The 68,394-nt window shown below is 45.5% G+C and overlaps 2 protein-coding genes across 4 annotated transcripts in view; both read right to left on the bottom strand.

Annotated features, from left to right (window-relative positions):
* Positions 1–8,401: 8,401 nt before the first annotated feature.
* VGLL1 (vestigial like family member 1) lies at positions 8,402–25,532 on the bottom strand. The gene is made up of 3 exons (XM_035005822.1): positions 25,331–25,532; positions 15,386–15,805; positions 8,402–8,577 (listed from the first exon to the last, which is right to left on the bottom strand). Exons 1-3 carry the CDS (start codon positions 25,530–25,532, stop codon positions 8,402–8,404), a joined length of 798 nt encoding a protein of 265 aa, XP_034861713.1.
* A 25,758-nt stretch (positions 25,533–51,290) lies between these two features.
* The window catches only part of HTATSF1 (HIV-1 Tat specific factor 1), a 17,771-nt gene continuing 667 nt past the window's right edge, over positions 51,291–68,394 (bottom strand). Inside the window, exons 2-10 of one of the 3 annotated variants that reach the window (XM_035009253.1) lie at positions 68,060–68,317; positions 66,157–66,337; positions 65,459–65,506; positions 64,499–64,653; positions 61,953–62,116; positions 60,918–61,017; positions 55,409–55,498; positions 54,153–54,290; positions 51,291–53,560 (exon numbers count right to left, since the gene is read on the bottom strand). In XM_035009253.1, coding sequence (XP_034865144.1) covers positions 52,319–53,560; positions 54,153–54,290; positions 55,409–55,498; positions 60,918–61,017; positions 61,953–62,116; positions 64,499–64,653; positions 65,459–65,506; positions 66,157–66,337; positions 68,060–68,245 — 2,304 coding nt within the window. In that variant the 5' untranslated portion in view covers positions 68,246–68,317 and the 3' untranslated portion in view covers positions 51,291–52,318. Of the gene's footprint in view, positions 53,561–54,152; positions 54,291–55,408; positions 55,499–60,917; positions 61,018–61,952; positions 62,117–64,498; positions 64,654–65,458; positions 65,507–66,156; positions 66,338–68,059; positions 68,391–68,394 lie in introns of those variants that run through there. The other 2 variants (XM_035009262.1, XM_035009272.1) reach the window with 2 other exon arrangements.

The raw sequence follows: 68,394 nt of genomic DNA, 5'->3' as shown, positions 1-68,394 counted from the left end.
GAGTCCCTGGATCGAGTCCCTGGATCGAGTCCCTGGATCGAGTCCCTCATCGGGCTCCCTGCTCAGCGGGGAGCCTGCTTCTCCCTCTGACCCTCCCCCCTCTCATGCTCTCTCTCTATCTCATTCTCTCTCTCAAATAAATAAATAAAATCTTAAAAAAAAAAATCCCAGCCAAAGGGCTGGAAAAGTTTGAAAATGGATCCCAACTGGCTTCCCCCAAAGTGCTCTTTTGTCATTAGCTAGAGGAAGGCAAGCTAACAGAGAACGGATTTGGAGTACTTCCAATTACATACCCTGCTGTTGCCTTCACAACATGAGCAAATCATTACCAGAAATCTAGGTTTTTTGTACCATCTAGTGGTGCGTCCCAATACAGCTGATACGTAAATTTTATTTTAAGTTCACAGTTCTTGAAGAGAGTCTCTGAGGGTTGTTTCATACAGAGGTTGCAGGTGCAAGGAGATGGTCAGCTTCCTCACCCTGCTATTATTCTGAGCTTTGTGGCTTTGATTCCTCACCTGTCTTGAGTACGATAGATTCAGGTCTGCAGTCTGCAGGTACTAGGTCTGCACTAACCACAAAGTAAGAGCAAGGAACACACTCACACTGTGAGAGCAAAGAACAGAATGTGTTCACCACTTCGCTCTTTTTCTTCCTTGGACGTTGTTTAAAAACTCCCAGACCTTTCTAAGGGGTTTTTAAAACAAAAAAAAAAATTTTTTAATGTGGTCAAAAGCATATAACATAAAATTGACTATCTTAGCCATTTCTAAGTGTACAGTTCAGTGGTATCACGTACATTCACATTGTTGTGCAACAGAGCTCTAGAACTTTTCATCTCGCAAAATGGAAACTCTGTTTCTGGGGAACCACAGCTCCCGATTTCCCCTCCTCCACTAACCGAGTTTACCAATGGATTACTTGCAGGCGGATATTCCTCTAAGGGCCCGTGTTTTTACCATCCTTATTAAATTATAATACAGAAATATGTGAATAATGAATAATTGTCATGAAAAAAGCAGTCATCATCACAAAAACAAAGGGCTCTCTCCTTTTCCTGGCCTACTACCTCGGGAACAAAAGGATGATTCTGTCGTGAGGCCTTATCTTTTGTTAACCAAATCTCTGAGCTGAGTTCCTGTTTGCCAACCGTCCTTGCTCACGAAGTCTGGGAGCAGGAGTTTCGAGACCTTTGAATGCAGGATTCTGTAAAAGAAAAAGTTAAAATTATTATTATTTTTTTAATTGCAGGATTATGTCAAAGGAATTCCAGGCTCACCAGGGAAAAGGTGCGGAGATCCCTGGGGGCTAATAGAGAGAAAGGAAGGAGCTGGTTTGGAATTGAGGCTCGATCAAGTTTCCAGCTGTGTTTTTGTCCGCCTCCCCCCTCCCCCCCCCCAGCCCCCGCCAACTTCTAGGCTTTAACCTAATCCCTGAGTATTTAGTGACGGTATTTGGAGATGGGGCCTCTGGGAGATGATTTGGTCCTAAGGGTGGAGGCTTCATGAATGGGAACCGTGCCCTTATAGAAGGGACCCAAGAGCAACCTTGCCTCTCCCCACCCCCCCACCCCGTGAGGACACAGCGAAAAGATGGCCCCAGGGAGCGGGCTCTCACAAGCCACCAAATCTGCCTGTGCCTTGAACTTGGACTTCCAGCCTCCAGAACTGTGAGAAATTTCTGTGGTTCATAAGCCGCCCAGTCTGGGGTAATTCGTTATGGCAACTCTAATGGAACGAGACAGGGGCCTTGAAAGAAATTATTGAACCTCCGACAGCCTCGATTTCCTCATCTGCAGGATGGCAATAACAATACCTACCTGTCTTAAAGATAAAATGAAGTAAGTTATATGCTGTAACCGGCACACAGGAGGTGCTCATTAAACACTCATTCCCTCCTCTCTCCCGTTTTTGGCAATATGTATACATATCTCCCTAAGCCTCAGTTTCCTTGTTTGTCAATTGCACAGGTCACTGTGAGGTTCAAAATGCAGCAATGCCTATGAAAGTAACTTCATAATGACAATAGAAATTTTTAAAATTTTCATTTTTTAAAAAAAAATTTTAAAAATTTTCATTTTTAGGTCTACGGAGTTGTAACTAATCAAGAAAGAAAATAATCATTGAATACAGGTAATTCGTATTTCCCAAAGAAGGTTATTAATATTGTCCTGATAAACAATGATTTGTCTTGATCACTTAAATAACGTATGCATCTGAAGGCAGGGGCCTGGTCTGGCCTGGGTCATCTCTCTAGGCCTTGTCTGACCTGGGGAGTGTATCACTCTCTTCCAATCTCACAAAAGGAACAGGACTCAAAAAGAGAATGGCTCTGGGTTATCAGGGGAGCTTTGAAAGAACAGAACCAATTTTGGTGCTTCCCAGTGATCACACCCCACAGAGAGAACCATTGTTCGTTTTCTAGGAATTTTCTGTGTAAGACACGTATGAAAATGCTTGTAAAAAGCTCCAACAGCACAAAAGGGTATAACGTGAAAAGTAAAATGGCCCTGACCAACAGCAGATACACAGATACACACTGCACATGCATCAGCTCCCCAAACCCACTCCGCAAAGGAAATCACCGTTGACAGACTGTCTGAGATTCTCCCACTAATAATCTATGCATGTTCCACACATGCGCAAACACACACATACTGGGGATATATACATATACACGCATGCATGCCTGCATATACATACACAGCCCCTGTGTTTCAGAGAGAGCCTTAGTCACATAGAAGATCATGATTAGTGGTGCCGGGGTGGCTCCATCGTTAAGCGTCTGCCTTGGGCTCAGGTCATGATCCCAGAGTCCTGGATCGAGCCAGGCATCGGGCTCCCTGCTCGGCGGGAAGCCTGCGTCTCCCTCTCCCGCTCCCACTGCTTGTGTTCCCTCTCTCGCTGTGTCTCTGTCAAATAAATAAATAAAATCTTTAAAAAAAAGATCATGATAAATGTGAATGGTACCCCTGAAATTGTGTAATACTGTGCAAAGCAACAGCTCCCTCCCACACACACATACACACACACACACACACACTAACATCTCCTTTTCAAAAAAAAACCACAAAGGGATAATACCAAACTGCTATTTTGTACCTTGCTTTTCTCAGTTAATGATATTGCTTTCCATTTTGGCACACAGAAGCCTACCCAACTCTCTGTACCTGCTCCCCAGTGTTCGATTGTAAAGATGTATTATCATTTATTTAGCCAGTTTGTTTTTGGCAGAAACTGGGACCACTTCTAGTTTTCTTGCTACTCCTAATACTGTAATAAACAATTACACCTCTTTGAAATTATAGGCATATATTTTACAATGAGCTTTAGGTACTCGCGTGTGTGCAGTGCATGTGTGGACAGTTTTTGTACTTAATATGCATTTTCATGACTATAGATCTGCAGCATCATTTTTTTAAAGTTTATTTATTTATTTAAGTCATCTCTTCACCCCATGTGGGGCTCGAACTCACAACCCCGAAATGAAGAGTCGCACACTCCACCGACTGAGCCAGCCAGGCGCCCCTATAGCATCGTTTTTATTTATTTTATTTTATTTTTATTTTTTTAAAGATTTTATTTATTTATTTGACAGACGGCGAGAGAGCACAAGCAGGAGGAGCAGTAGAAGGAGAGGGAGAAGCAGGCTCTGCACCGAGCAGGGAGCCCGATGCGGGACTCGATCCCGGGACTCCAGGATCATGACCTGAGCCGAAGGCAGTTGCTTAACCTACTGAGCCACCCAGGCGCCCCTATAGCATCGTTTTTAAAGGCTGTACATTATATCGTATTGGACGGATGAAACGTCATGTTTAACAAATGCCCTGCGGCTGGAAATTTATGCTATTCCTGATTTTTCACGATTATGAACAATGCAGTGTTGAACACCTATAAACTGAAATCTTTGTGCATTTGTCAAATTATTTTCCTCGGATATTCCTAGAGGTGAGGTTGCCAGGCCAAGGGGTATGCCTATTTGGAGGAGTGGCCACTTCATTGAAAAGAAAAACTGTCAATTCTGTCATGAGGATTTGCTACACAGAGGTCCTCCGATATGATAGCCGGGGCGGGGGGGGGGGGGGAGCATTTATATTAGATAAGTAGGCGATTACCAGCCCTGATGCAGCAGGGCAGGATAATAGCCCCAGGGAGGTCCCCGTCCTAATCCCCGGACCCTGTGACTATCTCCAGCGACACAGCAAAGGGGAACTAAGGGTGCAGAGGGAATTAAGGTTGCCAATCAGCTTCACTTAAAACGGGGATTATCCTGATTATCTGGTGCCCAAGGTAATCATAAGGATCCTTGACAATGGAAGAGGAAGCTGGCACTAAAGTTGGGGGGGGCGAGCTTCTGGGGGGCTTCAACCTGTGAAAGGTATAAGGGGGGAGGGAGCAGAGGTGAACAGAGAGAGACTCGAACCAGGCACTCAGTGAACTGCACTTCCTGCAGACGAATGGCAAATCTGGGGCTCCCACATTTCTCCCTTCTGCTCCTCCGTCGCCCCGATCCTGTCCTCTTCTTTGAGCCCCAGTATGGCAACTGTTGCTAGGCCTTGTAAATACATTTGTTTCAAAATGTAGCCCGTCAGAGCTGGAAATGACTTTAGGGATCATCTCATTTTCCACATAGAGAAACGGAGCCCTGGCAGGGTGGGGGCCTCAATCAAGAGGACAACTAGCGAGATGCGCAGTCAGGACGGGAACACGGGGGGGGGGGGGGGGGCCTCACTCCGGGTTTGCAGGAGCATTAGGAAAAGGTTGCTCAGGGGCGTCTGAGTGGCTCAGCCCCTTAAGGGTCCGACTCTTGGTTTCCACTCAGGTCATGATCTCAGGGTTATGAGATGGAGACCCTTGTGGGGCTCCCTGCTCCCCTCTCCCTCTCCCTCAGCCCCTCCCCCCACTCGCACACACACTGTCTCTCTAAAATAAATTTTAAAATACTGAAAAAAAAAAGGAGGGGCGCCTGGGTGGCTCAGTCGGTTAAGCGACTGCCTTCGGCTCAGGTCGTGATCCTGGAGTCCCGGGATCGAGTCCCGCGTCAGGCTCCCTGCTCGGCGGGGAGTCTGCTTCTCCCCCTCCCACTCCCCGTTTGTGTTCCCTCTCTCACTGTGTCTTTCTCTGTCAAATAAATAAATAAATAAATAAAATCTTTAAAAAAATAAAAATAAAAATAAAATAAAATAAAATACTGAAAAAAAAAAGGAGGGGCGCCTGGGTGGCTCAGTCGGTTTAAGTGTCTGACTTCAGCTCAGGTCATGTTCTCAGGGTCCTGGGCTCGAGCCCCACATCGGGCTCCCTGCTCCGCGGGAGGCCTGCTTCTCCCTCTCCCTCTCTCAAATAAATAAAATCTTTTTAAAAAAAAAAAGGCTGCTCATTTGGAAAGATTAGTGGAGGGTCACCATTTTCACCAAAAAAGTAACCATCACTGCTATAAATAGACTCAACTTGCGTCAAAGCATAATCATTAAAAGAAAAAGAAAAAAAAACAGACTGCTCTTTGAGAAGATCTTTGAGACTTAATCTTTTTTTTTTTTTTAAGATTTTATTTATTTGTTGACAGAGAAAGAGACAGCGAGAGAGGGAACACAAGCAGGGGGAGTGGGAGAGGGAGAAGCAGGCTTCCCGCGGAGCAGGGAGCCCGATGCGGGGCTCGATCCCAGGACCCTGGGATCATTACCTGAGCCGAAGGCAAACCCTTCACCGACTGAGCCACCCAGGCGCCCCTGAGACTTAATCTTAATTAAATTTATTAAAAAATAGCGACAAACCTGTAAGCCTTATAAAAATGCAAGAGCCTACTTCATCCCCACTAATCTGTAAAAATTCACAGCGACATAAGGTTTTAAAATCTTACACAAGTAAAGGCATGGAGATGGGCTATTGCATTATTAACTGCACATGTGGAAGATACAAATGGTTTACTAAATTATTTTCAATTCATTATATCAAGCTAGGGAAACCATTATGGAAAGGGCAGGAATCGTGTTTATGGGAGAGAACGGTTATATTCTAGTTAGCATTGATTTGTGGAGGGATGACTTTATTTCCAGTAATACCTGTGATGCTGACTTGTAGAATGGAAAAGTGCTCCAATACCAGTCTCAATTGGATCTGCAAACAACATTCTTACTTAGAATGCTTTTTTTTTTAAGATTTTATTGTTTTTTGGGGGGCGCTTGGGTGGCTCAGTCGTTGAGTGTCTGCCTTCGGCTCAGGTCATGATCCCAGGGTCCTGGGATCGAGCCCCACATCGGGCTCCCTGCTCCGTGGGGAGCTTGCTTCTCCCTCTGACCCTCCCCCTGCTTGTTCTCTCTCTGTCAAATAAATAAATAAAATCTTAAAAAAAAAAAAGATTTTATTGTTTTTTTAAGTAATCTCTACACCCAACATGGGGCTCCAGCTCATGACCCTAGATCAAGAATCACAGGCTCTTCCAGCTGGGCCAGCCAGGCACCCCTCTTACTTGGAATTCTTAAGATGGTTTTTGCTACTAGAAAAAGGAAGTTGTCACCTTTTTCTTGCTTTTTCGGTACAGGCATCATTCAAGTGCGGGAGTTTCCCATTTGAAGCAATTTCCATTTTTCCCAACTGTCAAGTTCAGGAATGGGCATGTATTTGGGGTGGGGGAGGGGCGGCAGCTGGTGAGTCCGTCAAGCAGGTCACTTGCCCATTTCCCAAAATTGTAGATAGAGATGTGAATGAGGTTTGTGGGCTCTAGCCCTATTGGGCTCCGACTTCCCAGGTTCAAACCTTGATCCATCTGCTAATTCTATACCCCTCACCTCCGAACTAGCATCTCACAAGATTATCAACTAGGAGTGTAGATGAAACCACAGACAACACACAGGGCCAGCTACCCCACCTTTGTGTGTGAATTTGTAATTCTGAGAGTAAAATGCCAAAAGTGAGTCAAAGAAATGCTTTTCGAGTTAGCTTTTTTGGAAGTGAGGTGGGAAAGGAAAGGATGTGTACAGAAAGGCACAAGTCTAAGTCTAGGATTGAGTAGAAGTTGATCTGGGTGGGGATTTACTGGTGTATGTCAGAGGGGCAGGGGTCTCTCAGAGGCAGGAGGCCTTGTCTTCCCTCTTTGTTACAGTGGGAAAACAGATTACGGCTTTCAGCTTTATTCAAGGGCGACCTTCAGAATCTGCAAATAAATGTTACCAGATTTTACCAGGCTGCAGAAGATGCCAGCCTTCTTGGAATCATTTCTTTTTCCCTAAATAGCATATTAAGAGTTCAATCCTGATGGTACATATCATCTTTGAGCACAGATGAATCTTTCTAGCGTGAGCCAAGAGAAACACACACTTGTATAATTAAGCATCACAAGTGCTAGAATCAGCCCCCACCCTGAATTTCCCCAACCATCATCTAAAAAAGAACATGGCTTTAGAAGGTAAATAACTCCGAGGGACACGGTTATTAGCCAAGTATCTTTTCTCTCATTTAATCTAGGAAATCTACGTAACACACTGGAAAAACTGTAGTCTTGAGGCCATTAAACTACAGACTATATTAAACTGCCAAGGTCGGGATGCCTGGGTGGCTCAGTCGGTTAAGCGTCTGCCTTCAGCTCAGGTCATGATCCCAGGGCCCCGCATCATCCAGCACATCATCCAGCACCAGATTCCTTCCTCAGCAGGGATCCTGCTTCTCCCTCTGCCTGCCACTCCCCGCTTGTGCTCTCTGACAAATAAAACCTTTAAAATAAATAGGGGCGCCTGGGTGGCTCAGTTGTTGAGTGTCTGCCTTCGGCTTGGGTCATGATCCCAGCGTCCTGGGATCGAGCCCAGCATTGGGCTCCCTGCTCTGTGGGATGCATGCTTCTCCCTCTCCCACTCCCCCTGCTGTGTTCCCTCTCTCGCTCTCTCTCTCTCTCATAAAATCTTTAAAAAATAATAATAAATAAATAAACTGCCACGGTCATGGATTCACTCATGCAAGAGCTGTGGTCTTTATTTACACAGCAGATGGGAGGACAAAGATCGAAGAGCCAGGCCAATGTTAACCCTTGGTAAGTAGTATGGTGGGGAGGCCTTGGGCAGGTCATTTACCAAGCCTCAGTACCCACATGTATTACATGGAGGTAATGCCAGGCCCAGGGTTGCTGGGAAGTTGGCATGAGATCATGATGTGGAAGAATTTGGAACAGAGAAGAGCATAACCCAAAAAAGTCATTTTATTGTCCACCCTCCAAGCTATTACACAGGAGCAAGTGGGGGGAGGAGCGCTGCGTGTATGGTGAACATCGACAGCAGGGGTTTCTGGGGTTGTCACGGGCTAAGCACCAAGCTCACACTGGCCACAAGGCTGTCTACTAGATTAGAGACCTGAAGGAGTTTGAAGAAATTATCATTTTATCTGGAACAATCTGTAGGGAGGTCCTGCTGCCATGTCTAAGATTCAGTGGCCATCCACATGGGTCGCCCCAAGGGCTCTGTGCTGAAAAGAGCTAATGGTTCCCAGATGTCACTAACAGTGAAAGAGCTAAAGGGAAAAGCTTCATTGTTTGTGGAAGCCAGGTGGGCCCCTGTGGAAGGCTGGAAGATGTCACCAAGGTCCAGCTGAACACCTACGGGGGGGAGGAGTGGGGGGGGGGGCAGATGCCAGAGTCCTCATCCTCAAAGTGAGGGCAGGAAGAAACTCATGGAGCCGCAACTGAGAAATGCTCTTGGCACAGAACTTAGTCTAGGCCCAGCCTGGGATGCGGCTGTCTGCTCACTAATTTCCAGTAAGTTAGTTCTCACATTCCTCAGCAACTCCATTTGGAATCACTTTTTTTTTTTAGAACTGAGGAATCAAAAATTCCAAGCGAAAGGACTTCATTCATGAGAGCCTTCCCGAACCTTCTCAGCTTCCTTCCAGACTCTGAGGATGCAGGGAATGCCCAGCCTCAACTTCCTCCATGGGTCTTGCCCACCCCGTTTTCATTTTGCCTTTGGTAGAGGCAAGAGGGCGGCTGGCCAGAGTCTGGGTTAAGGCTAGACAGCTTCAGGCCATTCCTGGTATCTCCTCCTTTCAGTTGGCAAAAAGGGACAACCCCATAGGACACCATATGGTCAGTCTTGGTTTGAAAGACCCTGCTGGTAGAGGGTAAGGGGACTGATTTCTAAGTAGGAGGGCAGCGGGTGCAGGGAAGGTGGGAGAAGCAGGCGGGGGGGTGGGGCCTCTATGGTTCCCATCCCTGAACTGCTCTTTTAACCATTTCATGTGCCGGTGAGTCACTCAAGTTGGAAAACTCCTGCCACATTGTCGGATTTTACGGGGAACAGCAACGTGCTCCTGGCGCAATGCTCTTTAGTGACGGAAAGAGAAAAAAGGACGGTGCAGGCTCTAGACCCTCTAGATTCACAGTAGAAAATCACGAGCAGGTTTGGAAAAAGGAATTCTCTTCTTCGGACTGAGGTTCAATAAAAGAACACATTTCTTCGCTCTGGAGACTGGCTTTCTGAAAAACAGGATAAGCATGATGAGGAAGAAGCGGTTTGAATCCTGACTCCACCGCTGCCTCGTTGTGTGACCTCAGGTGAGTTACCTACCCTATCTGAGCCCCACATTCTCATCTGTTCAACGAGGCCACTAATGCAACCTACCTCCCAAGATTCTGGAAAGGAGCAAGTGAATTAAACACACGGACAGCGCTTCAAAGAGTGCCTGGCACATACATGCTCAATAGATGTTAGCTACTATTTTGCTAAAGAGGCATGTCTTTGGGGCGTCCGGGTGGCTCAGTCGGTTAAGCATCCGACGCTTGGTTTCGGCTCAGGTCATGATCTCAGGGTTGTGAGAGCGAGCCCAGTGCTCACAGAGAGTCTGCTTGAGATTCTCTCTCTCCCTCTCCCACTCTCCCTTCCCCAACACGTACACACACACACACACACACACACACACACACACACACTTTCTTTCTTTCAAATAAATAAAATCTTTATATATATTTAAAAAAGAGGCACTGTCTTTATACGTAGTAGAGTAGAATTGGCATTGTAGGGAAGATCAAGGACTTGGAAGTCAGAGAAAGCGGACTCTGGCACTCACTCACCTTGACTTTGGGCAAATTACTTAACCTCCCTAAACCTCAATTTTCCCATCCTGTGAATGAGGATAAAAATAGCACCTGCCTTGTAGGTAGCTACTGGTTCTTATTTTGCTTCACTTCCGTGAATCTTATCGTTCTCCTCATCTCTAATGACCTTTTACTTCCTTCTACCTCAGCCAGCCATTCCTATGGCCAGACGGCTAGACTCTGTCATCGCCCACACAAGGTGGCACCCTTGCCATTTCAATTTCAAACATCTACTCTCCACCCACTACCTCCCATGTCATTGGCCGAAGTAGTCTTAGCACTACATGTTTCCATAACCTAATCCTCCAGTCCATCAACCGCCACTACCCCTCTTCCCTTATTGGCCTCCTTTCCCTTCTTTGTGCAGCTCAGAGACCAGGCTCCCTTGTTACAGTGACTCGCTTGCAAATACCCTCAGGGTCATGGGATGGAGCCCCCGTGGGGCTCCGCGCTCAGCGCGGAGTCTGCTTGTCCCTCTCCCTCTGCTCCTTCCCTTGCTCTCTCTTTCTCTCTCTCAAATAAATAAATAAGATCTTTAAAAATGGGGGCGCCTGGGTGGCTCAGTCGTCAAGCGTCTGCCTTCGGCTCAGGTCATGATCCCAGGGTCCTGGGATTGAGCCCCGCATCGGGCTCCCTGCTCCGCGGGAAGCCTGCTTCTCCCTCTCCCACTCCCCCTGCTGGTGTTCCCTCTCTCGCTGTCTCTGTCAAATAAATAAAATCTTTAAAAAATATCTTTAAAAATGGCTCTACTATTTACCTTCTATCTGTATGGTAATGGGAATGATCCAACAAAGATGAGGAGATCAAATGATGATGGGGGAGGATGAGGATAACCTCGTGGGGGAGGTCACTGAGACCAGTGAAGGGCCATGTGGAGGCACTGATATTTGCTAGGAGGAGGGAACATGGTAACATTGAAAGGGTACAAAAGGAGAATGAGGACACAGGTGCAAGTTGATTTGCAGGTTTGTTTGTGAGGAGTCAGAAGAGTACTAATCAGATGACCTCTGTTTTCTCCATCAACTCTGGGGCAAGAGCATCAGCTGAGAGTGCAAATCCGGGGGTTGAAAAGTGGGCGAGTATGGGAGTCATGAGCTTCCTGAGTGCCCAGCTGAAGTTTGAGGTCAGGAGTCGCAAGTAGAAACAGCTGGGTGGGGTGATTTTCCTGAGTGCTCTTTGGCGGGAGAGCGTGATGGATGGGGGGAGAGGAAAAGTTGCTGAGGGAGCTTTAGGGAGGTTAAGTAATTTGCCTCGGCCATCAGGAGGGGACTGGGCCCATATTGGAGGGACAGGAGGAGACTTGACCTTCCTTCCTTTGACCAATCTTTATCTGGGGCCTCACACAGGAAACCTTTCAGAACTACTGAAATTCCTACTGAAACGTTCATCGATTTCACTTTGAAACCAGGTTCATATAAAATATACAAAGAGTCAAACGTTTAGAGGCAATGGAGTTCCGCGCCAAATCTACTGGAAGTGAGGACGCGGAATCTGTGCATTTCCCAAGCTCCCCCATGGTCCTCACCATCAGCCGAGACTGGGAGCCTGGCGGTGTGCTGAGGAGCAGGGGCTTTGCTGGGGTGCCCGGAAGCGGCCCCCTTCCCAGTGCCCGTGCCCTGCTGCCTCCCTCGGTCCAGAGCCACATGGCAGGACAGCTGACTTGGGACGGTTGGCATAGCCGGGAACCCACTCCCCGTCTCCCCCTCAACTAGTCTCCGCTCGGGAAGTCCATCCCCTTGCCCTTTGCCCAAGGTAATATGGTTCCTGTGCCTGCTGTCCCAGCATCCCCTCCCCTTATTCTAGGACGGTGTCCTGGCCACAGGTAGACAGCGAACCCATACGCAGTGAAACGATCCTACCAGTTGCCAACTCTCACTGCGGTACACTTGATTTAACTTGGAATTGTTTCTCAGGATTGATGTGTATTGTCGTTTATGATTGAGGACGGCTTTGAGACTGAGAGCAAAGAGAGGAACACCCCTTGCCACCTGATGCTGGGTGATCTTAAGGCAAGTCTGGTCACCTGTTCGAGACTCCGTCTCCTCACCTACAAAATGAGAATATTTATGCATCCCTTCAATCCCTATTCCCTGAAGACCTGTTGTGTAAGGCACATACACAATTCACAAGGTGGTCACTGTGGGCACCGAGCAGGACGGCATGCGTGGGATCCGGCTCATAGTCCCCACCCGTACGTGTTGCTGTTATTTTTTTCGCCTTTTAAAGGAACCATTTAAAGCATCAGGTTTTCAGTAATTCTAAGGCTTAACATTAAAAAATGTACAAACCGCTAACAAGTACTTAGAGGAGACTTTATAATCCTGACTTTCATTAATTAGTAGGCTAGCAGAACTCATCCTCTTGGGTAGAGATTGATGTGAAGCCTGACTCAGCCACGCTAAAGCTCTTGAACCAGCCCTAAATCCATCTCCTCATTTGGGCATGGCCAATTAATCACCAAGGGTGCTTCTGGCTTGTCCGTTAGTCTGTCTTACACAAGGGCTTCGAACAAAAGAATTTGTACTGTGTCGGCGATGTATTTTTACTACTTCCTTCTTCACCATTCTATTGTTTCCAGCATTCCCTCATCCATCCATTCAACAAATATGTATTCCCCCTCTGTGCCGGGCTCTGTTGCAGATGCTGGGATGTGGGTATACACCCCTCAAAGTCTTGGCCCTCAAGGAGCTAACATTCTAGATCCTAAGCATTTACATATATTATCTCATTTTAATCCTCATAGAAACTCTATTGGGGGGGCCACCCTATCTTAATCCTCATTTCACAAATGAGCCACCTGAGGAGTGGAGAGGTTAAGAAATGTGCCCAAGTTTCTGAAGCTAGTAAGTCATGAGCCCGGATTAGAAGCCAGGCCATAAAGATCCTCATGCCTTTCCCCCCAGACCCATATCATTCCCATTTGGCAGTTCCTACTGACACCACTTTTGAATTGAGCGTGGAGCCCAGAGTCCTGGCCCTTAGCCTCAGGTGGCATTTTCCTGGGCCTCGGAGTCCTGGGGTAGCCCTATGTTCTAGGCTGAAAACTAAACATCTGGGACAAGCCAACTAATCCTCATGAATTTGCTCATTTTGCTGAGTCATCTGGGTTAAATCTAGCTCGGGTAAGAGAACGCAATAGAGCTGCTCGGATAGCAAAATAAGAAAATGGTAAAAAAAAAAAAAAAAAAAAAAAGTCAAGACATTTTACAAGGCACAAAGTATATGGGCTCCTTGAGACCAAGATGAAACAAATTCCAGCTATGAAAATACTAAGTAACAGAAATCGGGGTCTTATCAGTTGAAGAGCCTGGTTTTCACACTATGAGCTTCTCCCCAAGTTTTATTCCCAAGCTGTAGGGACCAAGTACCTAAGGCAGAACCTGATACCTACTTTCACTTGCAAGGTTGGCACTGGCGGGTCCACCATCTGGGGGGAAATATATTTTCTTATCTAGAAAGGAAGAACACATGATTAGAAATCTCCAGGGACTCCAAATGGTCTGCCCCTCAGTTTATTTTTAAAGATTATTTATTTGTCAGAGAGAGCGAGCATGAGCAGGGGGAGGGTCAGAAGCGGAGGGAGAAGCAGACTCCCTGCTGAGTGTAGAGCCCGACTCGGGGGCTGGATCCCTGGACCCTGGGATCATGACCTGAGCTGAAGGCAGACGCTTCACCCACTGAGCCACCACCCAGGCAGCCCCTGCCCCTCAATTTATAAACCCTGAGCATATTTTCTCTTATCAAATGTTACCAAAACAGAGAAGTTTCTGTTTTTAAGGTACCCTGGGGTCTTGTTCCCATCTTACAGGCAATGTTCCTGACTTCCCCAACAGATCCTAGACCACCAGGCCAATGAGTACAACTGACGTCCATGTTAGTAGGAGAGCGTGAAGTTTTCAGTAGTCAAACTTGGTGATAGACATGTGATAATGTGTCTAGAGGCTTCAGAAATAGGATCATGCCTGCATCATAATTTTGCCATGATGTGCCTGGCGTATAGTAGATGTTCACTAAATATTTGCTGAATTGGGGTTGAACTGTATGGTTGTTATATGCGGGAGGTGAGGATTTGAGCCATCTGTGTTCTACCCAGCTGCTGAGTGTATGCACAGGCCTATATGCAAACACAGGTGGCCTAATTTTTCCTCTGAATCCAGCAGGAACAAATTTTTGAAAAATTTTGAAAAAGGGTACAGGGGTGGGAATTTCCCAGGGGTTTCCCAAGCATGACATTTTTATGATTTACTCTTGAAGTACATTCCTAATCAAACTCTGGAAATGACAGAGTGGTATTTTAATGGGAAATTTGTTTTTGACATTAGGCTGGAACACAGTGCCTGACTGAGGTAGGGTATGCTGAACAGGCCCTTTGTGTACTGTATAGTTTGTTCCGAGTAAAGGCAACGTCTAGCAATTTCTCTCAGGCATAGAACTACAGACGTGTATGGACTAGGGGGTTGTAAAAGAAAATTTGTCCAGAGTACAGAATGCCAGAGGATGTGGATTTGGCCCCATGAAACCATAAAATATATATATTATTACCCATGTTTCATATGAAAGGCAAATCTTGTAGCAGATTGGGTTGTTCTGTTGGTGAAAGTATACGTCAGGCCAATTCTCCCCCAGCCTTTTACAAAGAAGGGAGTCTTGTTTTTTGGTAGGCATTTGGCATCTAGCTGGCACTGATTAAATATTTGTTGGGCGAATGAGTGAATGAAGAAGTGAATGAGCCTTAAAGGGGTTTTAGTTCAGGGGGAGGGGTGGTGGCCTGGGCGCAGTCACCCGAGGGAGACCGAGCCATGGCGGTCTCCAGGCAGCCATGGGACTGCTTCTACAGCGACTTTGAATTTTAATGTTTGGAGCAGATGGTTGGTATAGATCGCCCTTGTTTCTGCCCAGGAACCTGGTGTCACTGCAAGTTGCCAACCTGTTCAGAGGATAGAGTTTGAGCTTGTAGGTATGTCGGAGAGTTCTCTGTTTTACAAGTGGATTATTTGGTGGCTGACGGCGAGGTGAATGCAGGACCCCGCGATTTTCAGCAGCAGCCTAAATCCTTTTTCTAGAGTAAGTCCAAGTCAACAGACTGGGGTGACCATTTGGGGCCAAGTCCATCTGGCTGGCTATCTATGTAACCCTGAATGTTGATGAAGCTTAGTGAAGATCTATGGAACATTGAAGCAGAACATTCCATCCCTCAGAAGCCCCATGTCTGAAGAGGGAGCAATTAGCCTTAGCACCCCATCTCATTGCCAACTCCCTCTCAACTACAACCAGTCAGAGGCAGTCCTCCAAGTATCTGGAGGCATTTCCTTACCGTGGGCTGAGCTGGGAGGCAGGTCGCAGAGCAATCCCACGCTTCTGGCTACCTGGGCAGAGCTGCAATCCTCCCACACTGCGGATTCCTGAGGATGGGCTAGGTGTCGGTCTTGCTGGAGGAGACTTAGGAAGGGCTCATATTTCCCGTCAGGCTGGGGCTCTGGAACCATGTGCGCACTGGAGTAGGCCTGAGAGTAGCCAGGCTCTGAGGAGCTGGGGCTGCCTAGGGAGGGGTAATGCCACAGCTCATCAGACTGAATGGAGGGGCTGCCCGCCAGGGACACTGGGTACTGATCCGGAGTCATGAGACTGGGCCCATTCAAGCTGCAGTTGGTGGCACCATATGCAAAAGATGCTTCTGGCTCTGGCTTTGTCCACGGAGAAGAGAAACGCCACTGATTTGGAGGCATGTCACTATCTGGGAAGGAAAGATTTACAAGACATGTTAGGTAGGTATTTATTGTTTTCAAAATGGAAATAGCTGAATTTTCTTCTGGTTACTACAGACTATTTTTTAACATGAAGAAAGTGTAGAAAAAGTAGAACAAAAACAAAAACAAAAACAAAAAACCAAAAAACAAACCCCACTCTGACTACAATATCCAGAGACCACCAATGTCTGCTTTTAGGTATACTTCTTTCTAGGATTTGTTTCTATTCAGGTCCACATCACATAGGATTTTTAAGGCGGCTTTTGCATCATTAAAATATCACAGATATCCTCCCATGGCAACGAATACGAGCACAGTATTCAGTCATATTAACAACACCGTGATGAACATCTTTGCATATACATCTTTGCACCCGTGTCCAACGAGCCCCTCAAGGAAACTTTTCTAGAAGTAAAATTGCTTGATTAAAGGTGATTTGTGTTTGGTCATTGCTGGTTGGCTTGATTTTATAGCTCGTGGTTTAAATACACCAAATGGAAGGACGCCACATAACTTTATAAAGGGTTTAACGCTCGCCTGTGTATAAGTCACTCATACAAGTCTAGGGGTTGAAACTCCATTTTCTAGAGGGATCAGGGGCATGGGGATGCTAAGACTGGACCAAGTTAGCAAAGCAGGTTAGTCAAGTAGGGATCTGAGCTGGAGCAGTGAGTCATTGCTTGGACCTCTCCCTGCAAAAGCAAAATGCTCAAGGTCAAGGGATGACTCAGTTACTTCTCGCAAAGTTCGTGTGGACTAGCAAGGGGAGATGGAGTCTCCTTTGGTCTCATAGATACTCTTCTAATTGTGCCGAGGGTAGCAGCTGAATCGGAGTGTTCAAAAAGTCTAGGGCAGCTCACGACATGGATGGATGTTTTCCCCATTCGAAACACCCACTCAGGCAAGAGAAGAGGAGGGAGAGTGCTCTGGCAGATGGTGCTTAAAACCTAGAGCCTCTCATCTATCCAAGATAATGAAGGGGGGTGTGGGCGTGAAGACAAAGGAAGATTGGAGGGCTGGAGAGACTGTCTGGTCCCCTCCCCCTGCTCCCCTGCCCCACGTGTGTCTCTCCCAGCTCTCCTGAATGTTCCACTTGCCTGCATGTTGTACAAGATAAAAGCATCTTGAGTGGTCTGCACAGGGACATGGGAGCGCCGCCCCCCGCCTGCCCTCCCATCATAGCTTTTCAGGTAATACAGATGAGAAGAGCAAAAGAAGTTGTAACCTCGTGGCACAGACATTCTACCCAACATTTCACATTGCTCACAATGAGTGGGGGGCGGCGGTTGGCCTCTTTTAATGAAACCAAGGGCAAGAAAACGTTAAAATTTGTTCTGGGGGATGAATGCTACTTTTGAAAATTGATATCTGCAGACCGGTAGAGATTCAGGGCACAAAGAGAGTGATTAAGCTGACTTAGTATAATCACTAGGCATGCTTCATGTTCAATAAGGGTACTGCATGTTCTGAGCACAAGTTAGAAAAATTGTGTAGCCCGACAAGGGGGCAGTTTCCATCTGAACTGGCCTTACAGATCTCATGCATATGACCTAGAGGCTGAATGCTTGAAATGGGCAAGGCAGGGCCCCAGTGGCTTTTGAATATTTCTTTTAACTGCTTCTCTTCCAGAATTTTCTTTTCTTTTCTTTTTTTAGGACTTCCAGAATTTTCTGATCGAAATGTTTCGGGGAGTGGGTGGTGTGCCACTGTCCAAGGTCCATCTGGTCACTGAGTGCACCAGAGCACAGTTTGGATGGCAGCGGGGGGTGGGGTGGGGGGCAGTGTCCCAAATCCCAAAATCACAGCAACCCCATAGTAGACCCTGGGTGACCTGGGAAAAGCCATCTTTCCAGAGCAGACTTGGATGTTGGTGACCCATGGGGTGGAGACCCTGAATTTGGTGGGGGGGGGGGCCTCTTTCCAGCAACCACGCTCACCTACCCTGTGAACCCTGAAGGCATTTCTAAGTCACAGTCCTGACTGGCTCAAGTGGCTGTTGCCACTGCTAGAAGTGACCCTGGTGACCCTTTCTTACCCAAGTTCCCCCACTCTTAGTTACCTCTAGAGATGAGAGGGAGGGAGCCCCGGGAAAGACTGCTGCTTTATCAAACTCCAGACTTACATGAATGAGTGAGACCAGTCCAGGAACATTTTGGTCCTAGGACACTTGGGGCCGCCTGGATTTTCCTTTTAGTAGGAATACAAAAGCCTTCCATCCCATATGCTCCCAACTCTGAGCATCTAGACCCTGCCTCGCAGTCCCATCCTAACCTCAGAGAGCTCTGGGGCAGTGGGGGAGGGGGGCGGGGGGCGGTCCTGGGCTGAGCACAAGGGTCCACAGCAGCAACAACACTTGAGGGCTGATGTGGAGGGTGGATGGTGTAGACAGTAGTTGTAGAAGAGAATTTTCAGAAGCCATTGCTCAGTGCGTGTCCATTTCCAGGAAATGATACACCAGAGGCGGGTAGGAGCAGTTGCAAATCCACAGCAGTTTTGTTTCCTGAGCACTTATTATGGGCCAGGCGCTTTGCTTAGCCCTCTGCCCACATGAGCTCACGTGATCCCCACAGCGACCCAGACGACAAAATAAAGACTTGGAGTGGCTATGGAAACTTGCCTAAGGCCATGCAGTTGGCAAACGCTCTGGCTGGCTGATTCCAAAACTCGTGAGCCCTTAGCAGCTCTGTCTCTCGGCGTGACACTCTTGGGGTTGGATGGTGGCAGGTGGGCATAAAATCTCTCGGGGCAATTTGAATGCATCCTTTGATCCAGTCATTCCCCTTATAACAATTTAGGGATATAATCAACGATGTGTGCAAAAATGTAGCTACGAGGATAGTCAAAAGGATATTTACAATATAGTGAAAAATCGGCAACAAGCCGATGTCCAAAAATTGTAATAGATTCGGTACATCTATAAAAAGGATACTCTGGAGCCATTAAAATGATGTTGTGGGGGCGCCTGGGGGGCGCTCAGTTAAGCGGCTGCCTTCGCCTCAAGCCATGATCCTGAGAGATCATTTATGTGCAAAATGATGTTAGTTCGTTGTAAAACTTAGCATGCGTGCATAGAATGCTTATCTTTGCTTTCTAATTTTCCAAAAATAACGGTACTTTTGTGATTAGGAAAAGTTATTTTTTTTAAGATTTTTTTATTTATTGGGGCCCCTGGGTGGCTCAGTCGTTGAGCGTCTCCCTTCAGCTCAGGTCATGGTCTCAGGGTCCTGAGATTGAGCCCCGCATCGGGCTCCCTGCTTCGCGGGGAGCCTGCTTCTCCGTCTCCCACTCCCCCTGCTTGTGTTCACGCTCTCACTGGGTCTCTCTCTGTCAAATAAATAAAATCTTAAAAAAAAAAAAAGATTTTTTATTTATTTGACAGAGAGAGCGAGAGAGCGCAAGCAGGGGGAACAGCAGAGGGAGAGGGAGAAGCAGGCTCCCTGCCAAGTAGGGAGCCCAATGCGGGGCTTGATCCCAGGACCCTGGGATCATGCCCTGAGCGGAGGGCAGACGCTTAACGACTGAGCCACCCAGGGGCCCCGAAAAAGTTATTTTTTTTTTTAAGTAAAAACTGAGGAAACCATTCGACTCACTGAATTGGAGTCACAGTTGTAAAAGACCAATCCATAATGGCCTGCTTTCCTTCCACCCACCCTTCCTTCTCGTCCCCCTCCCCTTTCTCTGTCTCTGCCTTGAATACAAATCCTGCTTTATGCTGAAGTTAAAACCAAGCACCCTCTGAACATCTTGCACCGTGACAGTCCAACCTTCGGCCTGTCCGATCTGTACGCACTGACTTTTCCTTCTCTGCCTTCTTGGCTAGTGGTGCTGGCCTCTTATTCATTCACCCCAGAAACAAAGAGGATATTGTTTGTATTAGCCGAGGTTGAAACAACACCGGGGACAGGACAGCTTACAGGACACGGTCCTGTTCCAGGGCGCTAGGGCGGCCTGCTCGGCCCCACTCCCTCCTTTACCGTCGCCTCCCCGGGGTACCCAGTCTTTTGCTGATTATCCAGAGCCTTTATCCGGATGAAAATGAAGATGAAACACAGAACGTGTGCAGTATTTGCCAGTGGCTGAGAGCTCAAGGATCGGAGTCAAACTGGCCTGGGCTCGAATAGCCACCCCTTACTGGTGGTGGGATCTTGGACAAATCACTTGGCTCTCTGAGCCTCAGTTTCCTTCCCAGGATAATGGGCACAGTGCGAGTTAACCAATAGCTGGTGTGAGGATTCAATGAGCTCATCCCTGTGGGAGCCCCCAGCAAAGGGCCCCGCACACAGGACGTGCTCCATCATTGTTAGCGATCGTCAACAGTATTAGCGATAGTCCTTCTGGGCATTAGCCCTCTCGCCGGGGTTGTTGTCAGGGTCTGCAAAGGCAGGACAGTGGGCTAGTAAAGAGTCCGATGGACCTGGGTTTCAATCTCTAGCCCTCACTCACAGGCTGTGTGACCCATCTCAACACTTCACCCTATCTGGGCTGTGTTGCCTCCTCCGTGAAGTGAGGACATTAATACCCCTTGTAAAGTGGCTTTGGGAAATACAACAGGCATGCAGGAAGATGCGCCCACGTGCCGCTGGGGGAATATTCACAAACTAGGTGACGAGCACCCAGTCAAGGAACAGAACATGGCCGCCACCCCGGGGAGCCCACCTCCCGGGAGGTAACTGCTCTCCTGTCTTCTGACACCATATGCAGGTTGCCTATCTTTGACCTTCAGAAATCACAGTGGCTTTTGAGGACTGAAGTGACTACAGTCACTGGCCCATGGTGTCTAACGTCCAGTGGGGGCTCGCTCTGCGTTGATGCGGATTCCTCTCCCTCACCAGGAGTTGTCGGTGTTCACAAGGGCCAGGAACAACTAGCATGACTCTCTCTCAAATAGATATTCACACTCAAAACAAACAAACCAGTGTTTCCTCCCCACCCCTACTGGATTATGGTTGAGAGGAGAGAGGAGGAGGTATGACCTTTTGAGTCTCGCTACAAAAGACCTCTGGGTGCTCAGTGGAGTGGGATGTGCATCCGGACCCTGTCCCCCCGCCCCCCAAGAAGTGGCAACTACCGAAGCTTCTCTGGTCACCTACTCTGAGATCCTCAGTGTCCTTTTAAAAGGGAGATAATTCAAAAAATGCCTTCAGCCTGTGTTTTCTTTTCTCAAGTCCAGCCAGTATAAAATATACATAAGTAAATAAAAAAATAATTTGGATTTGGGAAAAACAGCCAGGAAATTCGACGGCATTTCCTAGCCACACGGGCCTCTGTGTTTGGGCTTTGCATATTTGGCTTGACAGAGCTCCCTTAGAAAGTGGCCGAGTCGGTAACGGGAGCCCATGAATGGGAGCCTGTTCTGTTGGGCATGGTTCAGCCAGGGCTCAGCGGCCTGGGGCTGGCCGGCAGGGCCTGAGAGGCTGCTAATGGGCAGTAATGAAAGGCCACTTTATGGATTTCCCACCATTTCCGAAGCTGCGGGGCTCTCACATAACACCTCTTGTGAGAACCGCTGGGGGACTGGTCTTTCATGGGGCCTCCCGAGAGGCAGCACAGCTTATGAGAAACTTGACTCTTAACCGTGATAAGAGGCCTGGAGGAAGAAGACAGACCTCCTTTTGCTCAGTCAGCTGGACCAACATTTGCCCCACCTGCCCCGCACTCTGTGCGGAAGACATCTTCACAGTCAAGGGACCCGTGAGATTGATTCTCACAGGGTAAATGCAACCAAGAAGGTAAGCAGAGAAGATGGCTGTCTCTCTGTTTGGCCCCGGAAGGTTGGCTTGGGCAAGAAACAGAGCCACGTCCAAGTTCCCTTCATGCACAGGAGAATCACAGAATAGAATGAAGTCAGAGGCATAGGAAACCATACAGCTGTCACATGGCAGAAGCCCCTAGAAAACGTGCAGGCTTCCAGGAGGGGCCTGCTGCTCTGTGATCTTAGTGCTTTGAAAGCAAGCCCCCATATCCGCTCGTGCCACTCAGAAAACACGTCAAGCTTTCATACCACCACACAAACCTATCGAACACCTACATGGCACTATGTGTCGGTGGCCATGCACGACCTCATGGACCCCTCCTATAGTTGAGTGAGCCTCAGCTTTAGAGAGGAGGGAGCTGAGGCACGGACAGAGGAAGTGATGTGCCCTGAGATCACATTGTCAATAAATGGTGGAGCTGGTTCTAAAACCACACACCGCACTCTCTTCGGTGACTCCATCCATGGCAGACATCAGTACCCTGTGATGCAAATCACAGTTTCATTCATTCAAGCGATATTTACTGGGTACCTTCCATGTGTCAGGCTTTGGGCTAGGTACTTGGGAAGTAGCAATTTACACAGAGGCCCTGCTACCATGGAATTCAGTTTAGAGAATGGGGGGAGACAAGAAAGAAAACACATAAATATATAATATGCCCAGTGCTGACAAATGCTAAATAAAATAAAATAGTGTAAGAGGACAGAGGGTGACAGGGGGGTGTGTTTCTATTTCTTAAAGAGATTGTGCAGAGAGGGCCTGGCTGGAGAGGTGACATTCCGATGGAGACCTGAATGGAGAAAAGGGGGGAAGTTCTGCAGTTATCTGGGGAAAGAGCATTCAGGGAGGGGGTGGGGAGGTGCAAAGGGCCTGAGGCAGGATTGTACTTGGCATGTTCTACAAATAGTAGGAGGCTAGATTGGATGAAATGAGGTGGGGATGGTAGGATATGAAATCAGAATGAAAACAGGGCCCCACGCAAGACTTCTGTATTTGATTCCAAGTGAGACAGGAAGCTACTGGAGGGTTCTGAACAGAAGAGATATAGGACGAGACTTTCCTTTTAGTGATATCATTCTGACAGCTATCTTGAGAACAGACGGAAGGGGAGCAAAGGTGGAAGCAAGGAGACCAGTCAGGAAGCTACTGCAAAAATCCTGGGCTGAGATGACAGCTTCCTGGACCAACACGATAGCAGCAGAGTTAGGGGGACGTGGTCAGAACTTGGATATATTTTGAAGGTAAAACTGACACTGTTTCAAAGGACTGGGCATGGGGTAGGGGATGAAGAGAGGAGTTAAACATGACTCTCAGTTAACTGGAAGGATGCAGCTGCCATATACTGAGATGGGGAGATGGTGGACAGAGCGGGTCGAGGAGGCAATTAAGAGCTCAGTCTGAGGGCGCCTGGGTGGCTCAGATGGTTAAGCGTCTGCCTTCGGCTCAGGTCATGATCCCAGGGTCCTGGGATCGAGTCCCGCATCGGGCTTCCCGCATCGGGCTTCCCGCTCCTTGGGAGCCTACTTCTCCCTCTGTTTCTCTCTGTCTCTCATGAATAAATAAATAAAATCTTTAACAAAAAAAAAAAAAAAAGCTCAGTCTGAGACCTCATTGTTTGTGATTCCTAGTACATTTGTGAAGGGATCAAGTAGGCACCTGGATAGACAGGACTGAGATGCAGTCTGGGCTGGAAGTAATGCATTTGAAAGTGATATAGATGGTACTTAAGACCAAGAGACAGAAGAGATCCCTTAGGGAGTGAGTGTAGATAGAGAAATTGTCTAAGACCTGAACACTGGGGCCTCCAAACATTTAGAAGCTGAAAAGAAGAGGACGTCCAGCAAAGGAGACTGAGGTGTAGTAACCCAGGAGGAAGGAGGAAAACCAGGAGAAGGTGATGTTATGGGATCCAAGTGAAAGAGGCCTTTCTAAGAGGGGGGAGCAACCACCTGCAGCCAATGTTGCTGACAGGTCAAAAAAAGATGGAGACAGGGAAAGACCATTGATTTGGCAAGTGGAGGTCACTGGCTAACCTTGATGAGAGTGGTTAAGGAGTGATAAGGATGAAAGCCTGAGTGGAGTGAGTTCCAAAGAGCAGGAGAGGAAGAGGAAGGGTGCATGGGTGTAATTTTTGAGCCTTCCTATGAAATGGGGCAAGAGGCCAAGAGTTGGTTTTATTTCAGGTTGGGTTTTATCAGGCAAGCGGGACAGAGGTTGTGAGGGACTATAGGTAGATGGCACTTACAAGGGAGTGATGATAATGAATCCAAGCCAGTGTGTTCAGAACTCAGTCAAAGCCAAACAGCCAAAGTCCATGCATGTGAAGTCCACGCATGAAGAGCTTGGGGTTTTGACTCTTCCAAGGAACTGATTAGATCCTCTGAAACCCACTTATCCCATTTATCAGCTCTTACTACACGTTAATTCTCCCAAATGACTCAATCAGTCATTCTTGCTCCTGCTCTGAACTACTCAACACACTTTTGGACACCACAGCCCCACCCTCCAGCCACGCATGCTGTCCTGCTCGGTGCCCACAGTGACCACCTTGTGAATTGTGTATGTGCCTTACACAACAGGTCTTCAGGGAATAGGGATTGAAGGAATGCATAAATATTCACCAACTCCCCAACCAGGCCCAAAGAGCAAAGCCAGAGTGATGGCTCCTGAAAAGAGGGGAGATCTTCCCCCCACAGGCAGATGGCCCCCCACTTGGCATCTTTGCACAAAACGGACAATCATTTGGAGGCATGTACATCCTCCAGGGGGACCCAGGCATTCAACGTGGGTGCCGGGCAACTACAACGGAGAGTTCTTAAAATCAAGCAAACCCTGGTCTATTGCACATTTCAAAATGGTGGCTGGACTCCCATCCATCTGGCAGGGTGACTTCTCCATGAGGCACGGCAAGTACAGTGCCTAGGGCCCGCAGATACTTTTTAGGAGCCCATGAAAATGTTTTAACGTCTCTTAAAATTTGAAGAAAAATGAGTGTAACAAAATAACAAATACATAAAAATGAATCCAGCCTGGATTAAAGTTGTGTTTATAGCAACACAATCACAAAATGTCCTTTTTCGTAGCTGTACTGAGAAAGAGGCCCATAGAGTCAGAAATGTCTAGGGTCTATGAAAGTCCTACTAGAGCCCTGACAGCTTAATTTTTATAGCTTTTCCCAAACCTGGGTATTTTGATGAGCACTCTGACACAGCTATCTTGAAATAATTGCTTAGAGATGTTAGAATGCTTGCTTATTTATTTATTTATTTATTTATTTATTTATTTATCTATCTGCATCTGCCCTTGGCTTAGGTCATGATCCCAGGGTCCTGGGATCGAGTCCCACATCGGGCTCCTTGCTCAGCAGGGAGCCTGCTTCCCCCTCTGCCTGCCTCACCCCTGCTTGTGCTCTCGTGCTCTCTCTCTTTGACAAATAAATAAATAAAATCTTTAAAATAAATAAATAAATAACGAAGGCTGATAATAGCGAACAGTCACGGCGCTCTTAACTGTATACTAAGCAGTGAACCCAGCACTGAACGCAGGTAAGGAAAGAACGAAATAGGTGAACTAGCTTGATTACACATTGCTGATTTTCACACTAAACTTCCAAAGAAATGGGTGCACCTTCTCACTTACGGTGTGACTTGCCTTCTGCAAATACACACACGTGTCAGCGCATCAAGGGCTTGGGAGAACAGGTCTTTCCGTGGTAGCCTTGATCGAAAATTCCAGCCTCCTCCCTCCCAACATGCTCACCATTCCTCAGGATCACGTCTGTGCTCTGGCTCAAGGGGCTCAATCCCTGGGGGCTCTTGACATTGCTCAGAGCTCTGGAGAAGTGTTCGTCCACTACGCTGCCGATGTCCCCTTGGAAATAGGTGAAGAGGACACACCGGGGATTCCACTCCGTCTTTATAGGTCTCTGCAGCTGGATATCAGTCTTCCCCATCTCTTCCATGGTGAGCAACACAGGTAGGGGACAGCTGCGGATCGAACACAAAATGTTACTGGCACTATTTTTTCCATGTGGCTTGGCTATAGTTTGGAGGAGAGGCATTTTGGGGGCTCCTGAACGGTGCCAGGAAGCTCAACCACCATGCGCGCTGGTCTGAGGACCAGGTGAGGAGCCTCCTCTGATCGATGTTCTGGGAACAAGACAGAGCTCAACGAAGTGCTGAAGGGGCCCCCAGGAGCCACACAAGAGAATTATCTGGCAACTCACATAGTAGAAGATCAGCAGGAAGTTAAAAAAAAAAAAGGCCACTGAGGACAAAAGAGCAACTTGCCTTCTGGGGAAGTGCCTTCCTCCTCCAAAAACAAATGAGTGAGAAGATTGACCCAAAACTGCATGTAGATGCTCCTGGACAAAGACCTGGGCCCCCCTGGAGAGCTTGACTAAGCAATCCAGTGGGTACCTCACTTTTCATAATAAACATTGCTCTCCATCTTGACCCCTTGCATGCGAGAGAGAATAAAACACATCAAATTCTCCTACTCCACCGTTGTTGATCTACCTAGGATGCTGTCCCACACCCACCCCCCACCCCCCACTAGAATTGGGCAATTACAAAGGACGCCAGTCCTCAGGCCTCCAGACAGATATATTCTGAACCAAGTACAGATCTCAAAGACCAACATTCTCTACACTACTATATATGGCAATATTGGTGAAAAGTTCCTGAAAGATTGTCAGATTGTCAACCCTGTTCACTGCCATATCCTCCGCACCTAGAACAGTGCCTGAGACAGAGCCTATGCTCAATAGCTGTTTGCTGAGTTGCCTTAAACTTGGCTTCCATCATAGCATCCTAACCGCGAGCTCCTTCAGAGAGGGGGCTGTCCTCTTGCACCAAAGCCAGGACCAGGCATACAGTGGTCACTCAAGACATGCTGTGTGGCCTTCCTTTACTAGAAGTGCCCTGTCCAGATGCTACTTTACCTTTGGCTACCTGACCAGACTTGGCAGTGTGCTCTGGCTAAAGGTACCTTTATTCATTCTTGGGAATCTACTGCAACAGCTTAGAGTTTAATAGTCTCTGTTCCTCTCTAGTCCTTGAGGGTGGGGGCCATTTCTTATTCATTTCTTTATCCCTAGCACCTAGCATAAGTAGGTCAGTAAACAATGGCTGAATGCCTGAGTTCCATTTCATGCAGAGAAAGCACAATGCAAGGAAATCAGACCAATTAGGAGTCAGAGGACCTGGGGTTTTCCTCAGCTGTGTGATTTTGGGGGAAGCACATGGCCTCTCTGGGATTCAGATTCCTCTTGCGTAAAATTAAGAGGTTGGAGAATATGAATTCTGCAGCCTCTTCTTTCATGGTCCTGCTAGAAACGTCAGGAAGGAATCTGGCAGCGAGCAGGGGACCCTTCCTAAAAGGTCTCCTTTCAGACTCGTTCTGGCCGCAGCCATAACTGGGTCCTGCTGTCTACAGAAGCCTTCCACTGAGCACATCACTGTTTCCCCCGGTTGACAGCCATGCTAAGCATAACCAGGCACCACCTGAAAAACGAATCCATTGTATCCTTGTTCCAAAAGACATGCAAACAACCACTCTGTTGGGCAGGTTCTTATCAGGTGAAACACACGCTTACTCTGAGGCCCAGCAATCCCTACTTCTAGGCACATACAACCAAGAGAAACGAAAACGTAACGTCCGCACAAAGACTCGTGCATGTGGTTCACAGCAACTTTATTTAAAATAGCCAAAAAGTGGAAACGAGCCAAATGCCCAGCATCGAGAGGAAGAATATACTAACTGTGACACTGTCATTCAGCAACAAAAAGGAACAAACTACCAATCTACACAGCAGCATGGATGATTCACAAAGACATTATTGTGGGTGGGAAAAAAAAGCCAGACACAAAAGGCCACATATTATAGGATTCCACTTACACGGGACAGGCACAGATAACCTGTGGGGACAGAAATCAGAACAGTGGCTGGCTGTGGGCTGGAGATTGGGAAGGGGCGTGGGGAACCCCGGTGGTGTTGGAAATGTCCTGCACCTTGAGGAGGGTGAAGGTTATACGTGGATGGACACGTCTGCCAAAACTCATCAAATTGTACACTTAAGATCTGTGCATTTCGCTAAAGGTAAGTTATTCCTTTTTAAAAAAAAGCACATGCTATATATTCAGATTCTCGGAGTTGTAGAAATAAATAAAGCAAAGGTATCCTTGAGCACATTATGAGGAGTCAGAGAAAGACAAGTACAGTTGGCCTTGAACACAGTCAAAAATCTGCATATAACTTGACTCCCCCAAAATTTAACCTACTAATAGCCTACTGTTGACCGGAAGTCTTCCCAACAACATAAATAGTCAATTAACACATATTTTGTATATGTATGATACGCTGTATTCTTACAATAATGTAAGCTAGAGAAAAGAAATGCAAAGAAAATCCTAAGGAAGAGAAAATACATTTACAGCACCGCACTGTAAAAAATTCGCGTGAGTGGACCCGCGCAGTTCAAACCCACGGAGTTCGAGTCAACTGTACTTATAATATCAGTTAGGCGCAGAATTTTAAAAAGTCCAACTCCTAGAAACAGAGTAAAATGATGGTTACCAGGGGCTGGGGGGTGAGGGGACCGGGCCGGTGTTGTTCAGGGCACAAAGTTAGAAGCGGTAAATACGCCCTCGAGATCTAAGGCACAATATCATTAGCAGTCCTCCAACTTGAAGGAGACTAGGACTAAATTATTCCAGCTACTGAAAAGAAAGGATAATTGTGCGAGGTGATAGAGGTGCTAATTATCACCATAATGGCAATCATGTTACCATATATAAACATGTAACACCTTAAATTTACCCAGTCATCCGTCAAATCTATTTCCCAAACACAGCAAAAAAGAAAAAAGAAAGTGGAGGTGTTACAAATTATAAAGTCATGATAAATGTTGGAGCTAGCCCTTTTCCTAAGGCTTCGGTTTACAAAATACCGCCTCTGTGCCAGAAGCTCTGTGCATATTTTCTCTAGTCTTTGCAACTCTCAACGGAGGTCCTATTGTCCCCATTTTAGAGATGAGCAAATCGGGGCCCAGAAAGTGAAATGAACTGCCCATGCCACACAGCTAGGTGGGGGGCGAGCTGGGATTTGAACTCAGGGCTTCAGTGTCTGTCCCTTCCCCACCGTCCCTTGCTGTCTACCCGGTGGGACTCACAGAACCCCTCTATGAACTTCAGTCTCCCCATTTATCAAATGTGAGGCCTTGACTTCTGATCTCTAGGGAGCCTTGAGCCGGGCCATAAGCCGGCCATCTGGTTTCCTTTAGGCAGCGCAGACAGAACATTTGTCCACTCCCTCCAGGCTTCTCCTGAGAGCCTCTACTTGCAAGAGCTGCTTAGCACCTTTGTAAGAGTCACGGCTTCAGCCCTGGAGATGCCAGCGGCCACTGCTCTAGGCTCAGGCTTGACACAGCTTGCAAATCTAGCTGTGCGGAGTCTCGCTGAAGCTATAAGGAAGGCAGCCGGCCAGACCCTCGGGACATCAGGGCCATGGAGCATGCTCCTAGTCTCCTCGGGTAAGGACCACAGAGCCCACAGGCCACTGGCCACAGCCAGGAAAGGTTCGAGAGGGAGAAAGTCAGAGGCCAGGTCTCATCCCCATCACCTTGGAGGGATCAGACCTTAGGCAAGCGGGATCCTGACTGGGGTACAAGTGCTACCTCTCCCCAAACACACGGACACACCTTTCAAAGGAGAACCATGGCTTACTTCTCTGGATCTAGCTCGCAAGCAATTCTCCGGGCTGCACTCAGACCTCAGCGGAGAGGACGTGCCTCTCGGGGATACTGAGATTCTGAGAACCGTTATTGGCTACAGCCTTTGCAGAGCTGCATCTCACTGCACCTCTGCAGAAACGTGGACAGTTCCCATCCCCAAGTGAGCCCTCTGCGAGGGGTCTCCTGATGCAGGCGTGAATTGGCTGGGGTCTGGCTTAGGAGAAGGGGCGCTGCAAAGCTGGAGCCCAGGGGACAGCCGTGAGGCGGAGGTGGGGGGGGGGACTTTCCGGGAGAAGATGATCCCGTCCCAGTGCCTGGCTTGTAGTTAAAGCCTCTTGCAGACAAAACCCTAAGGTCAAGGTGTACCAGCTGTGCAGTTAGAATAGCAGAATTACAGAAGTACACTGCACCTTGCAACCTTTCCCCAATGCACAAACAATAAAAACACCTAGCGTTCCAATTTGACCTCAAAATGATGCCCAGACTTCTGCACAAATGTTCTAACACGGAATCCAATGCCCGCAGTTGGGCCTCAACTCTACCACAGTCTGCTTGTAAGGACACGGTTACCACCCTGCTGCAGAATGTTATCCAGCACCTCGGGAGAGGTTGTCACAGTGATCACTTGGAACGAAAGCCCCAAAAGGACCAGATTGTAGCGCGGTGAGCAAAGCATGTGATGCTCACCGCTCCCCCCTGCCCCGATTCCTGCCCAGTTGACTCTCCATCCCTCCTCGCCCCCCAGAAATCGCCAGCTTCTCCTACCTTAATTCCTGACCATCAACTGAGACAGCAAGATGCCAGAGCTGAGCAAAGGTGCGAAGTGATGGTCAGAGTTGCCTGGCCCACCTAGGAGCAGCTCAGTGCTTGCGGAAGCTGGGGCTGGGGATTTTGTACCCTCCCCTCGCTACGTTCTACCCCTCCAGCCCGGGCTATAAGAGGCATTTCCTGCTGGCTATCTATTAAGAATGCAGAAAATGCGCTCCAACAAGTCATTCGGGTTGGGCACCTGCAGGAATGAGGAAAATAGGTAGCTCTTTTTTATTTCTTTCTTTTTTGCATTAAAAAAAAAGCACTTAGTGATATTGTCTCTTAAAGTAGGCGGTCAGTTGTTTGCCGGAAACCACACACAGAGTCAATAATGTCTGAAACGTTGATGACACCTTCACTCTCAGGAACTGGGCAAGTCTGTTCGGCTCATCACAACTTTCTCCCTCTCTCGGCGTGGGAAGAGAAAGGGAGGGCAGACTCCTAGATTTCTGAACGTGTCGCGGCCTTCCGTGGGCCCCAGAGGGAGGGCGTGCGTCTCTGACCTGGGACAGAACGAAGCAGCTCAGGGACTGCAGCTGGAGGCTCGGAGCCGGCGGTCCCGACGCTCACCTGGAAAAATCTTCCCGATGGCCTCGGGCGGCGGCACCGTCATTCAGGTCCCAGACCTTGGGGCCATTCTTTGCTCCATTCATTTCTCCATTTCAACAATATTTCACAAACTTTTTAGTAAACCCCTACTGTGTGCCGGGCACTGTTCTGGGAGTTCTGTTCTAGAGTGAATGAAACAGACCAAGTCTCTGCCTTCATGGAATAAACACGCACACCACTTATATGCCTGGGTGTTCATATTACGGGTGTTCAGTGAATGCGTGGGTCAGATGGTAGTAAGTACGACAAAGAGGAACTGACCGGGAAAGTGAAGCAGGGAAGGGGGACATAGAGGACCACCGAGAAAGGCTTTTCTGGTAACGTGACATTTGAGCAAACCATGTTGGTATCTGCTTTCCTGATATCCGAAGGAATGCCAAATGCAGAAGGGGTCTCGGGCTTGGTCTGTTCCCACAGAAGGGCAAGGAGGCCAACATGGACAAAGGGGAAGGAGGGAGGGAGGGGAGACAGGCCTCACGGGCCCTGCCGAGGCTTCTGACTTTTGCTTGAAGTGAAAAGGAAACCCACTGGAGGGTCTGGAGAAACCCATCAACAAATCCCAAAAGTTCTACCTTCAAAATGCATTCCATCCTGTGCTTTCTCGCCACCTCCCCCGGGCTCGCCCTAGTCTGAGCGCCCATCATTTCTCCTCAGCACCACTCCAGAGCCTAATGGGGCTCCCTGCTTCAATCCGTTCACCTCAAGACAGCACCAGTGATCATTTTAAACATGCAGAGAATCCAGTCACTCCTTGTTTAAAAGCTTCTAATGGCTCCACTTCCCATGTCTGGGCTACAAGGCCCCAAAGGAATGACCTGCACCCACCCCCCCCCCCCCCGCCATCCTGATCTCACCACCCTCCCCTTCGCTCCACTCCAGCCCCACAGGGTTCCCGGCTGTTCCTTGAATAGGGTCAACATCCTCTAGTCTTGACCCTCCCATTTCCTCTCCCTGGGATGCCCATCCCCCACACGCCCTCTGGACTTGCCCTCTCGTTGCATTTACATCTGTGCTCCGCCCGCCGCTCCCAAAAGCCTTCTCTAACCGTCCCACCCAAGTCAGCAGCCTCCCATATAGTCTCTGCCCTATTACCCCGCTTCCCCTTCTTCACAGCACTTTTCACTGCTTGCCGTCATATTGCGTATTTATTTCTTTACAGTGTGTCGCCCCTTCTAAAACAATGCCTGGTATACAGTAGGGGGCTCAGTAAACATTTGTTGAGTGAATGAATGCATGAGTGGCGGGGAGAGAGAAATTATTCAGTCACACAAATAAACGTACAACGGCAATGGTACTAAGTCAGTGTCTGGTATTAGAAGAGCCTCTGATAAGAAGCTCTGACTTCCTCGGGGAAGACTGTCTTCCCTGCGGAAATAATGCTGAGCCTGAGGTCGGAGAGGCTGAGAAAGGGTTAACCACACAAAGAGGGGAAATAGCTAGTGCAAAGGCCCTGTGGTGGGAGGGGCCTGGCAAACAGGGTTGGGGAAAAAGAAGCAGTGCCGGAGTTGCAGACGCTAGAGGGAGCACTACATGAGGAATGAGCTAGAAAGCTGAGCCGGGGCCAGAGCCAGCCGGGCTTTGCAGGCCATATTGAGGCATTTTGTCTTTTTCCTAGGAATAAAAAGAAGCTACTAGAGGGCTTGCTGGGGTTCTGTGTGGAGGGGCGTGGGGAAGAGGAAGGGGAGGGAAGTGACCTAAGCAGATGTGTGCTGAAGCCATCAGTCTGGCTGTGGTGTAGAGAACGGATTGCGGGATCAAGGCCACGGCCACGTGCACAGACCAGTCCGAGTGCCGCTCCAGTAGTCTAGGGGAGAGATGAAGCTAGCTGCCTCCGGGGGCTGGCAGGGGAAGGGGGTGGATGTAGAGGGAAGCAGATGGATTCAAGACATATTCAGAAAATAAAGTACAAAGGTTTGGTGCTGAATCAGACCTAGGGGATGAGGGGTACCAAGGATAATGCTGGTTTGGGGGTTGCATAACTTGATCGATCAGTGAGTGTGCCTTTCACGGAGCTATGAAACTTTGCGAGGAGAGAAAATAACGTGTTGATTTTGAGGCATCCTCGAGCCATCTAAGAAGACGTGACAGCAGTCAGTGAGTAGAGAGAGAGGTCTGAGTTGGAGATCTAAATTCGGGAGCTGACAGTATATAGGGCTATCGAAGCCTTGAGCTCTAACTCACCCAGGGAGTGTAGAGAGTGAGACATAAAGAATTGAGCTACTTTTAAAAATGGGGGAAAAGAGAACTAAGACCAAGCCTTGTGTGACCACAACATTGACTGGCCAGGTAGACGTGACGAGCCAGCAAACCTTACCGAGAAGGAATGGGCAAGGAGGTGGGATAAAAGAGGGGAGGGTGTTAGCGTCCCAAAGCCCAAAGAAGAACAGGTTTCGCGAAGGAGGAGCTGGTCACCTGGGTCCAGTGCTGCTGAGAATTGGGAGAATCTGGTGCCTGAAAATGTTCTGTTGGATTGAGGGGCATGGAGGTCACACATGATCTTAATGAGGGATGTATCCTGGAGTGATGAGGCCAGAGGCAGATTCAGGTGGGGGTGGGGGGGGGAGGAAAGCACAATGGGGAGGGTACTTTGCAGGAGTTTGGAGGTGAAAAGGAGTAGAACATGGAACAGAGTCTGGGAGTGGGGGGAGGGGTCCAATAGTTTTGTTGTTCTTTTTTCTTTTCTTAAAGATTTTTTTTTTTTTAAGTAATCTCTACACCCAACATGGGGCTCGAACTTACAGCCCTGAGATCAAGAGTCACAGGCTCCGCAGACTGAGCCAGCCGGGTGCCCCTGTTGTTCCTTTTTCTTAAAGGGATAGATTTTGACATGATTAAAGGATCTAGTTAAAAGCAAGAGGTTGAATATGCTACAAAAAGAAGGTATTACTAATAATAGAAAATGCTGAGGAAAGCAGGAGAGGATGGGGTGAAGTCCGGGTGAAAAGATTGGCTTTGGATAGAAGGAGGGACTGTTCTGTTGCAAGGGAGGAAAGGGCACAAGATGGGCACAGATATATGAAGTTTCTAACCTTGGCGCTTCTGGTAGATACTTACTTACTTTTTTTTTTTTTAAAGATTTTATTTATTTATTTGAGAGAGAGAATGAGAGAGAGAGAGCATGAGAGGGGGGAGGGTCAGAGGGAGAAGCAGACTCCCTGCGGGGCAGGGAGCCCAATGCGGGACTCGATCCTGGGACTCCAGGATCATGACCTGAGCCGAAGGCAGTCGCTTAACCAACTGAGCCACCCAGGTGCCCCAACTTACTTATTTTTAGTGGTAGGGACATTGGACTAGGAAGGAAGGATCTGTCCCTCTAAATAGATCCGCAAACTTGGGGAAGGTATTTCTCATTTCTTTGCTCCTTTTTAAAGAGAGGGTACTCTGTTAGATGGTCTCCAAGGTTTCCTATAGCTATGCTATTCTAAGCAAACCAAGAATGTGAAATTCAAAATGGTAGAAAATTAACCACCTAGAATGCTCCTTTTTACCGTTTTCAAATGCAAGTGCTCACGTCCAGTTCAAGGTGATGGACAGAGTTCATGTATTTCATCTCATCTTCCTTCCCAAATCCCACTAAAATGCCAGAAGAAATATAAAAATAAGAACAAACCCAGAGTAGTGCTGGGAAACCAGGGAAGGTCTCACTAGCAGACCAGAGAAATGTAATGGCTGATAGTTATTCAGTGTTTCCAATGGGCCCTCCACAGCACTCAATGATTTGCATGTATTAAGCCATTTAAATAAGTCTACAAAATAGGTACTATTATTATCCAAATTGAAAGATGAGTAAACAGGGGGGGATGGGCGAAAAGGGGAAGAGGATTAAAAGATACAAACTTCCAGTTATAAAATAAGTAGCGTAGGGAATATACTTAATAATATTGTAACAACACTGTGTGGTTAATGTATATAAATGTTGTACACCCGAAACTGATATATTGTTAGGTCAACTACAGTTCAACAAAAAAAGAAGAAGAAGAAACAAATGTTTGCTGATGCTAGGGCTAGCCCAATGGGGCAATATCAACGAAATAAAATTTAACACTGTAAAAACAATTAGTAAATAGAGCCACAGAGAGATCAAAAGCTTGTCCAAGCCAAGCCGTGTGACTCTAGAGTCTGCGCTAAACTGCTGTTATGTGACCTTTAGGAAACAAGAAGAAATTTCTGGAAATCATAATGTGGAACCCATACCCTGTTAGCACAGGAATAAGAGAAGGATATTGGAGGAATGATTACGAATCTTCCAAATAGAGCCCCAGAAAAAGCTCTGAATTAGTAGGGGCTAGAGTGAGTCATGGAGCAGAAAGCAGAGAAGTTAGTTAAAGGTCTGCCAAGGCAAATGGGCCTTTCTCCAACTCTGTGTACTGTGTCTTGCCACAGTTTTCACCCCCGGCTACCGCCAGTGAGAACAGCTTTCTAAATAAAGCACATCTTGTGCCCAGAGAGGGGGCCCCGCGTGGACTTTGTGGTAGGAGAGAGGAGGGAGTGCCCAGGTAATTGGGGGACCGGCCGTAAGAACGTAGAGACACCTTGGCAGAACAGTTAAATCCCCTAAAGCTCTATGCATCTGGTAAGACACTGACGCAACCTGTTCCCTATGCACGTTTCATAAATGGGAAGCCTCCCATGGGCACGCCCCCAACCAGTCCCCTGCACAGCTCTGTCACGTTCCGAGAGAAAACCGTGACCTTCACAACCTCAGGGGACCCCAAACCACTCACCAAACCGTAGTGATCCAGTCCTTCCTATGAATGGCCAATCACCAGACACTTGAGCAAAACCAACAGCCCGGCAGCGAAAAACTAAGGTGAATAAGCAAAACCATTGACTTTTCAGGGAAAAGTTAATGTGGAAAATGTTTTAAAAATTCAAATCAGTATCTGGAGAGATGTCCAAGAGAATATTGCATCCACAGAACAAAATCAGTTGGCTATGAAAAAGAAGGAATCAAGAGAGTGAGACAGTGTTCTTACAAATTGGTAACATAATTGCTGAAATATGACAGGTGATTAGCAATGGACATAACCTGCAATCTGTCTTAGTAACTTGGAAGCCCAAGTCATGGAAGATCAGTGGAACAATCTGTAAAGTACACGGGGAAAAGTTCTTTTCTTTTCTTTTCTTTTTTTTTAAGGGGGGGGAGCAGGTTGGAAGGGGCAGAGAGAGAGGGAGACAGAGAATCTCAGTCAGGTTCCACGCCCAGCACAGAGCCCAACTCGGGGCTCTATCTCACATCCCTGAAATCACGACCTGAGCCAAAACCAAGAGTCAGACACTTAACTGACTGAGCCACCCAGGCACCCTGAAAATTTCATATTTTTAAGATTTCAAATCAGTAGGAAACAGATGGATTAATCAATTGATGATGCGGAGACAATAGCCAATTCACTTGGTAATGAATCAAGTTAGAAGCTTTTAACCCTCCGTTATCCCCTTTCTCTCCTGCTTCTATTTCTCCATCTCTACTGTTCCGTCATGGTTCAAATATGCCCACATATCTCCCATTTTTCTCAACCACCTGCTTCCACTTCCATTCCTCTGTTCCTCTTCAGCAACACTTCTTGAACTTGTTGTCCACGGCTGGTCACTATCTGCTTCCCCCCCTTCCTTTCACTCCTAAAACCTCCTTTTAGGGGAGACTGAACGCGTTTGCACACTGTTGCTCTGAGTGGTGGTGTGAGTTCTACACTTCCGGAGGGCACTTTGGCAGCATCAATCAAAATGTAAAATACACATGATTTATGATGCGGGAAAGCTACTTTATGAAGTCTATTTTAAAGGAATACTAAAAGATATGCAAAAATAAACTTGCATTTAACAAAAGCAGATTTTTGATTTTAATGTTTCATTTTTTCAAGGAGACTCCGTATCTAATATGGGGCTTGAACTTGCGACCCTGAGATTGAGTCGCACGCTCTACTAAGCCAGCCAGGTAACCCAAAAACAGATTTCAGATTTATAACAAGGTAATTGCAAGGCAACTGTGAGGTTTCAACATGAACACCGTTCATCTGCACGAAACTCCAGGGAGATTGATAACACTGTTGGTCTTTGCTTAATTTAAAAACAAGACAAAATTAGGGGCGCCTGGGTGGCTCAGTCGGTTAAGTGTCTGCCTTCGGCTCAGGTCATGATCCCGGGGTCCTGGGATTGAGTCCCACATCGGGCTCCCTGCTCACCAGGGAGCCTGCTTCTCCCTCTGCCTCTGCTGCTCCCCCTGCTTGTGTGTGCTCTCTCTCTCTTTCTGACAAATAAATAAAATCTTTAAAAAAAAAAAGCAAGACAAAATTAAACCAAACTAAAGAATTTCAATCTATAAGGAGGTACAGCAAAACTATCTTCATCTGATGGGTAGAGTCTTTGGCTGTTGAATAAGGAAAGGTTTTCTGGAGGAGGTGAAGTGAAGATATTTATCTAAAGTATTTATTAAAATTTTATTATATTAAAAAATTTTTTTTTAAATTCATTATATTTTATGGTAGGAAATGAAACATTCATGTTCCTCCCCCTTTCCTCTTTTTAAAATGATTTAGGGGGCGCCTGGCTGGCTTAGTCAGAAGAACATGTGACTCTTGATCCCGGGGTCGTTAAGTTTGAGCCCCACATTGCGTGCAGAGATTACTAAAAAAGAAAATACACTTTGGGGCACAAGGGTGACTCAGTCAGTTAAGCGTCTGCCTTTGGCTCAGGTCATGATCCCAGGATCCTGGGATAGAGCCCCACATTGGGCTCCCTACTCAGTGGGGACCTGCTTCTCCCTCCCTCTGCCCCCCACTCATGCTTGCTCTCTCTTTGTCTCTAGTGCTCTCTCTCTCAAATAAATAGAATATTTAAAAAGAAAATAAAAATAAATTTAAAAATAAACCAAAAAAATATACTTTAAAAAAAGGTGTTATAAATGAATTAGGATTCCCATAATCTAAATTCACCGTTCAGAAATAATCAAGGTCGGGCGCCTGGGTGGCTCAGTTGGTTAAGCGACTGCCTTCGGCTCAGGTCATGATCCTGGAGTCCCAGGATCGAGTCCCGCATCGGGCTCCCTGCTCGGCGGGGAGTCTGCTTCTCCCTCTGACCCTCCCCCCTCTCATGCTCTCTATCTCATTTTCTCTCTCTCAAATAAATAAATAAAATCTTTAAAAAAAAAAAAGAAAGAACCAAGGTCATCAAATCTTCCCCCATCGTATCTATTTACTAAAACTAACACACGCATTAAGATTGCATTACCTGAAATCAGTATTTCCTTGGAATGGTCACCAGCACCGCAGATGCGTTCATTACATTTGTGTCAACAATCAATGTCAATGGCCACATGACCAATTTAGTTTCAGCTGCCAACGCCACAAAATAAATAAATAAATAAATAAATGCCCTTCAACTCCTCCTGGTGATGGCATGCCCCAAACTTCTACATTGTTGCAGCTCACATACCTCTCCTATGAAGTTCTTCTTGACCTCCTCCACAGAGAAGGCCTCTGTGCTTCTTGGGGCCCCACTGGTCCCGGGCCAGACTCTTATGAAGACCAGCCGCAGCACTGACACCTGAGAGCTTGTCAGAAATGCAGAATCGCAGACTCTACCCCAGACCTACTGAACTGCAGTCTCTGGGGAGGGAGTTCAGTGTTCACTAGTCCTTTGGGTCTTACATGCTAATGCTTAAGAAGCGCCGACCTAAGAGCACTTCACCAGAGCCTCATCAGGCTCTGCACACAAATGAGGTCACGTTGACATTCGTGCTCGAATAATCTGAGCTCCCTTGATCAACGTACATTGGCAGGACTCCTAAGTCCTTTTCGGGTCTGCTTCTTCCTCCCAGAGTATTTCTGGGAGTCCCGAGGGTGTGCTCCTACATGCCCCACCACCGATGGGGGGCTGCTGTCCGCCTCTGTGGGGGGTGCCCGATCTCCACTGCTATTCAGTGAGCGACTTTTAAGCAGACAGTTCTGCACAATCCACTTAAAAGCTAGTCCGGTCCCCGAAGTGAGCGGAAGTACAAAATGTGTTTTGGCCTGGTAGGGTGAGATGAGAAAACTGCTGGACACAAGGCAGGGCTATACGTGATGTTGGCCACCAGACAACTCGCATGGATCAATGGAATTGCCCAGCCAAAGGCCACTGGACGGCATCCCTCCCGCTGAAATAGGCTACTCTAGGGCTTCAGCTTGGCCATTATCCTCTCCTCTCCTGCACATCCCTTCCTCCCTTCTGCAGCATCCCAGCAGCATACAACATGATTTAATATAATCCACCAAAAACAAAAACAAAAACAAAAAAAGACTCCCCGTGCTCGTCGGGGCAAGTAAAAAGCTTGCCAGCCTAACAAGCGGAGAGCTGAACAAACTGAAAAATCAACAACTCTTCTTAGAGATTCACTAGAGAAGTGAGGTCACAGAGCCAACTGCTGCCCCGAAAACTGGACAGCCAGACAGGCGAATACGGAGAGTCACAACTTACTGGAGCAGAAAGCTCCAAGGGAAGCCGCGCTGGGCAGGAAACCCTGCCGTGCAATTGACACGTTGCTGGAGGCTCAGCTCCAGAGAGACCAAAGACTCCAGGCGAACCCAGTCATCAGTGGGTCCCCAGTTTTGTGAGTTGTAGCTCTAGGAGCTTGATCAGGTTCTCAGGCTCAATAGTCGAGAAAAATCCCGCCTCCTGCTTCTGGCAGGGGGAGGGGGAAACGAACCACTTTGAACACATCAGAGCATTCTGGTTTTCTGTTTGTTTGTCTGCATTCTGGTTTTTCGTTACAAGGTCTGCCCTCAAGAGAAGCAAGTTGCTAGGGTTTTTATCAGAGCCTAACTGACCTGGGGGAAGGGAAAGTTGACTCTTGAACAACGTGGGTTTGAACTGCATGGATCCACTTATACATGGATTTTTTTTCAATAAATACAGTACATTATTGGAACTGTATTTTCCTTATGATTTTTTCTTTTTTCTTATGATTTTCTTAATGTTATTTTCTTCTCTCTAGCTTTACTTTATTTTAAGAATACAGTTTATAATATATATACCATACAAAATGCATGTTAATCGACTTTATTTTATTGGTAATGCTTTCAGTCAACAGGAGGCTATTAGTAGTTAAGTTTTGGGGGGAATCAGGGGCACCTGGCTGGCTTAGTCAGTGGAGCATGCAACTCTTGATCTCGGGGTTGTGGGTTTGAGCCCCACATTGGGTGTGGAGATGACTTAAGAAAATGAAATCTTTTAAAGAAGTAAAGACAAGAAGAAATTACAAGACATCTTAAAAGGCAAAAAACAGTTGGAAGAGACAAACAGAACCAGAGTCAGATATGGCAGGAATGTTGGAAGGCTGCAGACTCCTCGTCCAGGCCCCTGGCTTTAAATATCATGTCTTTGCTGATGTCACCAAATTTAAATCTCCAGCTCTGACTTCAACCCCAGAGCTTTAAAGGCATATCAAATTGCCTGTTTGGCATCTCATGCAGATGTCATATAGACATCTCAAACCATGTGGCCGGGACGGAAGCCATCGGTTGCTCCCCTCCTCCAACCTGTCCCTTCCCCAGGCTTCCCTACTACAGCTCGGAGCTCCAGCAGTCACTCACTTGGCCAGGACAAAATCCTAGAAAGTCATTCTTGATTCTTCTCTTGCTCTCAATCCCCATATCTGCTCCATCAGCGAATGCTGTCACCTCCACCTCCAAACTATGTGCAGAATGAATGCAATAGCTTCTCGCCATCTCTACTGCTATTTGTCTAGTCTGAACCACCATCACCTGTCACCTGGACTCCTGCCCTCTCCTCCACTGTTCTCCTTCTCTCCAGTCACAGTGATCTTTTATTTATTTATTTATATTTTATTTTATTAATTTTATCTTTTAAAAAGTAATTTCTACTCCCAATGTGGGGCTTGAACTCACGACCCCAAGATCCAGAGATGCATGCTCTACCAATTGAGCCAGCCAGGCACCCTACAATGATCCTTCTGAAGCATAAACCAGATCACATCACTCTTCTGCCTAAGAACACAAAAGACTTTCTCTTGTACAGTCTGTTCGCTACAGTGTGTGTTTCTTTGGTGGGAATTACCGACCAAGCGATAGGGGACTGATGTTGGTATGACATAGAAATTGTGTTGGTTCACATGCTGTTTTTCTAGCATGGCAACATTTGAAGAAATCTGTGGCAAATTTCCTCACCATTAAAAAGAAGGGCTTAGCAATATAGGAAGACCCCAAGCAGAGAGCAGGAAATCTACAGAGCCCTTCCTTCAGCTACTAGTGTGGCTAGTTTAGTGGTATCAATAATGGCTATGGTCTTTTCTGTGGGAAGCTATCTCTCAAAGCTGTGAGTACAGATGAAGATGCTAGAAAGGCATTTTTCCTGTGTTAAAATGATGAAAAATAACAAAGCCTATGTCCTGGATTATTTATTTAATTTCTTTCTTTTTTTTTAAGATTTTATTCATTTATTTGAGAGAGAGAGAATGAGAGAGAGCACATGAGAGGGGGGAGGGCCAGAGGGAGAAGCAGACCCTCTGCCGAGCAGGGAGCCCGATGCGGGACTCGATCCAGGGACTCCAGGATCATGACCTGAGCCGAAGGCAGTGGCTTAACCAACTGAGCCACCCAGGCGCCCCTATTTATTTAATTTCAATGAAAATGGTCTCTATTAGAAAGGAGTGCCCTCCGGGACTCCCTTCATGGAGGAGGAAGCTGACCCCAGGGTTGAAGGCTGCAAAGGATTAACTGGCTGGGATATAGGGGACAAATGCCATCAGCAGTGTAACTCTAGCAGAGATATTACTATTATTGGAATTGGTGTTGCTCTTCTTAATGCTTTGGTTACAATGTTCTATGGGTTTTGAAGTGGTTTACCTTAACCCTACATTTCCCCCAAACCCTATTATTTCTAGCACACGCATTAGCAGAATTCGAAGTTTTTCAGAATCGTCATTATAATAGAAACACCTGTACTTACAAAACCCAAACTTCTTAACGTCCTCATCCCCCACGCTATACCTACCTCCAGAATATGTCCTGAACCCAAGCATTTCTCACCACTTCCATAGCTACGACCCTAGTCCAAATCACCATCTCTACTTGCCTGGACTACCAAGATAGCCTCCTTTCTACTCTTTCTTATAGTTCGTTCTCTACACAGCAGTTAAAAAGATCCCTTTGAAACAGAAACCAGGTTGCATTACCATTCTGTTTACAAATCAACTCTTGGGGCACCTGGGTGGCTCAGTGGGTTAAGCATCCAACTCTTGATTTTGGCCCAGGTCACGATGTCAGGGTTGTGAGATGGAGCCCCGCATTGGGCTCCATGCCCAGAGTGGAGCCCGATTAAGGTTCTCTTCCTCCCTCTCCGTCTGCCCCTTCCCTCTCCCCCTCTAAAAAGTAAATAAATAAAAATTAATTAATTAATTAATTAAATATCAACTCTCTAATAGCCTCCCATGCCATTCCAAATAAACCCATGCCGTTTCCATGGCTCTCAAGCTGTGCCTCAGAGTCCTTCTGCTTGTTATTCCCTCTGTATGGAACAGTCTTCCCCAGCTCTTCACCTGGCAGGTTGTTTCTCATCATTTGGGTGCTGTCTTAAATGTCACCTCCTCTGCAACCTACCCTTCTTAGCACCCTAAGGAATGTTCTCCTTCTACCAAATCATCTGTAGAAAATCACCCTGATTAGACTTGTTCCCAGCACTATCTGAATTTATCTTTTTTTAAAGATTTTATTTATTTATGTATTTGAGAGAGAGAGAGCATGAGCAGGGGGAGGGGGAGTGAGAGAGGGAGAAGCAGGCTTCCCTCCGGGCAGGGAGCCCGAGGCGGGGCTCGATCCCAGCGCTCTGGGATCATGACCTGAGCTGAAGGCAGACGCTTAACGACTGAGCCACCCAGGCGCCCCTGAATTTATCTTTTAAAGATAAAGGGGTGGGTGGCTCAGTCGTTAGGCATCTGCCTTCAGCTCAGGTCATGATCCCAGAGCCCTGGGATCAAGCCCCACGTCGGGCTCCCTGCCCGGAGGGAAGCCTGCTTCTCCCTCTCCCATTCCCCCTCCCTCACTGTGTCTCTCTCTGTCAAACAAATAAATAAAATGTTTAAAATATATATATGACCGATGTCAAAGAGGTTACTGCCTATGTTCTCCTCTAGGATTTTGATGGATTCCTGCCTCACATGGAGGTCTTTCAACCATTTTGAGTAACTTCTTTCAAGATACATCTCCAAAGGCTAGTGAAACAAAAGCAAAAATGAACTTTTGGGACTTCATCAAGATAAAAATTTCTGCACAGCAAAGGAAACAGTCCACAAAACAAAGAGGCAGCCCACAGAATGGGAGAAGATATTTGCAAATGACACTACAGATAAAGGGCTGGTATCCAAGATCTATAAAGAACTTCTCAAACTCAACACCCAAAAAACAAATAATCAAGTCAAAAAATGGGCAGAAGACATGAACAGACACTTCTCCAAAGAAGACATACAAATGGCTAACAGACACATGAAAAAATGTTCATCATCATTAGCCATCAGGGACATTCAAATCAAAACCACACTCAGATACCACCTTACACCAGTTAGAATGGCAAAAATTGACAAGGCAAGAAACAACAAATGTTGGAGAGGTTGTGGAGAAAGGGGAACTCTCTTACACTGTTGGTGGGAATGCAAGTTGGTACAGCCACTTTGGAAAACAGTGGAGGTGCCTCAAAAAGTTAAAAATAGAGCTACCTTATGACCCAGCAATTGCATTCCTGGGTATTGACCCCAAAGACACAGATGTAGTGAAAAGAAGGGCCATATGCACCCCAATGTTCATAGCAGCAATGTCCGCAATAGCCAAACTGTGGAAAGAGCCGAGATGCCCTTCAACAGATGAATGGATAAAGAAGATGTGGTCCATATCTACAATGGAATATTACTCAGCCATCAGAAAGGAGGAATACCCAACTTTCCCATCAACATGGATGGGACTGGAGGAGATTATGCTAAGTGAAATAAGTCAAGCAGAGAAAGTCAATTATTATAAGGTTTCACTTATTTGTGGAACATAAGGAATAGCATGGAGGACATTAGGAGAAGGAAGGGAAAAATGAAGGGGGGGGGGAATTGGAGGGAGAACTGAACCATGAGAGACTATGGACTCTGAGAAACAAACTGAGGGTTTTAGAGGGGAGGGGGGTGAGGGGATGGGTTAGCCCTGTGATGGGTATTAAGGAGGGCACATACTGCATGGAGTACTGGGTGTTATATGAAAACAATGGGATCGTAGATCACCACATCAAAAACTAATGATGTATTGTATGGTGACTAACATAACAAAATTTAAAAAATAAATTAAAAAAATTTTAAAAATATGAGTATTGTCTATTTCTCCCCCAATTCTCTCTGGTTAATCCCTGTGTTCCCAGACCTAAAAAAATGTCTGGCCCATAGTTTGGATTCATTGAATGAATGAGCAGATGAACTAATACTTCAGAAAGGTTTTTTTTTTTTTTTCCAAGTAATCTTTACATCTAATGTGGAGTTGGAACTCAATCCCGAGATCAAGAGTCACGTGCTCCACCAACTGAGCCAGCCAGGTGCCCCACTTCAGAAAGTTTTATAGACAAACTCCCAATTGCATGGGACTCAGATATAAAAAGTCTAAGATTTGTAGACCCATTCTTGTATTCCATGCATGGACTTGTACACTCCCACTCATTCATTTGAAGAGGTTTACCGACTTCACCATTATCCCTGTCATCATTCTGGGTGACTTCAACATCGAGGTGGAGCTGGAGATGAAGTTCACTGCCTTGGTATTAAGACAGTGAATTTGTAACAGAAATATCCATAAATATATAAATGAAATACAGTGTTCTTGCCAACTGGTCCAAATCCCTACAGTTGTGTTGGCATCTGTATCTGAATCTCGGGCTCTCATTTCTTCATTGTCATCAAAGATGAAGATAGTTCTAGTGGTTAATGATAACATGTCTAGTCAGACTGGAAGGGACCCAAGCAAGTTTGTAAAGTCACAGAATTTTAGTAAAATTTTCTGGTTTGCAGAGCAGGTAGAGAGAATAAATGACAGGGAAGAAGAGTGTAAGAAGTCAGAGAGTCAAGTCATTTTATTATTTTTTTTCAAAGATTCCATCTATTCATTTGAGAGAGAGAGAAAGAGCGAGAGAGAGAGAGAGCACAAGCAGGGGGCAGTGCAAGAGGGAGAAGCAGACTCCCGGCTGAGCAGGGAGCCCCTTGTGGGGCTCGATCCCAGGACCCTGGGATCATGACCTGAGCCAAAGGCAGACGCTCAAGTGACTGAGCCACCCAGGCACCCCGAATGAAGTCATTTTAGAAATCAAATAAAATTATTTTCCAAAGGAAATTTTACATAATTCATTTAAGAAAGATGTTCTGTATCCAGTAAGATTTCCAGAAATGTGGATTCCATAAGCTCCCCTCTGAGAGGTCCTAGTTATAGGAAGCTTAACATATCTTACCAAGACCTTTTACTATAATTCAAAGCCAGTTCCCCATGAAGAAAATGAACAAGAATATAATAAAACTGTAATAATATAATCTTTATGTCCCCAAATAGTGATTAACTCTACCAGTGAGCCTTGCGTTTTCAAAATCTTATCTCACTGGTTTAATATTATAGATAATTGTAATTACTCCCCTTCCTTTGCCCTACTTGAAGTTTTGCACATTCCTCTAAAAAATGTGGAGCTCCTCGCAGAATACAACACATTCCAGATGATTATTCCCAACCCTGGGAAGGCATTTGTTTGTCTATGATGTGCCAGTCACTGCTGTAAGCACGGGAGAGACAGCAGGGGCCCGGAGAAAGCCGGGCTGTTATGGAGCTCGCATACTGCTAGGGTGAGGGGAGGAGGGCACCAGACAAGTAAACACATCAACCAGATAGTGTTCGAGTGTATAATTACTCTGAAAAGGGTTCCACCGTGGAGGCACGGAGGGGGAGCTGCCTGGGGAGGAGGGGCGGGGTACCATAGATAGGATGGTCAGGAATTCTAAGTAGGTGAGACTTAAGCGGTCTGAAGGATGACAAAGATGCAGCTTGGCTGGGGAAACTGCATCCCAGGCCAAGGCACGTGCAAAGGTCCTGAGATCAGGATGAGAAACAGCTAATGCCCGTGTGACTGAAGAGTGGTGTGCTAGGGAGAGTCACACTGCAATGAGTCTGGAGGAGAGGGCCAGCAAGACCACACTGAACTACGTGGGCAGGCCACAGTAAGGAGTTTGGATTCTATTCTAAGAGCTACTATTTTAGTTGCCCTAGAAATTAAGGAAATTCCTGGAAGGGGACAAGGGTGCAAACGGGGAGCCCAGCTCAGAAGCTCTCTGAGGGCTTGAGGGTGCTTCGTACTATTGCAGTAGGAGGGGGCATGGGGAGAAGTATTCAGATTCTGGCTGTATTTGGACTTAGAAGCCCCAGCGGGGCTTGGATGTGGGGGGTGAAGGAGACCAAGAAATCAAAGATGATTCCTAGAGTTTTGGTTTACACAGCTGGGCTGCTGAGGCGGGAAGACTGGGGAGAAGAACAGCATCGTTTACTTCAACACTGAAACCACCAAGAATGGTAACAAGGTAATAGTGAAGCCAATGAGCTTCTTCACTGGTGATGAATGAGAGTATGCAAGTATATCCATAGCATAAATGAGTTCATTCAGCAACTATTTGTTGAGCGTCTATTATGTGGCAGGCACTGTTCTCGGCTCTGGAAACGATACTGCTGGATCAACGCCACATTTGGGGGGACTGCCTTGTCTCAAATAGATTACAACTGCCATTTGAGGAGGGTCCGTGCTTACTGCTGCCTTTATCCCCACCACCCTACCTCTTCTAGCATACCAATGCGCACACAATAGCCTGATCTCTACTTGCTAATTGACTGAACCAAATTATATTAAACAGATGCTTATAGTAAGTGTAAATACACTAAATCAATAGTCTAACACTACTAGTCTCTCAGTATGATAATCAATATATTTCCAGCGAAGAGTGATATCAAAAGCATTGAGGTAATAGATTTTTGAGACCCTAATCTATACTTTCTTTCTTTTTTTCTTTTTTTCAAAGATTTTATTTATTTGACAGAGAGAGACACAGCGAGAGAGGGAACACAAGCAGGGGGAGTGGGAGAGGGAGAAGCAGGCTTCCCGCGGAGCAGGGAGCCCGATGCGGGGCTCGATCCCAGGACCCTGGGATCATGACCCGAGCCGAAGGCAGACGCTTAACGACTGAGCCACCCAGGCGCCCCTAATCTATACTTTCTAAGAATCACCAGTACACCGGGGCACCTGGGTGGCTCAGATGGTAGAGCATGCAACTCTTGACCCCGGGGTCCTGAGTTCGAGCCCCACATTGGGTGTAGATTACTTAAAGAAAACAAAAACAAACAAACAAAAAACCCCCAAGGCTTACATTGCTTAAAAGCAGTATAAAATACTTTAAGAAAAAAAGAGGTCAAGATATCACATTTTCAACTTTAGACATATAGTGGCATCTAGAAATTTGACATTGATGCTGCAGGTTTATCATCACTATCATTTAAATCTAATTTCTTTTTTAAATTTAATTTTATTATGTTATGTTAGTCACCATACAATACATCATTAGTGTTTGATGTGGTGATCCACGATTCACTGTTTGCATATAACACCCAGTGCTCCATGCAGTACGTGCCCTCCTTAATACCCATCACCGGGCTAACCCATCCCCCCTCCCCCCTCCCCTCTAGAACCCTCAGTTTGTTTCTCAGAGTCCATAGTCTCTCATGGTTCATCTCTCCCTCCGATTCCCCCCCCCCTTCATTTTTCCCTTCCTTCTCCTAATGTCCTCCATGCTATTCCTTATGTTCCACAAATAAGTGAAACCATATGATAATTGACTTTCTCTGCTTGACTTATTTCACTTAGCATAATCTCCTCCAGTCCCATCCATGTTTGTGCAAAAGTTGGGTATTCATCCTTTCTGATGGCTGAGTAATATTCCATTGTATATATGGACCACATCTTCTTTATCCATTCATCTGTTGAAGGGCATCTCGGCTCTTTCCACAGTTTGGCTATTGCGGACATTGCTGCTATGAACATTGGGGTGCATAGGGCCCTTCTTTTCACTACATCTGTGTCTTTGGGGTCAATACCCAGGAGTGCAATTGCTGGGTCATAGGGTAGCTCTATTTTTAAATTTTTGAGGCACCTCCACACTGTTTTCCAAAGTGGCTGTACCAACTTGCATTCCCACCAACAGTGTAAGAGGGTTCCCCTTTCTCCACAACCTCTCCAACATTTGTTGTTTCTTGCCTTGTCAATTTTTGCCGTTCTAACTTGTGTAAGGTGGTATCTCAGTGTGGTTTTGGTTTGAATGTCCCTGAAGGCTAATGATGATGAACATTTTTTCATGTGTCTGTTTTCTATGAAAAAGTTGGAAATGGCAGATCAAAAAATGCTTTATTTCTCAGCAGATTAAAAAAAATTTTTTTAGTAACCTTTACACCCAGTGTGGGGCCCCAGATCGAGTCACATGCCTCCCCCCGCAACTGAGCCAGTCAGGCATCCCCAGGTTTTATTTTTCTTTTTTCATTCCAGTATAGTTAGCATGCAGTGTTATATGAGTTTCAGGCGTACAATATAGTGATTCAACACTTCCATACATCACCCAGTGTTCATCACGGTAAGTGTGCTCCTTTTTTTTTTTTTTTTTTAAGATTTTATTTATTTATTTGAGACAGAGAGAATGAGAGACAGAGAGCATGAGAGGGAGGAGGGTCAGAGGGAGAAGCAGACTCCCCGCCGAGCAGGGAGCCCGATGCGGGACTCGATCCCGGGACTCCAGGATCATGACCTGAGCCGAAGGCAGTCGCTTAACCAACTGAGCCACCCAGGCACCCGGTAAGTGTGCTCCTTAATCCCCCCCCCACACCCACCTCCCCTCTGGTAACCATCGGTTCTCTATAGTTAGGAGTCTGTTTCTTGCTTTGTCTTTTTTTTGCTCATTTTTTTGTTTCTCCAACATGAGTGGCATCATATGGTATTTGTCTTTGTCTAATTTTGATTAGCATTACACTCTCCAGCTGCATCCATGTCATTGCAAATGGCAAGATTCATTCCTTTTTATGGCTGAAGAATATCCCATTGTATATATATGCTATATATATACATACCACCTCTTCTTTATCCCTTCATCAATCGATGGCCACTTGGGCTGCTTCCATATCTTGGCCATTGTAGATAATGCTGCCAGAAACATAGGGGTGCACGGATCCCTCTGAATTAGCGTTCTTGTAGTCTTTGGGTCAATACCCAGGAGTGTGATTGTTGGGTCACAAGGTAGCCCTATTTTTCACTTTTGTGAGGAGCCTCCATACTGTTGTCCACGGTGGAGCTTGCCTTCCCACCTACAGGGCAGAAGGGTTCCTTTTCTCCACAGCCTCGCCAACACCTGTTGTTTCTCGCCTTTCTGACAGGTGTGCAGAAATGCTGTCTGCTTAGAGCCTTGCTCCTCTCACCTCGCCATTGCTATTTCAGCAGAAGCATTAGGAAGTGGTAGAAATGCTGGTGGCGGCAAAGCCACCTTCGTGCTGCCGCTGGCCTCGCTCTCCTTACCCAGCCCGGCGCCCCTTACCGCCGCAGTCTGGCCATTCTGCGGGGACCTGGGCTCCTAACACAAGCTGCCCTGTTCTAGCTCTCTCTGTGCGTGTAAAGCTCCGGACATCCCACGACATCGGAATCCTCTCGGTTCCAAATGACAAGTAAGACAAATCTGTGGGACAAACTTTAAACCACGAGGTATTTCTCTCAAGCAATTGATCCCTGTGATAACTGGTGTCCAGGATTTTAGGCTGTTTGCAGTTCCCGATTTGTGATTTTATAAAGGGCTAATTGTAACTTTGTTTTCTTACACCAGGCTAGTATTTTACTTAGGGATGAACAAGCCAGTCATGTAAATGAGGTGTGGTAAGAGGCAAAAATCATCTGAGCGGTCTGGTATTAAATGAAATGACTGTCTTAAAACACACACACACACACACAAACAAACCACCACCAAAACGGCATGCAGTTTTATATGTGAGACTCCATAAGGAAAAAATAATCTCTAAGAATACTGGCAAATACAAGGGGCACATTTTTAATTTTTTTTTAAGATTTTATTTATTTATTTGACAGAGACACAGTGAGAGAGGGAACACAAGCAGGGGGAGTGGGAGAGGGAGAAGCAGGCTTCCCGCGGAGCAGGGAGCCGGATGCGGGGCTCGATCCCAGGACCCTGGGATCATGACCTGAGCTGAAGGCAGACGCTTGACAACTGAGCCGCCCAGGTGCCCCACAAGGGGCGCATTTAAACGCCTCTTCCTATTCTCCAAGCCCTGGCTTTGTTCAAACGAATTAAGAGCACTTCTTGGCATTACATTGAAATGTTTGGTTTAAAGATGCACATTATTTGAGAAAGGCGTATTCAGAAAATCAGCTAACTCCTACCATTTCTCCAAGCCTCAGAACACCCAAATAATTTATACCAGAAAAATAGATTCTGCTCTTAAAAGGAAGAGGCAGCAGCTTCCAAATGGACTGGAATTGGCCACTCAGGGCTTCAGAAAGAGCCCAGGGTTATCACAAATGGAGGAGGAGAACAGAGACCTTCGCAACAAATTACTCCAAATTTGCCCTGTCCGGTTGCTTTTGTAGAAAGCAGGAGTAACTTCAAATATCTCGTGAACATTGCAAGGCCAGTATGATCTCTCTCTCCTCACCTGGAGTTTCGAGTTTACTCCTATGCAAGGTACTTGTGGACTCAAGAGATCAGGCCACTTAGGCCATGTGAAGGCATCCCCTCTGGTTCATGCCTTTGGGGTGGAATACATTATTTGATATTTATGTAAGCAACATAGTTTTAAGGAACATCAAGCTTAGACTTTGTCAGGTAATTGTTGAGCATCACTGTGCCTAAAACCCACCCCTGTACTGTTCTTTTCTTTTGCTACCAGGACATATTGTTGCCTCACAATAAACTCCATCGTTGGGACCAGTAAGACCCAACTACTTAGTAAACGGGTGACTGTGTGTGTGTGTGTGCGCTTCATGACTCTTGATGTCTGTTTGCTAATATCACCTCCCAAATCATTTACCATTTGACAGCTATTTGTGACCTTCGCTTCCAGGTGTTCATATAAAAAGAGCATGAGTATTTCATATCAGCCGAAGTAATGAGCAGGGGAGAAAAGTCAGAAAGAAAAGAGCCCCCTTCTAACGGTCTTGGAGCTTGTCTGTGTTGTAGTTATGCGTTCCAAGCATTGCGTATGGAAGAGAAGCCGCAGCCTGTCCCTCAGGAAACCAATCCTCCAATCAATGGAATGTTTAAATGCTTCTGGCTTACCTTTAAAGGGAACCTGAGTTTGGTCTGCAACTTTCCTATATTTACCCTTCTGTAGCTCTTTTATGGATTTGTCTCTGGTGAAAATCCCGAGATTTTAAGAAATCCCAGACATCAACCACTAAATTCTCAGCTTTGGCTTGAAGTACAAGAACTCTTTTTTTTTTTTTTTTGTCTGAAGAGGGTAATGATTACACTTACAGACGGTATAATGAAAAAGCACCAATGCAGTTTATTTTAATGCTTCTAATTCACGAGAGTCACTTCTTAATGCTACAGCAGAAGTCAATTCACCAATACTTAATTTGGAAAGCACAATCAAGAAAGACTCCAATTTTTATTGGGACTACACAACTCAGCACAGTACTAGGCACCATGAATCTAGAACAAAATTCCGAAGTACGCATGATACAAGTAGATCTTAAACTCCAGAGGATCCATGAACCTCTGAAAAGTGTATATACACAAAAGCTGTGTAGTGTGTGCATACATTTTTCTGGGGGAAGGTCCCATGACTTCAATCAGCTTCTCAAGGGGCCCAAACAGTACACAGGAGAATTCTAATCTCCTCCGTATTTCCAATAAGGGAAGCTATGGACCTCGGAAAGTTCACTTTCGCACATCTCAGAGTCCGTTTTCGTGGAAAGAGGGTGGAAAAGAAAACAAATGAACGTAGCTCGCAAGGACTAGGCAGGGAAAAACTCCAGAGTGTTATTTACTTTGTAAGTTTAGTAACATGTTCTGGGTTAGGGAGGGGAAGTGGGGATGTAAGTGCTAAGGGAAGCTGGAAGCAAGAAGACTCCTACGAGCTTTATCAAGTCCTCACAAACACCACAAACTTTAGTATGAATAAAGCAACAGCAAGAATTTAAAATGCAATGTAACGCAAGTCCAATTTTTCAGTTTCGGCATATTAACAACTTATTTTTATTTTTGAATTATCACAAACTTCAATCAGAATACTTTAAAAAATATTATTCTGCATGCGTTTAACAAATCTGACAAAGGACAAGTACCCAGCTGACTTGCATTATACTATGAAGTTTTACCTGAACGGCCGGCCAATTAACACAGATTTAAAATCATTAAGTACAGGTAACAGTGAAAACTTCAATGCATTATTCTGCTGGCATCCTACCACTAGGCACACGTTCATGTAACAACACTACTAGCAATTACCCTGGAGCACGGGCAGAATGCGGATGGAGGAAGCTCCCTACCAAGCAAGTTTAAGGGACTAAATGTCCTCGACGTCGTCATCGCTACTGAGGACAAAGCTGCTGCCTGTGGAGAGGGGCCCTTCGTCTTTCACATTCCCCACGCCCCTCACTGTCCCTCTCTCGTCAGAGTCGTCAAACAGCTTCTCACTGGAATCCTCGTCGTCGAACAGCTTCCCGTTGGAATCATCCTCTTCGAACATCTTTTCGTCCACGTCTTCATCTTCCTTGACCTCTACTCCTTCTTCCTCGTCCTCTTTGTCATCCGAGTCTTCGAACATCTTCTCGTCAGCGTCTTCGAGCCCCTTTTCATCTGCGTAGTCTTCGTCCTCTTTGTCGTCTGACTCGTCATCAAACACCTTTTCGTATGTGTCTTCCCCTTCTTCCTTGTCATCGGACTCTTCGTCAAACTCTCTCTCGGAGACTTCCTCCTCAAACACTCTTTCGGAGCTGCTATCTCCAAATTCCGATTTGTCAGAGTCATTGTCTTCAAACTCCCTCCCGAGAATGTTTTCACCAAACTCCCTGTCGGAGCCGTCCTCGTCAAAATCCTTCTCGAGGCCGTTCTCTTCAAATTCTTTCTCGGAGCCGTCGTCAAACTGCTTTTCGGAGCAGTCTTCTTCGGATTCCCTTTCCGAGTCGTCTTCGTCAGACTCCTTTTGGGGGCTCTCGTCCTCCTCATACTCCCTGCTGGGGCCATCTTGGTCAGATTCCTTTTCAAGGCCATTCTCTTCATAATCATTTTTGAGCCTCTTCTTTTTGGATTCCCGTTCGGGGCCATTCTCTTTAGACTCTGTTTTAGGACCACCCTCTTCGAACTCTTTCTCAGGACTGCCTTCCCCGGACTCTCTCTCAGGGTAGTCTTCTTCACGCTCTCTTTTGGGGCAGCCTTCCTCAGACTCTGTTTTGAGGCGGCCTTCTTCAGATTCTTTTTGGGGGTAGCCTTCTTCAGCCTCCTTCTCGGGGCCACTCTCTTTGGCATCTTTTTCAGAAGCGTCTCCTTCAAATTCTCCCCCATCTTCGGTTTTTTCAAACTTCTTTTCATCGATAGGTTCTTCGAATGCCATTTCATTTGTGGCTTCTTGTGCATTCATTTTAGATGTGCTAGGGTGCTCTGAAAAATGCCTTACTCTAGAAGGCCCTGCCCTTTCCAAAGCACAAACGGAATTCGAACGCCGGAGGCCTCTGTTGGCCTCGGGAGCATTGAGGAAAGCCTCCCATCCTCTCAGCCGTTCCTCCCTTTCTCTTGTGGTCTCTTCCACCTGTGGAGAAATGGGCATTGCCATTAAAATAAGTCTGAGGCACAAAGAAGTAACAATCTCAGTTAGAGAGTCCGATGGACCTGGGTTTCAATCTCTAGCCCTCACTCACAGGCTGTGTGACCCACCTCAACACTTCACCCTCTCTGGGCTGTGTTGCCGCCTCCGTGAAGTGAGGACATTAATACCCCTTGACACAAGTACCTGATCTCATAAGGCATCTCTTCTCAGGAAATCAGAGCATTTCGCTAGCTTCAGTTTTCAAAACTTTACATCTCGATCCACTAGAGTGGATCTTAAAATCATTTAAATAAATGCCCAACACCACAGTCCTGCTGAAATGTTTCATCAGTGAAAAAGTTAACATCTGAACTCTCTCCGTACTTACCACTCTTCTGAGCACGCCTCAAAATTCCACGCTGAGAAACCGAAAGACTAAAACATTTTTCTTTCTAGGCTCTGAATGCAAAGTATTATTTGGAAGAAGTATCGTTACATTGTTAAACTGAACCCGAAACTCATCTTGAAGGACCACTAGATCGGTATTTGTTGGTAATGATACAATTTATGTGCCCTCGACAGCTGCAGAATTTACCTGATAATCTGTAGTTCCATCCCACGCCTGGGCAGTGATTTGACGGCCACCAAACCACCTTCCATCGAGAGTCTGAATACAATAATCAGCTTCCTCTGGATCCCTGAAGGACACAGAAGCCACACCATCTGGGTGTCTCTAGAAAGGGAAGAAAAAGAAGGAATGAATGAGAAAACTAAAAATAAAACATACACTTTGACAAAAGAGGTATGCAGTAGTATTCTTTCTGATGATTTAAGCTTCAAGGTTTTATGTAAGAAGCAATTCTTCCTTTTTACCCCAGCCAGTGACTTGAAGCTAGTTGCTTCTTGTTTTTTAAAGATTTTATTTATTTGAGAGAGAGAGAGATAGCGAGAGAGCGCACGAGCGGGGGGGGGGGGGGCAGAGGGAGAAGCAGACACCCCGCTGAGCAGGGAGCCTGATGCAGAGCTTGATCCCAGGACCCCACGATCATGACCCAAGCAGAAGGCAGTCGCTTAACCAACTGAGCCACCCAGGCGCCCCAAAGCTAGCTGCTTCTTTAGCTTAATCTTGTCTATCAAGAACCAAGCACGATGTCCTTGGAAATGTTTCTGCTGACAACACCGTCTAAAGAGAGGCAAGATGGTATAGTTGTTAATGAGTGTGGACTCCCAAGTCAAATAGCCCTGGGATTAAATTCTGGCTCTGCCACTTAACAGCTGAATGACCTTGAGCAAGGAGCTCGCTCAATCTCTAAACTTCCAGCTTCCTCATCTGTAAAATGGGTATAATAGTATCCACCTACCTCAAACGATCATGAGGATTAAATGAGGTAACACATAAAGTAGCTCATATGCAATCAATAAACGGCGACTCTTTTAATTATTGTGTGTCGATCTTGGAAGTACAGAGTAAGAAGGGGAACATACAGAAAAATATCTTGCTTGATCGTTCTTCTTCAAACACGGAGGAGGAGAATAATTCACGAAGATAGGGAAAGGTGGGCAAACAGGGAACCACAAGGTCTCACACATCTTTCTTGTACTTCCTTTCATCTGATTGTATACTCCAGAGTGATAATAAAGGGAAATCACCAAGGCATACCAAGTCCACCAAAGCCCTGACTGCCGATCCACGTTCATCTAATTATTGCTAACAGATGACTACCACAAGATAGCAGACCTACCATACAAAAACATGAATCCAAAATTTGGGACATACGGCCATCTGGGAATGACTTATCAAATGGAAAGAACAATTGCTTTAGGGATCATTTGTCTAAGCCACAAACTTACATCAAAGAGAAGGAGCTTCCTAATTTGTCCAAACTTTGAACACTCTACTCGAAGGTCTTCTCTGATTTCATTCAGCACCAATGGGTCATCCTGCAAACATACACACGATTAAAACAGATCTGCCCCCTTCTTTAAACACAAACCCTGAGAAATCAAATTTCTTGCTTTGACAACAAACCAACGTACAGAAAAAGGTTTTACTTAAAAGTAGTTACTCTTGTCTGCAGTCTACAGAATTTTAAAAAGTCAAAACCAAAGGACGTTGGACTAGCAAGGCTGCAGCTGCTACCCCAGCTGGAGGAAATGGCTAAGCATGGCAGGCAGCAGCGGGACCGCGCTGGGGCAGCGGGGAGGGGGCAGCGAAGGGGGGGCTGGAAATCCCAAAGCACAGCAGTTGGAAGGGCAGGAAAGGTCCTCTGGCACACCGGAAGTCAGACACTGCTAATTCCTCTGTTCTGCACGGGCATCCTGACTGTAGTGACCAGAGCCCTCTGCTTTGGGTTTTGCATAGATTCCCATTTACAGAAATGCTGTAATGGGGAGCGACATATCCCTTTCAGTGACTAAGATAGTTCTTTGTGCCTCCAAGATTCTATTTTAACTCACAGGGTAAACCTCCCTTTTAAGGATTCCTGTTCATCTTGTCTCCTATCACACTGCAACAGAACCACACAAATAAAAGAGCTGCTAAGAAGCACACAATAAAATACATTCTCGGGGCGCCTGGGTGGCTCAGTGGGTGAAGCGTCTGCCTTCGGCTCGGGTCATGATCTCGGGGTCCTGGGATGGAGCCCCGCATCGGGCTCCCTGCCCAGCAGGGAGTCTGCTTCTCCCTCTCCCTCTGTCCCTACCCCACCCCACCTCCCATCCCCACTTGTGTGCTCTCTCTCTCTCAAATAAAGAAATAAAATCTTAAAAAAAAAAAGTACATCCTTAGCTGTTGCTTTCTTGCAACTGTGAGTCTATTAAGGGCACTCAAGTGTTGCTGCTTCTGGTGGTCTTGAGTGCGGGGGCGGGGGGCCTCTCCACCCCACAACAAAAGGGTGTAAGATTACCTGTAGGGATTAACAAATCTTTCCCCAAGTCCCAGTGTATGAAAGGGGCTCATCAAATGTTACATTATCAACTTGAATTTCAACTACATACACATATAAACAAAACATCCTATAGATGAACTTCTACTAAAGTAGACTTACGCTTTTTAGGAAACACTTAACTTCATCTTGCTCACGGGTTTTTATTTTCCTCACCAACTAAAGAAGAACTGCAAAGAACAAAAAAAAAGTGCCTTTTCCCTCCTAAAGTTCTCTCAAAAAGCAAAAATAAAGAGCTGGTAGGCAAGGCAGTTACTGACATCAAATTTAAAATAAAAGAATATCCTATAAATCTGAGCCTTCTAAAAGTACAGCTGGATTGCCCCCACTTATAAAAGCTCATTTTGGAGAAGATGCTGTTTGTTTTATATAGATTTGTCAGCCCTGAGAGGAATGGGAACCAGAGCATAAAAGGCACATGGTGGCCTTGAGGGGTGTGTGTGTGCGCGTGTGCATGCGTGTGTGTGTGTGTGTGGTCGGCTCCTATCAGACTGTGTGCTTTCCGAAGGCAGGAATCTGGTCTGAATGTTTCGTCTGCCGCACAGAACCCAGCACAGGTGTTTCCACATGGTGAATAGCCAATAAAAAGCCTTTTCACAGTTAGAAAAACAATTCCCAATACCTTAACTTTATTCACCAAGGGAAATCAGGATTATAGTAAAAACATACAAAAGTGTTTCAAAATATTTAACAAATTTAAGTGTGACTCCACTGTGGGGCGGGGGCACCACTCTCTTCATTTCTATAGCAAAGTCTCAGTGTTATTCCTACAAGCATATCAGATTTTAGCCAAAATCTTCCTACACTTCCGTTTTCATTTATACCAACTTGAAAAACTAATATAGCCTCACTGCTGTTTAGTAGCCTGAGGCTTAACAATAACAATCCCCTCCTCTAGGAAAACTCTTTAACATAGCTAAGAATGGAAAATTGCTCACCACAACACTTGGCAAGCGATAGACTTGAGATGAAAATCAGACAGATGCACTGAAACCTCCTGCTCAATACTCCTCATTTCTTTTTCGGGGTGGTGTTCTGCTTTCCCAGAAGGAAATAAACCGTATTTCTCACTCCTTTCCAATCTAAACCTACACTGGCCACGACGGTGGCCACTAACCGCATGTGGCCACTGAGCACTTAAAATGTGGCTAGTCCCAATTGAGGTGTGTTCCAGGTGTGACATGAACACCAGATTTTGAAGATTTAGTACCAAAGTGGGGGGGGGGAACAACGTAACTCGTTAATGTTTTTATATCACACGCTGAAATTAAAACTATTTTGGATCTGTTGGGTTAAAGTTCATTATTAAAATTAATTTCCCCTATTTCGGGTTCTAGTTTAACTGTGGCTCCCAGAAAAACTTAAACTACCCGTGTGGCTCACATTCGCTTTCTGTTGGCCAGTGCTGGTGGACAGAATGAGAAGCCTACCTTTGCAAGACAGTCCTGGTTCTTCACCTCCTAGTATTCAAACTGGCCAGGCATGCACTTTTATTTACTTATTTTGTAAAGTTTATTGATTTTTTTTTTAATAGTAATCTCTATACCCCACGTAGGGCTCGAACCCACAACCCCGAGATCAAGAGTCATACACTCTGCTGCCCGAGCCAGCCAGGTGCCCCCAGGCATGCCTTTTTAAATAAGGCTTTGAATTAAATACTGAAAACCCTCTGAAGTTACATTAACAATATTAGCCTTCGCATTGTTCACCCTGACACCAAAGAGTTCTTTTAGGTATTTTGCTTCTCACACGGGTCAACTGTTTGTGGAGTAAAAATATATTCCACCCCCCACCCCCAAAATCTGGTTTCTTTCTGACACCCTGGGGAACCTGACAATTCAGTTTTTGTTTTCCACTACAAAGCTCAATGCTGATGACTATTCTTTCGATTCACATGGAATCTTTCGTCAAATCAAACACTCCCCCAAAACGTCCAACAGCACGTTTTCTGGCTGCACACCTTGGTGACGAGTCATATAGCGTATACACCAGCGGTGCCCAACAGGACTTGCTGTGGTGACAAATGAGTATCTGCATTATCCAATACAGAGGGCTGGTACGACTAAGGAATTCCATTTTTAGTTTTCTTTCATTTCAGTTAAATAACCCCATGTGGCTGCAGTCTACCCTACTAGATAGTCTACTATGGTGGACAGATTCATACTGACACACTTTGAAGTTCAGGCCCACAGAGACCCGGAACAACAGCTAAGTTCTTTCCCTTTCTCCCTCTCCCTCTGCCCCCCCCCCCCCACCCCCCACCCCCCTGCGCACGCTCGCTCTTCTAAAGTAAATAAATAAATCTTAAAAAAAAACCCCAAACACATAACGAGATCCCTCTGTCTGACAGGCGAACAAGGACAGCACCCGGGGGTTTCTCCGGCCATAAGCTCTGAAGCCCATCCCTGTCCTCTCAGCTTCTGAAAAGAACACTTTCCTTCATTTGCAAAGATGCTCAAGAGAAAACGTGTTATCCGCGGAGTGAAGCAAAGGACTCTGCCTTGTAACAGGACTCTCATTCAATCATTCTTTCACTTTTTCTTCATATAAATATTGAGGGTCTGTAAAATAAATACATATTGAGAGTCTACTGTATGCCAGGCAGAATTCTAACCACTGGGAATATAAGAGCAAACGAGGGAGCTCCTGGCTCTCACGGAGCTCACATTCTAGTAGAGGAGATCCGATTATTTCGGATAATAATAAACGTTATGAACAGTTTTTCAAACTGGTATAAAAGAAAATGGAAGTCTAAGAGGACTTTGGCTAAACAGGGTAATTTAAAGCCTCTATAACTCCAAAGTAAAGTTTACACTAAACCAGTAAGAGCGTTTGAAAAAAGAACAGAGAATTTATAAGCATGAACCTTCTGTCCTTAAAATGATCCACGGGAGGGAATTCGTAGGGGTCAAAATCAAGTAAATGTGGCGTTCTGGAGGAAAGGATAGTCATTAAGCTCGGAAAAATGAAGTCTGCACAGTGTGATCGCCAGATTCAAATTAGGTGGTCAGTGAGCAAAGCAGGGGGCAAAACACAAACACATATGCAATTACACAACAGGCTTCTACTTACCGAGGTTCCAGGTAATTTGAATTAAGTTTGCATTAATATTCACATTCAAGCGTTACAAGTATGAAATGCGTGCATCAAGGATGTCAGGTCATAGACATTCACAGGTCATGTAATTTTAAAAAGCCCGTTATTTACATGGGGGATAAAAGGAGATGAACTGTAAGAAATCTGGAGTTGTACCTAGTAGGCCAGATACCCTGATCCAGCTATGTATTCCTTTCAAATCCCTACCTGGCAGGAAGAATGTTTCAAAAAGTGTTTTAAGATTCTTCAGAATTCTACTCAGAAGAGACATCAGATGTTACAAATTGACCACATGTATCTCTCAAAATTGACCTCAAAAGATACACAGACCCCACGGTGCACCGTGAACCCTTATCACATCACTATTGTCTGGGACGGAGCTCCACAGATCACTCTGGGGTCCTCTCCAAAGGGGCTACAATGAAACTGCTGTTCTCACTGTTTCAATGCACAGAAGGAGTATGAGAGGCTTCAGGTGCAACTAGATCACTTATAAACCTGGAGTTGTACAGTACATTTTTTTTTCTCATGTAACTTGTTATCTTTATGGTTACTTGTTGCCTTTCTCTATCTCCTGTGTAGCTGGTGATCATTAATTTCAGATTCCAGGCAGAGAATAAAGCCTTGTTCTTCCAAAAATGCTGCCATGGGTCTGTGGGAAAGACCGACAAGAACAAGAGGCAGGAGGCAATACAAGGCGCTGTGGCAGTGGTCTAGGCCTCGTACGCCTCTCGCACCTCTCCAGCTCTTCGTCCTCTAGTCACTTTTACTTGATGTTCTTAGATTTTTAACATGGACAGTAAGTATTATAAAGTCCTCCCAATAGCCACGAAGGCACTGTGTGCAAGTCAGATCTCGAAAAGCTACCGTCACCAATTAAACATTGGGAGCTGTATTTCTTGAACCTGGGTTTTTTTTTTAAGGATCAGGTCTGTAGCACCAAAATGAAGTTCTCATTTGCAAGTGTGAAATGACTCCCCACCGAAACCAGCCCATCCTTGTGGAAATGCACTCAGAATCCACAAGCGGTGCCCAGAAATCGTTCAGTGATTATATTTTTAATGATTTCTTCAAGTAGCTGCCGTTTGCGGTCACGGTGTGGGTGTTAACAGTGTTCCCTGGGGAACAACAAGAACCCTGGGCTAAACACGGGAAAATCCAAACGCTTCGATGGACTCTTACTTAGCTCTATTTTCCTACCTTGCCAGCTACGTGGATGTGTAGGATGTGACAGGAGAAAACACGAGGCGAGGCAAGCTTTGGGCTCCCTTGAAAGAAAGCACATCAACGTTTCCATCAGCGGGAATATCACCTCCTACCTCAAAATCCATCGGATGGAACATATTTTTGATGATGACAACTCGCTCGTGGCGCATTCGGGATGGGCCGGCTCGTCTCTCAGGTCTCCAGTCCAACTGCCTAATGCGATAAAACAAGAACAAGAGACTGAATTTTGTTTCATACTTGTGGGAGAGGAGAAAAGGAGTTGTTACAATCATCCTCTGTCAGGTACTTAATGATACTAATTATCTAGTTTAGTCACAGTACCCACTGGGAGACTTTCGGAAGTAGTAACTTTACTGGGTGGGTGAAAGACAGACCCCGTGTCTGAAATCCCCAGAATGGATCTTTTTTCAGAACTGCGGTCTGGTTACAAACATTCCAGTGAGACTCCCGTAAAGTGCCGGTTATTCAGTATTTATGACTATCTGGTATGTACAACTACACTTTGAGGGCAAAAAGTAAGTTCAAATTGTATTGGTTTTTAGGCATTTTATGATCACAAAGAACAAATTGCATTGAAATATGTAAAACTACTGTTACACAATCTTAAATTTTATTGCTAGGTGTCTACATGAAATTGGTAGGTATCTAGTCTAACTATTCCTGTAAAAACTATAGGACATCACAACTCAACTCTTTTATGATCACTGTATCACTGGTTTGAGCACAGTGTTAGAAACGTTATTACAACTCACTCTGATAAAAAAAGTACTTAACGCTTTAGCTCCCCGTGTAGCTGACGTCAATTCACATCAAAAATGAACTAACGGCTCTGGTATACAAGCCTAAACTATTTTATTTAATCTGCTGTTCAACTCCTTCCAAAGAGATGGCCTTCTCATCTCACTGAAGCCCATGTTATATTACAAATACACACTCCAGAAAAGAAAAACACTGCCACTGGCAGATCATCCTACGGTGCAGATTGATGAAGGTTTCTGATGATCTAACGAAATTCTTTGAAAACAATTTATACGTACATTTGATGGAACAAAACTAGGGGGCTATCCCAAAAACACACTCTAGGATATTTATACGAAATCTTTCAAAAAGGGAAAAACAACACAAACTTCTGTTGCAGAGACAGCTTTTTCTTGTAGTCTTTGCACTTCTTCTTCTTCTTTGAGGCATCATATTCCCCCTTCAGTTGAAACTTTGCCACTTCAACATGTAATTTGTAGCCTCTAATTTCATCTTCATCCAAGAGTTTTAACGCAAGATCCACAGATTCCCTCTTTATAAAGGTAAAATGAGACAGTCAGGAATTTACATGCTGAAATGAAACTTTGGGAGGTTTTTTTAGACGAACGATGACTATACATACAATAAAGATTTCATCATAACTACCTCCTTTGAGATAAAGAACTCTAGGCTGCCTTATCAGGAAACCTGCACTCTAGACACAGCTGTCCTCAACCAGCTTTGTGAACTTGGGCAAGTTATTCAATTTCTTCATCTGTAAAATGGGAAGAGAAATGCCTTCTTTGCAGGGTTCTTGACAAAATCAAATGAAAGAATGCACATAAAGGATAGAGACTGGCATACAGTAGGTGCTCAATAGATTACATTATTATTGGAATAGTAGTATTGCCTCTTGGAGTCTCAATTTCTCAACGAGGCAAATGGACTTGTGTGACTTCTAAGGTACATTCCAGTTTAAAATTCTAAAGTATTCCTACTCAAAAGACTAGATGACTCGAGGAACTGGGAATAGCATAGCCAGCCTTTAATTTTTTTGTTCACCAATTAAAATGTAGGTCTGTGATATAGTGTGAAGATGATTATCTCACGACTTGTACATTAAATACATCTGTGGATTCTGGGTTCTACACAAAGAGGGCAGTTGTCAGCCCTATGCAGAGTCAAAGATCTGAGAACCTGAGGAAAACAAAAAATAACTGAACTTATTAGCTGCACAATCAAATATGGATCTTAGAACAATTATATATTTTTAAAAGATTTTATTTAGAGAGAGAGCACGTGTGCACTCGAGCATGTGAGCATGAGTGGGGGGGAGGAGGAGCAGCGGAGGAGAACAGAGGAGGAGGAGGAGTAGAGGGGGAGGGAGAGGGAGGACTCCACACTGAGCATAGAGTCCGATGCGGGGCCCCATCTCACAACCCTGAGATCATGACCTGATCCGAAACCAAGGGTCAGATGCTTAACTGACTGAGCCACCCAGGAGCCCCTTAATTATATTTTTTTGGAACTTGATTTACTGGTTGGCCAATCTTGCACTTTTTATCAAGTTACTCAAAACCCCACTTTTCTCTTTTAACAAATTAGAAAATCCAATCAAACTCCCTAAGAATCTGTTCACAGATTTTTTAATAACCCTTGAAGAACTTGTAAAACTCTCCAATCTCCTTGTATTTGAAAATTCATAACTACCTATAACGGCCATTCTCACGGATGGCCCATTCACATTCAAGAACCAGATTCAAAACGTATCTTCCCAAGAGCTGTCAGCTTAACTCTACCCCTTTCCGACTTCACTGAAACGTTTTACACTCACAACACACCTGTGGTGTTGGTACTGTTGTTTTTTTTTTAAAGAGTTTATTTATTTACTTGAGAGAGAGAGAATGAGAGAGAGAGAACACATGAGAGGGGATAGGGTCAGAGGATGAAGCAGACTCCCCGCCGAGCAGGGAGCCCGACGCGGGACTCGATCCTGGGACTCCAGGATCATGACCTGAGCTGAAGGCAGTCGCCTAACCGACTGAGCCACCCAGGTGCCCGGTACTGTTGTTTAATCACTTTGATTTTACTCTGTAATTATTTTCACCTTCCGTGACATAGGTACACGTCATCGCTGTGCACATTTCTTCTGTATTCTGCAATAATGCATAAAACATGCTCCTAAGGTGGGAGATGTTCCAGAAATGGTGACTGCCTTTGACACTGAGCTTTCCCTGTGCAATTAACTGATGGCACCATGAATACGTAAAGTTCTGCAAATTTCTATTAATAGCAACAATCTCTCTTCTCTCCCATTCACAATACATTTCAAAGCAGTAAGCATAGCTACCATCTCCTTTATGGTCTAATTCAGGGCTCAGAAAACTTTTGTCAAGGGCCAGTTAGTAAGTATTTTAGGCTTTGTGGGCCACGTGGTGCGTGCTGCAGCCACTCAACTCCACTGCTGAAACACAAAAGCAGCCATAGACAAATGAGTAAATGAATGAATGAATGAATGTGGCTGGGTTCGATAAAGCCGTATTTACAAAAACAGGCAGTGGGCTGGAGTTTGCCAAATCCCGGTCTAATTCATTCCAGTGGGTAAATAAAATGTTGCCGGCTTTCTTTTCTTTGTGGATTTTTAAAATGTGTTCTGAGTCCTCAAGAGATCTCTGCAGTGAGAAGTCTTTTAAGACACAAGAAGCGCTTCAGTCATGTAACTTACATAATACCTTGGCCTGATAACATATTTGCCTACAACAAGTAAATAACCTCACCAATGCGATACACACAGGCACAATCTGAAATTTTAGTTTTCCTCATATCCTGTTTTGAATAGTTCTCAGTCTTGGCTATCATCTATATGAAATTACAGCCCTGGTTCTTGAGCTAAAAAATGAAAATACAAGAAACTTATTTGACCACGTTAACTAACCTTCAAATAACAGCAAAGACCATCTCCTTTAAGATTTCCTTGATTATCTTTGTAAAGTTTGACCTTAAATTCTTCCGTTTGAGGATCTCTCATAATAATGCCAAACTTGGACATGAGCTGTATAAATTCATCCACTGTAATGTCTGGAGGCAAACCTGTAACATTAGGGAAGAAAATTATAAAAGCATGTACAGTAACAGTGAAGGTTACTTAAGCATTCTACCAATTAGAAATCTACAACTTAGGGGCGCCTGGGTGGCTCAGTCGTTAAGTGTCTGCCTTCAGCTCAGGTCATGATCCCAGGGTCCTGGGATCGAGCCCCGCATCCGGCTCCCTGCTCCACGGGAAGCCTGCTTCTCCCTCTCCCACTCCCCCTGCTTGTGTTCCTGCTCTCGCTATGTCTCTGTCAAATAAATAAATAAATAAAATCTTAAAAAAAAAGAGAAATCTACAATTTAGATGAGCACAAGTTTGATTTTCTAAATATATGTAAAAAATCTCACACCTATAGAATTGAGGAAATTTCATGTTTTAATATATTCAAATATACATTAAAATCATGCTTTGCTTAAGCCTTTTATCACTGTGGGAGCAAACTGCCATAAGTTACCTAAAGCAGACAGAATGGATGGCATACAAAGTTACACACTCACAATGTTTCTTAGTTTTGTTAGTAAACAAAAATGTATCCATTACAAATGTCAATAGCTGAACAAAAAAATGACACAATGATAAAACACAGACTTTAGAGAAGCTGAAAAGTAAAAATCACTTCGTGAAAAACCTCAAAATCAAATATTTTCTACTCTAAATTTGTTTAAGAGGTGGGGGCGTGCCTGCCTGGCTCAGTTGGCAGAGTGCAACTCTTGATCTCAGGGTGGGGAGTTCAAGCCCCACGCTGGCTGTGGAGCCTACTTAAAATAAACAAACAAATAAATAAAAATAAGAGAGTATACGTACCAGACACATATACATTTGTATTTCTGTCTTCTTCAACGTGAAACCATCCTAAAAATCAAAATTAAAAAAAAAAAAAAAACACATGCAAGAAAAGGTAAGAGTCCCATTATGAAATCTTGACAATGTACCAGTTTCTTGAAACTTCCAGGACTCTTTTCTTACCCTTAGAACAAGAGAGACTAACTCAAATCACTGTCCAGCTTTCAAAGTATTCGGATCTTTGGACACTTAATTAGTTTCAGAGCCTTATCTAAAAAAGGAGAGCTAGTTATCTTGGTTCTTTATGATTCTGCAACTACCTTAAAAAAAAACTCATCCTTGCACTGTCTTTAGGCCCTGCATGCATAAGTTGCCTCTGACTCCAATCTACTGTGTTAGACATGGCCAAGCAGAGGCAAAACTGCCTTGAGTTCAATTTAATTAAACTCAAAAACCTGTAAGAAAATTACCTTACAAACAGAACTTTTGATAATAGCTCTATTTTGCAAAGGAAGAAACTGAGGCACAGAATTGAAACAGCCTACCCAATGCCCACAAATTAGTGCGGGAGCCAACATATGAACCCAAATAATAATTAAAAAAGCCCCTCATCTTATGATTCCTTCAAAACTATTGTAATTCTCCAAATAGTAACCATATACACACACACTAACATTTAAAATTTTTACATTCATGTTTTGCAAGCTAAATCCACTTGCCTGATTCGGCCTTTCTCTTTTCTCCCCTCTTTTTGGGATCACTGGGTTCAGGGGTTTTTCTTTGCGGAGGTTCTTCTGCAGTCCTAGCACTGACTTCTTGTACGTTTGCAGTAGAGCTAGATGCCCCATCATTAGAAAAGCCATAATTGGCCTGATATGTAGCAATGAAATCTTCAGTGATCTAAACAAAAAATTCAGCACACACACATATAGAAATTCAAAACTGATTTCTTCCCATAAAGAGTTTACACTGTGTTCAATTTCAGCATATTTGGTTATACAATGGAACACAGAAGTGTTTCTGCAGATAACGGTTGTAGTAAATAGTGTAAATGCAACAACAATCACCCTACACAGAAAATGTGCATAAAATGATTAAAAAAAAAAAAGACATGGGTATTTGGGTTATCAAACACAAAATTCTAAGATACTACTGGCATTTTAAGTGATGTTGGCGAGTTTTCTAGTTGTTTCATTTATAAATCGCTACCTCTCTACAGTCTACTCGACTAAGGCTACAAGTACATACAACAAAGGAAGTCAGATAACAATAAAACAGAACAAAAACCAACAGTCAACTAATAATCTAACACCAGAACCAATTTTTCTTTTGCTATAGAGATACACAAAAGTATACACACACTAAATATTTGAGTATCTGTATGCAGAGAGCACGCAGAATGGAACTGATTTGGTATATAGAGAATAGGGCTAACAACTGTAAAACTAAATGCTTATTTTACCTCCATCACTAGTTAAATCACACTATCATTTAGTGTCAGAAGAAACTAAGAACAAATTCAACTCACATCTATATTCCCCGCTTTTAGGGGGGGAAAAAAAAGCACAGCTGCACAATGAAAGAAACGGGAGTTCTTCCTTTATTCTGGTCAATGTTACACACACCCAGGAGTGGGGAAAATTTTAAACTCAAAAGTTTCAAGAGGTATGGGCTTCCATAGCATAAAAAGATAAGCGTCACAAATGAATCCATTATCAGACTATTGTTAAAAGTCCTCAGAAACCAAATCTGCTCTGGAGCTGGCACGACCAGTACAAGCAAAATAATAAATTTAACAATGTGGACGGAGGGGGCATACACACAAATACAAAATGGAAAATAAAAAAGTTGAAATAAATAATTTTAAGGGTAACAGTCGAATTACGCAATGGAGACATGGTTTATACTACCAGCTTGCGAGTCGATTAGTGTGCTACTAGTATCTTTTCCCACCCACATGAGACTTTGATTAACAGGGTACTTTTACCAAAAAGTTTACAGAACCAAGTTAACACCGGTTACGCTACTTTCAAGCTGGAATAAAATAGTTAACAATTTCCAAGCACTCTAAACAAATATACATAGATCTTTTCCACGCCATATTCTGTGCCTGTGGTTATATGGTTCAAACACACATGCCCAGGGACAAAATTGGATAGGAAAGAGAGGTGCAAGACAAAGTTCAATCCGTAAAGAGATACACATGGCTACTCTTTTTCAAACAGAGAAGCTGCCTTTTGCACAAAGTATATAAGCTAAACAAGTATCAGAATTCCTAGGATAAGTGAGGTTGGCTATCTGAGATTAACAGCTACTAAATTTGCTCCTGGTGTTTTTCCTCTTTGCAATAAAAAGCAGTCATCAATGCAATAAGCAACTGTGACCTTCACAGACAAAATTAATAAGGCATAGACAAGACTTCAGAATTAAATTACATTTAAGACATCTCCGTAAAGATTTATGTTTCTCTACACATCGGATCTGCAACAGAAACAACAAAAAGAAACGTCACTATCCATGGGGCTCTAACTCAGGACCTCAGCAAAGAAAACGGAAAAGGGGCGCCTCGCGAGGCTGGCCAGGCGGGCCCGCTCTGCAGTGGCGCCCGCGCCACTCTCCTACCTTGGGGAACCAAGCCTTCTTGTCCAGGTCCCACTCGTACGGGGTGTCAGCCGGCTGCTGCCCGAAAGAATCGGGTTCTCCACTGGGATCCTGCTGGGTGTCGCCGTCCTTGGCGTCGCCGTACAATTCTTGCATTCGCAACTGCTCATCAAACTCGTCGTTCCCATCCAAGTTGTTGCCGCTCATGTTGCCGACTTAGGCAAGGGACAGGGTCCGCGCGAGCAAATAGGAGCAAAGAGGCCGAGATGCAGCCGGAGACTACAGAGAAAGGGAGGTCAGCCGCAGTCGGCCCGCGCCCCGCCGCCCCCCGGCACGCCTCCCCGCGGCGCCCCAGC

The sequence above is a fragment of the Mirounga leonina genome, unplaced genomic scaffold, assembly GCF_011800145.1.
Source record: "Mirounga leonina isolate KUSES-001 unplaced genomic scaffold, KU_Mleo_1.0 Mir_101664, whole genome shotgun sequence".
NCBI lineage: Eukaryota > Metazoa > Chordata > Mammalia > Carnivora > Phocidae > Mirounga > Mirounga leonina.
This window is presented reverse-complemented; position numbering and strand designations above follow the sequence as displayed.

Bases quoted from the DNA above. Each gene is read 5' to 3' on its own strand.
- VGLL1 (XM_035005822.1), bottom strand. From the start codon at position 25,532: ATGGAAGAGATGGGGAAGACTGATATCCAGCTGCAGAGACCTATAAAG. The intron at 15,806-25,330 runs GTGAGCATGTTG...TTTCCTTCCCAG, and splicing joins AGACGTGATCCTGAGGAATG to ATAGTGACATGCCTCCAAAT. The intron at 8,578-15,385 runs GTAAGGAAATGC...TCCCCCCCGTAG, and splicing joins GCCTCCCAGCTCAGCCCACG to GTGTTCAGCTGGACCTTGGT.